Source organism: Oryza glaberrima, chromosome 10 (genome assembly GCF_000147395.1).
Source record: "Oryza glaberrima chromosome 10, OglaRS2, whole genome shotgun sequence".
In the NCBI taxonomy this organism is placed as follows: domain Eukaryota; kingdom Viridiplantae; phylum Streptophyta; class Magnoliopsida; order Poales; family Poaceae; genus Oryza; species Oryza glaberrima.
Window position 1 is genome coordinate 20,393,146 of NC_068335.1, and position 53,839 is coordinate 20,446,984.

General features: G+C 41.3%; 7 protein-coding genes and 2 non-coding genes across 10 annotated transcripts; 4 read left to right on the forward strand and 5 right to left on the reverse strand.

Moving 5' to 3' along the window:
* Positions 1–1,595: 1,595 nt before the first annotated feature.
* On the forward strand, positions 1,596–5,366 carry LOC127753424 (probable protein phosphatase 2C 47). The gene is made up of 5 exons (XM_052278909.1): positions 1,596–1,804; positions 2,268–2,439; positions 2,534–2,731; positions 3,286–3,491; positions 4,534–5,366. Exons 2-5 carry the CDS (start codon positions 2,293–2,295, stop codon positions 5,090–5,092), a joined length of 1,110 nt encoding a protein of 369 aa, XP_052134869.1. The 5' UTR covers positions 1,596–1,804; positions 2,268–2,292; the 3' UTR covers positions 5,093–5,366.
* TRNAK-CUU (transfer RNA lysine (anticodon CUU)) lies at positions 4,060–4,132 on the reverse strand. Its single transcript has one exon. It is a non-coding gene; the product is annotated as a tRNA-Lys (tRNA).
* On the reverse strand, positions 4,293–4,360 carry TRNAK-CUU (transfer RNA lysine (anticodon CUU)). Its single transcript has one exon. It is a non-coding gene; the product is annotated as a tRNA-Lys (tRNA).
* A 3,404-nt stretch (positions 5,367–8,770) lies between the features above and the next one.
* LOC127786109 (myb family transcription factor MOF1-like) lies at positions 8,771–13,737 on the reverse strand. 2 transcript variants are annotated; one of them, XM_052313438.1, is made up of 6 exons: positions 13,413–13,737; positions 13,147–13,223; positions 12,965–12,995; positions 12,161–12,347; positions 9,861–10,104; positions 8,771–9,357 (listed from the first exon to the last, which is right to left on the reverse strand). In XM_052313438.1, exons 1-6 carry the CDS (start codon positions 13,558–13,560, stop codon positions 9,043–9,045), a joined length of 1,002 nt encoding a protein of 333 aa, XP_052169398.1. In that variant the 5' UTR covers positions 13,561–13,737; the 3' UTR covers positions 8,771–9,042. The 2 variants fall into 2 exon arrangements, with proteins under 2 accessions (XP_052169398.1, XP_052169396.1); XM_052313436.1 differs by having other exon boundaries at positions 12,956–12,995; positions 13,413–13,736.
* Positions 13,738–18,963: 5,226 nt separating this feature from the next.
* LOC127752995 (serine carboxypeptidase-like 34) lies at positions 18,964–22,175 on the reverse strand. Its single transcript, XM_052278448.1, has 10 exons — positions 21,857–22,175; positions 21,614–21,721; positions 21,040–21,135; positions 20,795–20,887; positions 20,607–20,695; positions 20,198–20,476; positions 19,943–20,070; positions 19,752–19,847; positions 19,424–19,529; positions 18,964–19,113 (listed from the first exon to the last, which is right to left on the reverse strand). The coding sequence occupies exons 1-10, from the start codon at positions 22,173–22,175 to the stop codon at positions 18,964–18,966; spliced, it is 1,464 nt and encodes a 487-aa protein (XP_052134408.1).
* Positions 22,176–26,177: 4,002 nt separating this feature from the next.
* Positions 26,178–31,501, forward strand: LOC127785954 (uncharacterized). Its single transcript, XM_052313280.1, has 3 exons — positions 26,178–26,287; positions 26,573–26,676; positions 29,992–31,501. Exon 3 carries the CDS (start codon positions 29,993–29,995, stop codon positions 31,499–31,501), a length of 1,509 nt encoding a protein of 502 aa, XP_052169240.1. The 5' UTR covers positions 26,178–26,287; positions 26,573–26,676; position 29,992.
* Positions 31,502–38,150: 6,649 nt separating this feature from the next.
* Positions 38,151–38,396, forward strand: LOC127785756 (uncharacterized). Its single transcript, XM_052313154.1, has one exon. The coding sequence runs from the start codon at positions 38,151–38,153 to the stop codon at positions 38,394–38,396; it is 246 nt and encodes an 81-aa protein (XP_052169114.1).
* Positions 38,397–44,071: 5,675 nt separating this feature from the next.
* Positions 44,072–44,786, forward strand: LOC127786430 (class II metallothionein-like protein 1A). The gene is made up of 2 exons (XM_052313839.1): positions 44,072–44,160; positions 44,249–44,786. Exons 1-2 carry the CDS (start codon positions 44,102–44,104, stop codon positions 44,451–44,453), a joined length of 264 nt encoding a protein of 87 aa, XP_052169799.1. The 5' UTR covers positions 44,072–44,101; the 3' UTR covers positions 44,454–44,786.
* A 384-nt stretch (positions 44,787–45,170) lies between these two features.
* Positions 45,171–50,140, reverse strand: LOC127786429 (ubiquitin domain-containing protein DSK2a-like). The gene is made up of 8 exons (XM_052313838.1): positions 49,706–50,140; positions 47,471–48,199; positions 47,104–47,393; positions 46,900–47,013; positions 46,769–46,827; positions 46,636–46,664; positions 45,754–45,846; positions 45,171–45,679 (listed from the first exon to the last, which is right to left on the reverse strand). The coding sequence occupies exons 1-8, from the start codon at positions 49,974–49,976 to the stop codon at positions 45,531–45,533; spliced, it is 1,734 nt and encodes a 577-aa protein (XP_052169798.1). The 5' UTR covers positions 49,977–50,140; the 3' UTR covers positions 45,171–45,530.
* Between the last annotated feature and the right edge of the window lie 3,699 nt (positions 50,141–53,839).

Sequence of the window (53,839 nt, forward strand, 5' to 3'; positions counted from 1 at the left end):
TTGGGCTTGGGCTTCGACTCCTATGTACCTACCACATCAACCTAGTACCTCCGTTTTTTTTAATAATTTGCCCAGGTAAAAAATGTGATGTTTCCGTTTCACCGCTCAAAAGTGTAACTAGATCATCTCAATCAATTAGTCTTATCTGCTTTGGTTAATGGTTAGGTCAGTGATTGGGACCTAAAACTATAGTTATTCATGATAGAAAACAGTGTTCAATTTTGACACTGCTCCACTGTTAGACGACCTACCACCACCACCGTTCAAAGTCACGCAAACAGCATTCCAGTTCCTGTCCCGGTATTGCTTCGAAGCTGTTTTCTTCTCACGCATCAGCTGGGCTGGATTGACGGTTCACCGGGTTTGCCGGTTTTTCAGCTGCTGCCTGCATCTGCAAGACTGCACGCTGCTAAACTGAAAACGAAAGAAGATTTCAGAGATATCAGACTTTCAGCAAGCTGGATAGCCAAACCTGATCCGTGAAGCTATAGCATAGCCGACAAGAGATCAAGGAAAGCGACTGATAAACATGGCATTCACTTGGCCTAGTGGTTGGCAAAAAGGCAAAAAAAAAGAAGAACAAGAGGCAGGCAATGTGCACTGCATCCTCTGGTCGGTCAGAAATGGATCACGCATATATTCAGATTATAATTCAGACTGAAATGCAGCGGCAGTACACCAATTCCTTTCGTGTCACTGTCAGCTGCACTAAACTGACATGGGATCGATCCCTTTCCACGCCATGGATTGTGCAACAGACCAATACAGCAAAAAACACATAAACTCAAAGTACTTCACTGCTTGGATGGATATGAAACAGATGGCTTTTTAGTTTTTACACCGTGTCTGATACTAAAGAAAAAAAGGGTCTTTTTTTTTGCTGCTACTGATGATGAAGATTAAAGCTAGCATTTTTACAGATCGGCAGAGCACATCTCGACGAAGGATTTTGTTGGGCAGGAGAAGGCGGAGAGTGAGGGACAAGGCACCACGGGAGGAAGTAGAAGATAGGGTGAAGTGGAAGAACACTGTTCATGTCAAAAAGGAGAGTTCTTGCTTGCTTGCCGATAAGCATGTGTGGGTGTGGCTTCCACTCTCAGTCACTTCAGAATGAATCTAACTGACCCTATGCAAAAAAAAAAAGAAATTTCTTCTAATGTTAATTAGTATTGGTAGTATTACAGCTAACTGACAGAGAAGCAACTGACATTAAAAAAAGTTTCTGTTGCACTATCCAAAACACACGTCAGTTTTTAATCATAGTTTCGGCCTACTTTCAGGGTCTGAATTCTGGCTGAATAAAAAAAAAATCTAAGCATGCAGAGAAAAGGTGCAGAAAAAGGAGCTATAAGCTTCGAGACAGACAACCAAAATATCCACACGCAATTTTCCCCCTCCAAATCCAAAGCACGTACTCTCACAAAAAGAGAAAAAGAAATAAGCACCCAAAAAAAAAAGGGAAGAGGAGGCAATGCCACCGGTGGGGCCCACATGTCGGCGGGATGGTGGGGCCCACAGGTCAGGGAGGTGGGGCCCACGGGGGGCGCGCGCGAGAGGCACATCCAGCCGTGCACAGCTGCGGCAGATGGGATCACACGAACCTGCACGACCAACTCCTCCTCCACAGCCTCTCTCTCTCTCATCAAATCCACGAGCTTTCTCTCTCTCTCTCTCTCCTCCTCCTCCTCCTCTCCTTCTCCTTCCCATCGCCACCAGCTTCTCCGGCCGTCCGCCATCGCTGCTGACCGCAGCATCCGCAGCCACAGCTTCTCCGACGCCGGCGACGGCCGTTTCCCCCCCGGAGGTGAGTGCTAGCTGCTTCCCGTTGTTCATCCGGTCTCTCTGATCTGATTCTGATCTTGCGTTCTTTGGGTTGGATTCCTGATTGCTGTTTGGGGGAAAAATAAATAAATAAATAAGGGGATCTTTTCTGGTTTCGTAGTGGGGGCATTCTTGGCTTTGTATTCGAACGCGGGAGCTGCGAAATGGCGTGGTTCTTGGTGATTTGGAAACGGATTTCATTTCATTTCATTTCATTTCTTTTCTTTCCTGTTATTGATGCGATTGATGTTTCTATTTCTCGCTCGATTTCGTCTCGGTACGGCTCGAATGATGACCAATCGAAAAAGTACTGTTTCTGTGTTCCCAAAAAAAAGAAATTATAACGATTTTTTTGCTGATCGTTCTTCTGTTTACAGGGCCAATGAAAAAGCTGCATCTTCTTTTTCTTTTTTTCTCCTCTTTAAAATGGTTTCGTTTCCGAGCAGAATACGAATACGAAGAGTGTGAATCATGAGCGGAGGCGTCGAGCCGGAGACCCCGCCGGGTAGCAGCAGCGGCGGAAGCACGCCGGTGGGCGGCAAGCCGCCGCGCCACCACCTCACGTCCATCCGCCACTGCGCCAGCAGCGCTCGCATCGCCGCCGCAACCGCAGAATTCGTAATCATCCTCGCTACCTACCTATCGCCCTGTCCAGAGAATTTGGCTCCCAATATTGTGTTTCTGACATTTTCTTTCGTTGCTTTGTTTGCAGGACCTGGGTGCGGGGACGCTGAGCTTGATCTCGCCCACGGACATTCGCCCTGGCTTCCTGCCGGTGTTCCGTTCCGGGAGCTGCGCCGATATCGGTACCAAATCGTACATGGAGGACGAGCATGTGTGCGTCGATAACCTCATCGAGCACCTGGGAGTGCGTACACCTGTGATCCCTGCACCGGGTGCCTTCTACGGGGTGAGTTGGTTTGCATTTGCATCAAAGTTTTGGAGGCTTGCTGTTCAGTATTCAGCAATATATGTGCTCATTATGGACCAATGATTTATTCCGTTGCCAGTGGTAATATTGTTGCCATGATAGTTTCTTGGTGTGCTCATTTGGTCGTACACATCATGGTGCAAATAATTGCATATTAGTGTGGTTGATGATGATGTACTCGTGGTGGGAATGATTGCATCAGGCGAATCAGCTCATTATGAGCATTTATAATTCCTCTTAAATTTTCTTATTAGGTTGTGCTAATGTGCAATAGCCTTTGTGACCCCCAAAAATGTTAACTAATCAGCATATAATTTCTTTTCATGGAACACTAAAATATTATCGGTAAACGGTAGACTGTCAAGCATAGTAGAGTGGGCAAGATGTTGAATTTAATATGCTAAACTATGCATTGTATATAAAAGGAGCATGCATGTTGTTATTTGAGATTTTCAGTTAACTATTTTTCATTCTGTACGGGAGTTTTCACAGCAGATGTTTAATAGGTTCAACTTTTTGGGGGTAATTTACAGGTGTTTGATGGTCATGGTGGTACGGACGCTGCTTGTTTTGTTCGGAAGAACTTACTGAGGTTCATAATTGAGGATGGTCACTTCCCCAGCAGCATAGAGAAGGCAATCAGGAGTGCATTTGTGAGGGCTGATCATGCAATTGCGGATTCCCATTCTCTTGACCGCAATTCTGGGACTACAGCATTGACAGCACTTATTTTTGGCAGGTAAATTCTAACGCCAGTATCTCAAATGTTTATTCCAGTGGTACAATGCACTATTGAGTCATTAATCGATTCTACTTTAATGCGAAAAGTTTCTCAAGTCTGTACTGAAATTTTCCATTCATGACATCATATTGTAATCCAGTAGCCTCTGCTAGTTAGTATCCAAACCACGAGTGGCAGAGAAATGAGTATTAGCATTTAAAGTCAAGCTGACTCAATTATGAGGTGTTTCTGCAACTTCAATTAGTTATTAGATACTATTTTAGCTGATTTGTGAATGGAAATAATTTTTTATCCATCGGCTATTTCACATTTTTTTAGAGAACAAATCATATATTAACCTGGCTTTGCAATAAAGCCCAACATAACAAGGTTCGACAATTTTAGCTGATTTGTGAATGGAAATAACTCCTTTCTCATTTTTCATCCATCGGCTAGTTCACTTTTTTTAAGAGAACAGATCATATATTGACCCAGCTTTGCAAGAAAGCTAACATAACAAACAGACCATATATTGACCTGGCTTTGCAAGAAAGCCAACATAACAAGGTTTAAAAAAAAGCGATATCGCCCACCGTGGGGCTCGAACCCACGACCACAAGGTTAAGAGCCTTGCGCTCTACCGACTGAGCTAGACGGGCTTTTGGCTGTTACATTTTCTTTACAGAACATACCATATATTGACCCGACTGAACTAGACGGGCTTTTGGTTATTTCATATTTTCTTTAGAGAACATACCATATATTGACCTGACTTTGCAAGAAAGCTCAACATAACAAGGTTTAACAAAAAAGCAATATCGCCCACCGTGGGGCTCGAACCCACGACCACAAGGTTAAGAGCCTTGCGCTCTACCGACTGAGCGGGCTTTTGGCTGTTTCACATTTATTGCTTCATTGTCCAATATCACAACAAAGCGCAAAGTTCTTTCCTGCTCCTTAATAAGTTGGTTGTGTTGCCTTAGTTGCTTGACAATCTTTAGATCAATTATATCATTTTGCATATTATGGTATATTCTCATGTACCTCATTTGAATGGCAGGACATTGCTCGTTGCAAATGCAGGAGACTGTCGAGCGGTATTAGGGAAGAGAGGCCGAGCTGTTGAGTTGTCAAGAGACCATAAACCCAGCTGCAGAAGCGAAAAGATCAGAATCGAGAACCTTGGTGGTACTGTCTTTGATGGCTATCTCAATGGTCAGCTGTCTGTAGCAAGGGCGATTGGTGATTGGCACGTGAAAGGTTCCAAAGGGTCCATAAGCCCTCTCACTGCAGAGCCAGAGTTTCAGGAGGTTAGACTCACCGAGGAAGATGAGTTCTTAATAATTGGCTGTGACGGGCTTTGGGATGTGATGACCAGCCAGTGCGCTGTCACAATGGTAAGGAAAGAGCTGATGACACACAACGATCCGGAAAGATGCTCGCAAGAGCTAGTTCAAGAGGCTCTGCGACGGAACTCATGCGACAACCTAACTGTAGTGGTTGTGTGCTTCTCATCAGACCCACCACCTCAGATCGAGGTCCCAAGATTTCGAGTACGAAGAAGCATTTCGATGGAAGGATTGCATATGTTAAAGGGAGCTCTTGACAGTAATGCCTGAGTTCTCAAAACCTGCCTTCTCTGGTAACTTTGGTTGTATGATCTTGTTTTTCTGTTGGGTCCTTGAAAGTTTTGCTCTGTTCTTTCAGCTATAGGTTCGAAATAAGTTGTGTAGAATTACTGAAATTTTGTTGAGGTGTAGGCTAATCATTTTGTGAGGCGATGATTTATCTGTACCGGCGCCAGCATTTGGTTGTTCACAATGTAATTGACCAATACCAGCATTCATATTCTGGTACAAGTGCCAGTTATAATAGTTGATCAGTTTTGTTCTACTTCAGACTTCAGAGTTTTCACTTTGTCTTGTAAAATCTACTTCCTGCTATGCTTCCTCTTGAGATACCAAAGCAAAGAAAAACCACCTTCTATGTTCAGAAACAACTTATCTATGGGAACATATGCATAACAGAAGATATTCTGAACTTTTTCATCTATTAGTTTCGGTTTAGAGAAACTCGAATACTACAGCATTTGAAAGGCTTTGGTTGCTGCACTTCCACTTATCATTGCATTCTTCTCTCAATTAAATCCTAGAGGCAATCATGTATGTTTTTCCTTGTTTGCTAGCATATAGAATAATACAGTTCAGTAACCTGAGTACATTAACTTGCCTGAATATTTGACCAATTGCAATGGATTTGCCTTGCCAAATTATTGGTGTCAATTAACTCAATCAGCAGCTTCAAGACAGAAGATTCTGAAAAAAAAAAACAAGCGATTCCTCAGATGTTGTTGGGACCTGACCTGATCTGAGGAAGCTTGTGCCCGGTTTCCTCGCATCCTGCCGCCATTGTTGGTGGAGCACATGGCCATGTGAGCCTTCAAGGAGCAACCAAAGGGGTCGCCGCCCCAACCCCCCGCAGACGCCGGCGACCGCGGCGGCGGAGCCTGAGGTGTGGGAGGATCTCTCCGGCATGCCGCTCGGAGCCGACCTGATCTCCGGCCGCCGGAGAGGATCTGATGGGGACGGAGGGGAGGGAGGCAAAGCGGCAAAAGAAAAAGGACTACTTTGTAAATCTCACCATAACTAACAAGGGTATTTCTATAAATTTATGGATCGCTATCATTCCTGGCTTTTTTGTTGTTGTAAAATTAATCACAGAAAATCTACGACTAGCGATTCAAACCAGCGAATTCCTCGCAAATTTTGAATTTTCCTTACCGATCAGGCTGAGTTGTAAAGAGTAGTTGGAGAGGCTATTCTGTCCTTTTTCATCATGGGCATGGTTTCTAAACTATTAATTGATGTATTTTTATATTAAAAAAACATTTCATATGCAAGTTTTTCTAAAAATTAAATAAATTCATTTTCTAGGTTTACACTGGCTAATATTTAATCAATCATGCGCTAACGACTCTTTATACTTTTCGGGTCAGAAAAAGATCTCATTCCAAGCCTTTCTTTCAAAAGCAGCCTAAATACACTGCTGAATCATCCCTCCCCTCATCCGAGAAGCGTAGTTAGGTTATAGGTGCTGATGCTAAGATACAGGTGCTCCTGATGCTAGTTTGTATTCTCTGTGTAGGTTCGTATTATTAGGATGTGTCTCATCTGATCAAAATTGTGTTAGATTTAATTGGGTAATTGATCCATTTAAATCAATTAAATCAAATAAATTCCAAGGCTCATTATGCTAGGAATTCATGTGAATTCATTCTTTTATGGGATATCAATGGGATGAAGAGTTTTGAGAATTAATCCATTTGATTAGGGAATTGGTAACTTATATCAATTAGTCCTAATTGATGGATGGTTGATGGTTGTATAGTGGAGGATGGTTCATGGCTAGTTGATGACAATTAGTTGCTCTATTCCTCTTCCTATTCCATTGGTGATGGTTGTGTAGTGGAGGATGGTTGATGGCTAATTGATGAGAATTAGTTATTCTATTCTTCTTCCTATTCCATGACTCTTACTCTTCATCTTCCATTCCTCTTATAAAATGAGAATGGATTTGATCTCCCACGAAAGAGGAAGACACACTTTCATCCATTTTCCAATGCTGTTGCTGCTACGGTAATCCCATCCCGACGAGTGTGTGCACACGCGTTGGGAGAGTAGGCCTCCGAAACCACGCGTTGCTGCGACGTTTGCACAGACGGGCGGGCGATCAGGTTTTTGGGGAGCGCAAGGCGCGACTACTCACTGTTTGTCAACATCTACTTCACCTTCACCAACATGTCAAACACTGGAGACAAGGAGAAGGAGACTCCCGTCAACACCAACGGAGGCAATACTGCCTCAAACTCCAGCAGAGGACCATTGTTGGGGTATAACCTTATTACATTATTTCAATTAGAAGTTTTACTGTTAATGTTCATCGCAATGTCAACATTGTGTTATTATGTGATTGTTGATGCTTATTCAACGTTAAGCATGCTCATGTTGATTACATTCACCACTATCACTGGATCAAATCCCATTGTAAATATCATGTTTATTATCTTGTTATTTTGGATTAAAATATGCCGAATTATGACTAAATTTCCAACAAATTGTTTATATTTTAGAATATATGAAGTAATCCTATATACCTATAAAGTTGATCCCCACTAACTGCAATTACTACTATTTTTCTGTTTTGTGGTGCATCCATGTCACCAAAATTGTTTACCACCGTTAGATTTTATTTCCAAGGCTGTGATTAGTCTAGATATAGCTTCAGTCTGCAGACCACAATCTATCAAGTGAGTCTAGCCCAGCGAGGAGGCAGGCCCCAAACCAATTAACTCCCATGATAATTGTGTTGTATGCATCGCTTAATTTTCTATGTTAATTACTACCACCAATAAACTAAACAGTTACATGCATATATTCATCAATTGCATTTCTTGACTCGACCTTTCCTTTCACCTACCCTTTCACCTCACTATTTATATGCCTGATCTCCACAATGGCATGTCTTAGCCATCGTATAGGATCAAAACATATTCTTTGTGATACCAGTGGATGCAATGGCTGTGATCTCTTCAAATTACTGATGGTTTTCTTGATGTATTATGCTGTCAATGCCATGCTACAGTCATTTCTTCATGGTAATTTGGTTTGTGGTGTGTTCCTTTCCTCGGCCTACAATTTAAATTAATTTTTTTATTTTACTCATAAATATTCACGTTGCTATTTTCTTTCTTTCTCATGTGTTCTTTGTTTATTGGTTTTTGCTCACCGTGATCTGAAGTTCTTCAGTTTTTCTACTGCTTATATGGACATTGATCCTGTTGATATTGCTTCATGGCAATGAGCAACTAAGCTCCCTATACGACCACTATTTTTTCTATGATATTCATTCATACAGCAATGATTCTTTAAGTTTATTATCGGGTATTAATTAAAGTTTACTTGCAATTTTATAGCAGGCTTATATCTTTGTTAGCATCGGAATGATGCGTGTCAGCCTAAGTTCATTAGCATGGATGAATGAACAATCTTCCTTTCCAACGACCTGGCTCAGTTGAAACAAGCATCAGAAAATGCGTAACTCCATCTTGCTATTAATTATTGAATTTTTTGTAAGTTTTTTAATAGTTGCAAGGTGTATTTAAATAACAACAATCAAGTGTACCTGGCGCTTGAAGTATGTATAAATGTAGAATAGTACAAATGTAGGTATACAACTGACTAGATATATGTTGTGCCTAAAGTTTTCTTTTATCATATAAAAGTATCGCAGCAACGCGCGGGGTACTCATTCCAATTTTCCCTTAAATAAATGATCCATTCATGCCAAAATCGATGTGATAAAAAAAATTTAACTGGGCCGGGCTGAGATCTACAACAACCGGACGGGCCAAGAGTCCATGACAAAATTTCCACTTGGAAGTGGAGACTCAAGCGGCCCAATACGTACATTCATTACACCGTCTCTTCCAAATTTTTCTAGCTACGAGTAGCTGTTAGCTGCTATGCTGTACGTACGAACATTCATGGACACGAAGCTACTAGGTGTACGGTCACAAGGACAGGTCCAAGCTGACGACGCTGCTAAGCATGGCCGGAGTACTCCGCCGCGAGCAGCCACCGGCGACGAGGCTCGTCGTCGACGACGGCGACGAGATCAGCCAGTTGCTGCTGCTGCCTTCGCTGCAGCAGTATGCGCCGGCGCCGCCGCTGCTCCGGCAGCTGAGCCCCGAGTCCAGCGTCAGTGACAGCGAGAGCTCGTCGCCGTCGCCGTCACGCTCCTCCTCCTCTGCCGCCGCCGTCGTACGCCTCGCCTTCCTCCCGTGCCTGATCGCGCCGTTCTCCGGTGGTGGCGTCGCCTTGTGCTCCTGCAGAAATTGCACTTAATTTGAGTGATTGAGTCTAGCTAGGAGAGGAAGATATGCTGCAGTGACCAAACGAAAAACAAGAGAAACATCCGGGGGTCTTCCAGTTAGCTGCATAAGGTGATGAGCTAGATGACTTGGACTCGAAGCCTCACCCCTTCTAATTATTTGATATTAGATTATTCTCTAATATTTGTGTCTTTACCAAACGACAAAAAAAAATGCACACGCAAACACTTTTCAGTGATGAGCTAGCTATATACTTCCTCCATTTTAATTTATAAGATGTTTTGACTTTAGTTAAAGTCAAACTGTTTTAAGTTTGTAGAAAAAATAATAACATTTTTAACCCAATTTCAATCTAAGATAAATTTATTATGAAAATATATTTAATTATTGATTTGATGAAATTAATTTAGTATTATCAATATTATTATATTTGTCTATAAACTTAGTTAAATTTAAAACAGTTTGACCTGAAATGGAGGGAGTAGCTCTATATATACCTCGCGAGAGCCACGCCTTGTCGTCGTCGCCATCACGACGAGGCCCAGCAGCCTTGGCGGGTCGTCGTGTCCGGCACCGTCTGCGGCGGCAGGTGGTGCGCCGTGCGCCATGGGCGTGTAGTAGGAGTAGTAGGCAGCTGGGACAGGGAGGCCGGAGGACACGTCCCTCTCACATATTCCTTGGCTTCTGAGAAAGCCTGTTTGGGTGCTCGCCTCTGCTCGTCTCGTCTCCATCTCATTTGGCCTGCATTGGTGCAAACGAAATTATTTTTCTTATAGTACTATTCTAGTATGAGGTTACACTGCACAGTGTTTAAGATGATATCTCGAATTAATATCACAGCTGAATAATCTGGTAATGTTGCTATTCATTGGGACGGTGGGACCCTGCGGTCTTCAGTTAACTGAAAACGTGTAAAACACCAGTCAATTTTATTTTTGACGGTTAGGATTGCTCTAAAACTCGTGCTACATCCTATAAGCCTTAGTGCCTTATCCATCTCTCTTCTTTCAGTTTCTCCCCCATTCATCCATCATCGCTGCAGTTACCGTTCTACCCCACTTCACCGTCTGGGTTCCACCACCCTCTGCCGAGGTTCGTTGGCCGCTCCCCACCCCACCTCCTCCCTTTGTCTTCGCCGGATCACACCGTTACTATTATCTTCTTTCTTAAGTCCGGTGTTGGTTCTCTCACGCTGCCTCTCCTCCACCGTCCCTAACCATTTTGTTTGTCTGTCATCCCCCTAAGCACCCAAATCCTCCACTTTTCTCCTCCCTCACCTCCACCCACATAACAACCAAACTACTGGAGTACTTGTCTAAATACATAGCTAGGAGTTGTTACTCCCTCCGTCCCAGTATATTTGACATTTTACCCCTGTCCATTGTCCCACAATGCTTGACGTTTTAGCAAGGAGCATAGATGTGGGACCGGCGCAGCAAGGTACGATTCAAATTTTACTAACCGGGTTATCAGGAACAGCAGTTCATCCATGATTCCAACGTGGCAGGAACAACAGATCGATGTATTCTTGGTTTGAAATGACTACTCATTATGGTTATTCGAAGTAACTGTACTCCAGTTAGAGCTATATGGTAATTTTCACCTAGCTTAATTTGGCTCAACTATGCTAGAACGTCCAGTATACTAGGATAGAGTGAGTATATATTTTAGAACGATATAGTACTATCCTAGAAAGTGTTTATTATACACGAATCACTTTAGCCTCCACCATTTGGCCCAACATAACTTTGTTTCTATCCTTTTATGTACCTCCAGTTAGTCCGCAAATAGATGAGTTTTGTTCCTGTACTCCTTTCGAACCCTGTCAATACTGGAGTATATTTTTCACCAATTCCACACGTACCAATATAAAACACAAAATATAATACCCCCACTTTATCAAATCCTAATATAATTATTCCTCTCTTTACTCCTAGTACATTTATACCCTACTTTCCCAAACTGTGATGTATTGGTTACTCAGAAATAAACTTATTTTGGGACAAATGGGAAGGGCTAAGAATAAACTTTTCATGGGACGGAGATAGTAGGAATTATATACCATACGAGTACACGTGAAGTTTCTCAAAGCTAGCTCACTTTCTAATTCTAGGCATGCATGCAGAGATTATCATGCTATACTCCTACATTCAACATAGTCCTAGCATGGAGTAGTATTGTCAAGTAGGCTAGGTAGGAATATCTGATACACTGAACACTACCAAGTCAGCAGCTCAGCATGCAAAAGGAATGAAAAGTTCTGCAGTGTCACAATAGGTGATGTACTGTAGTCATCATGTGAGAGAGCCAAGCTGAAAGAATGGTTCCTGATGTGACTGGTGAGCCATATGGATATTAGCAAGGCATGCATTGATACATGGATATCAGAATGTAAAGGAAAAGGAGGAAACTGTTTTAATCCCTCGAGAAGATATCCCCTCGTTCTTTGTATGTCACTTAAATGGTAATAAAAAAATTTGAAAAAAAATTAGGAAGGTGTATTAACATGTGATATAACACTCCACAAACATACAAGTTCAAATTCAACTTCTACATTTCGTAACGAAAAAAACAAATTGAACCGCAGCTAGTTAATGTATATTCAGAGTCAAATTTGTTTTTTTCGTTGCGAGATGTAGAAGTTGAATTTTTACTTGCATGTTTGTGGAGTGATATATCACATATTAATACATTTTCTTAACTTTTTTTAATTTTTTTATAACCATTTGAGTGACATGCAAACAGGGATCAAAATCCTCTTCCGGAAAAGGGCCAAAAAAGAAAAAAAGGCAGTGACCTTTGCAGCTGTTGCTGCTGCTGGTGGTGGTGTAGCAGCAGCAGTGAGCCCTTTGCATGTTTTGATGAGGAGTGGCATCTGCAATAGGGTCCATTGCACTCATGATGATGATCCTGCAGCTGCATATCTGTCCAAATTTGCATGCCTCCTGCAAATGTTTGCTCCTGATCATCCATCTGCTGAATGCCTGCTCACAAGATTATCAAAAAACATTTTCATTCATAGTACTCCTAGGTGAAAGTGTGCATGCATGAAGAATAGGAGTAAGTACTACCACAAGCTTTTGTAGCATTCCTTTGCTATTTGGAAGCTTTTTTCTGTAGGACACAGAATATACATACATATGCATGGTTGTTAAACAGTGTGCCAAACAACTAGGCAAGCACAACTATCTGAAACATACTTATTGTTCTTTGAAATAATGTTGTACTACCTCCATGTATTGTGCATGGAAGAAGTGTGCATAATCATGAGCTTATGATTATTAGCATCATCAGTAGAAAGGAATATATGAGTTTTTTCTTTGATAATGCTTGCATTAATAGGGTACATAGTTACTCCCTCCGTATAAGAATATAGTAATCCAGTGTTTGATTAGACACATCCACCTGTCCAGAATCGTAGTAATATAACACATCTAATCTAGTACTAAGTTATTATATTTTAAATAGATGGATTATCTCACAGTACAATAATGTCTATCTAGGATACAGTCCTACATATGTCTAACTGCAGGTCCATTACATGAAACACAAGATTAGACTTGTTAATTAATACACTGGACTGTAGGAGTACCTTGCATACCTAGGTCATCATTCCTCATGTTTCTGTACATCTGTTTTGAACATAATAACATCATTAACTACTGATATACCAAGAGCATCTTAGAAAAATAAGAGACTCAATACCCAATGAAACATATATTTTACCAAGAACAATACATATACTGTAAGAAACTGAAGAAAATATATAGTACGCACACAAACCTGCAGATGGCTTTTGACATGAGATATAGTGAGTCCTCCCACTCCCATCAGCTGAAGAACTCGCTTAGGTGTAGCCTCTGAATCAATCACGTAGGATCGATATACAAATGCACATTGCAAAGCACACAAACTACTAGTTAATTAACAATCAACCATAGTATTAATCACTACCTGAACGACAGAAAGAAAAGAAAGAGAAGTGACAGCAAAACACATATATACTCCTAGATCAGAACAAGAAGAGACTGAATGTCTGAAGAACGTACTGTGCTGGCCTCCAAGCTTGTGAATGGCATGAACAAAGCAGTGATGGAGATCAGGCGTCCATCTCAGGCGAGGCACCTTCGATCTGTTGTACTGCCTCACTCCTTCGATCCTCTCCCTCCTCACCATTGTCCCTCTCACCATGGCCATCTCAAGATCACCAACCAATATATATATATATATAACCTGTGTTTCAGTCTTCAGTGTTCTTCAGTTCTTCAGAGAAATAGAGAGAGAAAGATGCACACGCATGCACACACACCTTGTCAACTCTTGAGAGAGAGACATATAGGACTGAACTTATATATGGCTGCATCCAAACACTCGACAAAACAAGGAGGTGCTCAATAAATGGACTGTTGATCTTGTTCTTCGCAGGGCGTAGGGAGAGAGAGAGAGAGGGCAGCAAGAGACAAAAGGTTGGAGACAAAAGAGCTTGTTCAGGCGTCTTCAGATGTGATCATGCCATTTGCCGCAGAAGGGATAATTATGAAATCGGGGCAGAAGTGTTGACCCCAAGAAGGGGAGAAGAGGACATGAGGAAAGGGAGGAAGCATGCCAAGCATCTGCACTGCCCTGACAGTACACCCACCTGGACTGTCCTCCACATTGCAAGTGTGTGTAGTAATAGGGGATTTACTCTGACATTTTGCTCAACAGAACTCCATATGAACAATTGTTCCAGCATTATATGAATCTTAATTTCGACCGTTTCCCTCTTCGGAGGCGTTGATCGTGGTGTATTCTATTTTTTTCCTTAATGTAAAAACCTAGTCTCGGTTTGTTGGTAGTGGTAGGCATTGATAACATATTTGATGTTGTGTCCTTGTTAAGGGCTTCATCTAAAAGATTCTGATCCGAACTATGCCTTTAGCTCGTTAACGTTAACAAGCCGAGCTGCAAAAATGAGCCAAGGATTAACAAGGCGAGCTAGCTCGTTATCCACCTCATCGGGCAGTTGTGCTGTTTTCTCCATGGAGGTTTTTACCAGTTTTCTACAATTAACAGTATAGTTATAAAAGGGCCTGGTTTCCCTTGATAATTTGGCCAACTTTCTTCTTCTATAATGAAAAAAATCATGAACTCCTGCCTCTTTTCAGAGGTTTTCTTGAAAGAAAAAATGAATCTTTCAAAAGAAGGTGATACTGAATTGACATCAAAGTGAAACTGATGCAAACTAAGCTTCATGCTCCAATATTGGAGTAAGCACTGAAGAAACTGAATCACGTTCAGTCAAACTAAGAATGGAGAAATCTGAAAAATAAAAATTAAGGAGAGGTACTGATGTTGTCACCCCCCAAATGAGGGTAAAAAAATGGATCAGCTGTACAATGAGAACGGCAAACAGTCGAGGTGGGGGTGGTTGGCTGCTTGTGAAAAATTCCTTTTGCATGCTCTAGCTGGCCTGACTCACTGCAGAATTTTTGCAGATCTCACTCAAGGCACAGTAGAGGCGCCTCTGTAGAGTTTGAAAAATGTTTGGTCTCTTCAACCTAGCTAAGCTAGCTTGGGTATCAAAGAATCCACCGGCCTCCTGCAAAGACAGGCAAAGCCACTGTATGTTCATAGCATTTCTGATGCAGCTAAGCTATGGTTCTCATCGATTACCCATATTCTCTAGTAAGTTAAAACGATTTATTAGAAAATAAAAAATAATTTGTAGCTAATTCTTTTATATATGAAATAGAAACTATGTTAAAAATATCTTACAACCAAATTTAAAATTAAGTTCGAAAAATTTAAATTTTGGCTTTGACTTTGGTTTATTAGGGCTAGGGCTGGAGTACCTCTCATGGTCATCCATCAGTCGATCGATCTTGCAACGACATGGTACCGGATATCTGTTTGGAATTAAATCTTGCGCAGCATGTTCACAGCAACATTACACTTGCAGCATTGAATACTATTTCGTTTCCAGTCTGAAAAAGTTGTTGCTCGATCGATCGATCGATCGCCGAGCACAGAGAAATGCAAAAAGGAAAAGGAATATCACCAAGCTCTGATCAAAATTGCAGTAAACAAAAGTCGAGTAGTAGCACTAGTGAATTTTGCGTGGTTGATACATAAGCAGTGGCAGAGGCAGCACGAGTTGGCATTGGCCGGACACAAACTCCGATCGCTTTGCTTGCTAGCAGCAGGAGGAGGAGGAGGAGGAGGAGGCAGAGACAGGGGCGGCAGTCAGGCACAGCACCAGTCTCATCATGGCGTGCAGTGCAGGGCCAAAACCAAGCGGATCACACGGCGCATCATGGCCTCTGCAAGCTGCCACACCCCTGCGATTCTCTATGACACGCACCACCACCACCACCCTTGTCGCTCTGTCACTTGTTTTGTAAGGCCGATTTTAGATCATTTAGCGAATTGCCGTCATGGAATATCTACTTGATTAATTATAAGAGATTTACTCCGGTCAAAAAAAAAATCTTATCGGTATTAAATGTTTCGGATAGTTGGATCTAACTGAGCAGGATGAACATTATTAAATCCAACGATTAGAAACAATTTGGTATCTTGAGATACCGATACCTCGAGATACTTTGTTGTTGGACCGAAGCAAATCTCTAATTATAAAGACAAATTACATATTTTAAGAACTTAAAATCAGTGGTATAAGTACTAGCATGCTATATTGTGGAACAGAGGTAATACTTATTTATTCCTTATACTAATTTATCTTTTCACCTTCCACCTTTTGCATCATGTTATGCCATTTTGCCACTTCCGTAATGTTTATAAAATGTAACATAATTATTTATATTATTAGACGGAGGGAGGGCACAAATTTTGACAATTTGACCCTTTGTAAAAACTAATTTTACAAATGAAATACGGCCAAAACTTATTTCAAAAATGACCCTTTTGTTCAGCTCCAAATTGTATGGCGCTGAACTTAGACACCTCAGCGCCACGTCAACTGGCACTGAATGCCGTGTCACCGTGGATGGGAGGCTGAGTCGGTGAGCCAACGTGCATTTAGCGCCGTGCTATTTAACGCTGAGGTGTCTAAATTCAACGCCATACGATTTGGCGCTGAACAAAAGAGTCATTTTTGAAATAAGTTTTGGCCACGGTTTATTTGTAAAATTAGTTTTTGCAAAAAGTCAAATTGTCAAAAATTTGTGGAGGGAGGGAGTATAGATTACTTGACGCAATCTACTATACCACGAAAAACAAGATTTTCTTTAACTGCCTTTTCAATGCTGCTACGTACTCCACTCTCTGCTAGTACTAATCTCTGCCGGTTTGGACGCCGGTTTCGCAACAGTTTTGACGCAGTTTCAGAGCATGCAATGCGATGGCATGCGATGCAAGCATGGAGATCGCTTCAGCAGTTCAGCTAAGCCATGTGAGAGCCGGCTGCAGCCGAGCTGACGACGAGAGAGAGCCGAACAACAACCATACATACTCTAGTCCAAATGGTCGACATGATTGCGCGGCGCGGGGAAGAAGGGGATGATCATTAGAAATTCAGAAGACCAAAACGCTGTTCTTCTGCGTCGTCGCTGATGATCTGAATTTCTGAATATCTGATCAATGCTGTTTGTCTGTCGTCTGTTCGCCTGCGTCTCCCGTCTCCGCTGCCGGCGGTGGTGGTAAATGAAAGCCGGAGCCATCGGAGAGCGCTCTCGATCGATCGATCGGCTGGTCGGAGCTGAGGACGAAGACGTTTTACTTCGTCATCGATGGCTTCGCTTCATGCCAATATCGATCGTCGATGCCCGATATGCTGCCATGCCATGCATGCATGACACCATATGCAATGCGCAGAGTCTGTCTAAGAGACCATTGTTTCATCATCCGCTGAACAGTTTTGAGATCTGCAGTATAAGAACATGAGTTCTTGGCTGGTGCCCGTCGTTTTCGTTGGAGCATGTTGGTTGTTCGTACAAGTTCAAGGCTTTTCACAATGCTACCACAATGATGGTTATGGAAAATAAATTATATGTATGGCAGGACTAACTACGATTAATTGATATCATATCTTAAGACTCCTTTGAAACGCAGAAATTCAAAAATTAGTTTGTTTCCTACGAAATTCCTCTAAAATGCCTCCATGCCAAAGGGGACGTAATTTCTCGAGTTATGTCAACCTTACAATTCCTATCGTCGAACCATATACCCTCCAATATATTAATCCTCAACTCAAATCCTGTCATTTTCTCTATCGTATCTGTTAGGTATCTGTCAGGGATACGGATAAGAGCAATTTTACGGTTCTTGAGGAGATATCATGAGGTACCACTTTTTCTATTTTAAATTTAGTACCTAGGTACTAGGAGGTATCAAATTTTACACTAAATTTTTAGAAGGCAAACCTCCTATCCTTGAGGTTGTGAGATATAGGAATACGGTATACTCTCAAGTATATGGGAATGTTACATCTAGATTAGGGAAATCGACTGATCTATAAGGAATTCGTCTCCCTGAATAGAAAGTGTTAGAGTCCTATTTAGAGGAGATAAGGGTTTCTTCGATATCATGCAAGGACAGGTATCTCCAAGTTCTACTTGGAGACTAAGATGATCTGTGGTATAAATACAAGGCCCTTGGAGGGGGTAAAGCATAGAATTCAGCGCAAGATACCCACCATGGCAGAAGCAATCCAGAGAACTCGAAGTCAACTCGCCGATAGATCCCGTCGAGCCGTTCTCGACAAAGATCTCGTCGGTAATTTCGGGACTATGTTGTTCTCTATTGCACTCTCTGTGGTTTTCTTCATAATCCCATATAAGCTGGATTAGGGATATTACCTGAACTAGTATAATCTTTGTTTTCTATGTGCTTGATGTCGTATCGTGTAGATCCTCGTACCAGCGTACCCCAATACCCTTAGAATACGGTCCGCGGGTATCACCCGTCGATAATATCATTCTTGAGGGTCCACGTGCCAGTAACTCAACAACACCTAATATTATGGTAGAGGATACACGTCCTTTAATCTATATTGATCTTTTTTTTAAAAAAAAGAAAAAGTCCAAATACCCTTCTAAAGTTTGATTGGCAGTCCATCTACCACTCTTAACTTTGAAACTGGATATCTAACCTCCAAAAATTTCCACCTAAATATTTCTTTTTACTCCCTTGTTTGCTCTCATTTACAAACGAATACCAACATAATAGTAGTATGACATCACTATAAAAACATAAATTGAGAACCAAGGATTAATGATATATAAATATGTTGTATTCGTTATTTAAAACCACTCTTTTAAACATCGAAATATGCAAAACCACCGTCTAAAATCACCTCATGTGTAATATAAATTAGTTCGGCAAAGTTTAGGGGGTTTGGTCTCTGGTTTTAAAGTTTAAAGTGGTAGATGGTTTTTTTTTTCTCTATATAATTTAGTACTAGGCGTGTTATTTTGTTGTGCTAGTGTGTTATCTGAATGAAGATATCAGAAAAGAACGAAAGCAAAGTAGCAGCACCGACACCATCTCTGCAAATTCCAACCGTTATTTTTGCAAGTAGCACTAATACATCAATCATGCTGATTCATCAGATTGACGATTTTTATTGAGAAACATGCATGTATGATGTATCCTTGATGGCTAGAATGGCTTGGATGGGAGGTTCTGATTGGCCAGGAAGTACTTGAACAGCTCAAGCGCTTGCTCTGGCATGATGGATGGCACCATGTGGCCGGCTCCTCTCACCGTGACAAATGTCAGTCCGTCGAACACCACACTCCACCCACCAACCTGCAAACGGCACACGACAATCAAAATCAGCCTGACCAATTGGTCTAAGGGTGTGTTTAGTTCACGCTAAAATTGAAAGTTTGGTTGAAATTGGAATAATGTGATGGAAAAGTTGGAAGTTTGTGTGTGTAGGAAAGTTTTGATGTGATGGAAAAGTTGGAAGTTTGAAGAAAAATTTTGTAACTAAACACGGGCTAAGCAGGCAAATATTAGTATATATTTAGGAGTAATGTGCAGCATTGGATAATGTTGTTTAGTTCAGCATAACTTTTCTGAACTTGTTCAGCTTCTGAATTAGTATGCACGGTACCTGCTTGTGATGGAACCATGGCGACCAGTCCTCTTTGATGGGCAGGCCAAGCTTTTTCAGCGTGTACCTGGTTGAGGTTGTAGGGATTCTTGCGTCCGTGTCGCCGCTGCTCATCATCCCAAAACAACAGTAGAAAAATCATGGTGAATTTGGATGGATGTCAGTAACTTCTTCAGAAATGGACCGATGACATCGATCATGATGAACAAAGAGCAGAGTAATCAGAGTCACATGTTTGAATTGGCAGATCAATGTTAAGAGTTCCCCTAGTACTTAGAATGTTCATGGCCATTACAGGAATAACATTTCTTGATGACAGAAACTTCACCTGTAAATCCATATCCGGAGCCCTGATTGAGTGAGTTTCTTGACGATTGGAAGGACAGTCATGTCAGAGTCGTTCCATGCTCGGTTGATAGAATTACTGCCAAAATTTGTCACATGAACAATGTTCAGACACCACAATTGCATCCCTGATCGCAATATAAAGCATATTTTTGAGCAGAGATAAGAGATTACTGGCAAAGGGAGTATGCTCCAGGGATATTGGCATGCAGAGCTTTCTGAACATCTTTACGGTTGAAATATTCAGTCGCGTACGTTTGCGAGCATGGATCATAGCCCATTGGTATCTTCAGGAAATCAAACTTTTGCACATGAAAATATTAAAAAACATACAGACACACATTGATCAACGATCGTACACATGATATGCAGAGAGAAAATGACTCAGAAATTTTTTGCTTAGCTATTACTGAAGTCAAGGTTGCTTACACGGCTGCTGGTCCGTCCGATTTGTGCTGCAAACGACGAGTTGAAGTTTGGGTATCCGAGCTCGCATCGAGGGGTGTAAAGGCTGTAGATATCTATGATGCTGTAGAGAGCGTTGAACTGATCGATTGCAGCGTTGCACTCTTTAGACAGATCAACCAAACTAAAGTTGCAGAACTTCTGAAAGTCACTGTAAAGTTTGTCTGAGATGAGTGCGTGATGCCATGCAGAATCAACAATTCCTAGCAAATCCGTGTCACCATCCATGTAAGCATTTCCTATCTGGAATAAGCACAAGGCAAATGATGAAATTAATATAACAAATCAATTGTTAGTTTAGTTTTTTCTTTTTCTGAAAAAAAAGACCAATTGCTAGATGCAGCCATGCAGGGATATTGCAATTGGGGAATACCATGATGCCTTTCAAGTTTATATAATTTTCTTTAGGTGCAATCTTGTTCTGATCCACAATCACATTAGCAAGCTGGGGAACGTAATGTCCTGCATGGTGGCAAGAAATGTTAGTTAAACATACAAAGATTAGTACACATCCATGAGCAAATTAATCATGATTTAGTATAATGAGCAAGTTTGGTAGACCTGCATAGCTCTCTCCAGCTATGTAGAACTCCTTCATTTTGTGCTGAGGGAACCTCTGGAACCACCTGATCAGGAAAGTGTATGAACCATGTGCTGCAAATCATGCATAAAACTCATCTGTTATGGAGTACTTCTTTTTCTGAATGTGAGTACGCCATTATACAGTTTATGTTTTTATAAGATAATAGAAATGGTTTATATCTCGGGTCTGTGTATTACTAGTTATGTGATTGTCAAATACATACCGGTGGAATTGTCTCCTGGTGGATCTTTTCCAAAGGATGTGTTGGTGTAAGAAAACCCAACACCAGCAGGAGAGTCCAGGAACAGCAAATTGGCAGCTGAAAAGGTCAAAAAGATCATCAAGTAAACTTCACAAAACTAAAGATAATTTTACTAAACTATCACAAAACTATAGAAGGTGTTGTATCACAAATCTACAGATTTAGCGACACGTTTATCATAAAACTACAAATTTAAAGTTAAGTATCACAAAACTACATATTTAATATTAAAGTTATCACAAAGCTACAGATTTTAGAGTTTAAATATCTAGCACTACTATGCTAGAGTTGTAAACGTTACAGTTTTGTGATTAAATTGATACTAAACTTATAGTTTTGTGATAAATTTGCTAACTAATCTTCATTTATTGATACTCCATCTTAAATCTGTAGTTTTGTTAAAGTATCTGTAGTTTTGTTAAATTTACTCAAAATTATTATATAGCTAGTGAGCTAGCCCCATTTCCACCACTGTGTTTTGATCAAGAAAAGATTGACTGTGACATGTTACTACTGGTTTAACTACTGTAATTACCTTGGTTCCATGCGTATGGATTCAGCTCAAGTTCAGCCACATCTTTCTTCACCAGAAATGGCCCTAGCTCCTGTGCCTGTCCAAACCCAATGGAAGAACATCCAGGTCCTACAAAATGCAATTTCAAACAGCACAAGGTTACACTTTTAAGCTAAAATTCTCTCTTCAAATTTCAGCAGTTAGTTTTATTAACCAGAATTCCCAGCTGTCATTAATTAGAGATAGATGCACTTGGTAATTAACCTCCATTTAGCCACAAGACGAGTGGCTTCTCGTCAGGCTTGTCAGTGGCCTCCAAGAACCAGTAGAAGAGTGCCTTGCCAAGGTACTCGTCAGTGGTGACATAGCCGGAGTATTGCCTGAATTCCGGCGAGTAGGCCGGCTGCCCGGGCAGCGACATCACGCGGTCGAGCTCCTGCAACTCCATGGCCGCCGTGGCTGATGCATCGAGGCTGCCCGTTTCAGGCCGTGCAGAAGCAGCTGGGCCACACACTGTCAGTGTAACCAGTGCAAGAGAGCCAAGTAGGAGTAGCAAGCAAGGTGACGAAGTCTGAACCTTCATTGCTGAAACCTGAATGTTTCTTTCACTTGGGTTTTGCAAGACAGTGTGGCATAGGAACTGTATATTTATAAGTGTGCAGCCGGCCTGTCAGAGTTGCTATGTACTCCCTCCATCCCTAAATATTTGACGCCGTTGACTTTTATGTTTCACCGTTCGTCTTATTCAAAAAATTTAAGTAATTATTAATTCTTTTTCTATCATTTGATTTATTGTTAAATATACTTTTATGTATACATATAGTTTTATATATTTTACAAAAGTTTTTGAATGGTCAAACATATTTAAAAAAGTCAATAGCATCAAACATTTAGGGAATGAGGGAGTATGTTCGTGTGTGGAGACAAGTAGGTCGAGCCATCGGCCGGCTACAAGGAGTATTATTTCCGGGCTTCATTATCATGAGGTGCATTATGTAGTAATACGTCTTTATCTCTCGAAACAAAGAAAAATCTGTATCTTTCAGCGGCTTTGAAGGTACCGGTATTTTACAGTATTACCAATTCAGAGAAGGTGAGCATATGAATTGAAGAACAAAAGTATATGCTTTAGTTCTCAATCAGATCCTAGAATGCAAAGAAACCTGACGAATGAAAAACGTGTTTGTTTCTTTTTCAATAATGGAATTCATTCCGACTTTTGTTTCACATAAGTTTTAGCTAATTATTATAGAGATTACAAACTGAACGATTACGGGTTATAAAATTACAGTTTAATTAATTGAAAAAAGAAACTACTTGTAATAAGGATAGAGAAACTGCTTCGATTAAAAACGATTTTGTTGCATTATTTTGTGGGCTGAGCTGTATATGCCTCACTTCCCCTTTGGGCCTATGTTTGCCGGCTGCTGCATCTTGGACAGGCGTGCTTGCAACTGTCCAATTTTTTCTCTTCATCGTCGTCGCTTCTTCATGTACATTTTTTCACCCTCTTACGTTGTCATTGTTTGATTGTTTGATGTATGACTAATAAGCCGTGAAAATATAAACAAAGAAAAAAAACTAATTTATAAATAAAACTTGTATATATGTGTGTTCTTATTAGCGATTTTAAAAGCGAATGTTAGAAAATAAATTAAGATTAAAAACCTCAAAATTAACTGAAATTAAGTTTCAGAATCTAAATTTTGGTTGTGGTCAATAAGCCAAAAGCCTTTGAGGATAATTGTCCCAATGAGCCGAGTTATTACCCTGTCTGATAGGCTTAGTAGTTAAGGATGATGAGAAAAAAAAAATGTAGTGTCCATCGTTAAATTATGGGTGGTTGGGAAGTGGAAGGATGATAGGGAGTAAGTTTGGGTAAAATTTACTTTGGGATACTTTAGATTTGCGACATTTGGGGTAGAACAATTTAGTTCTAGAGTGATTTTATATTCCTTAAGAAGATATCAGCAGTTAACATATTTTTTAATGTAAAATTTAATACCTTCTTGTACTAGGTAGTATGAAAAATTGCACAAAAATTTTTACTCAAGGATAAATTCTAAATTTTAAAACAACTTTTGATTTCGGTAATTAAGGATAAGTTCTAAATATTGCAAAATATGTTCAAATTCAGCCAATATTTATTCAAAATTAAATCTTGCACAATTGCTCAAGGGTAAATATGTCTTTTTGAATGTTTTATCCTATATTAGAAAAGAAAAATAATGATCCGGGTATCTTTAGGCAAGCGATCACAAAACTAATCTAGAGTGTTGTTGACGACCAAAATTGGTAAGTTGTGAACTAGGTTCGGCATAGGGATCGAGGCAGATTCGACAAGGAGATGGATTCGAAGAACAGAGTATGCATCGGCTGCGAAGGCATCGGCTAAAGTATGCATCGGCTGAGATGGATCGGACAGAGGACAGCCAATACAGCCGATAGAGGTGATGCAGCCGATTCCGATGACAATGGTTTCAGAGATGCTTCTAGAATCAGTTGGTGTGCTTCATGAGGATTGCCATAATGGAGATAAAGCTCTCGGATAGGCAATTGTATCTATTAATTAGGATATTTTGTATAATTTCCTTAGATATATGTTTGGCAAAAGTCTGCCGCAAATATTTATGATATCTTAGAGTTTGTTAGAGATAAGTGTCGTGTCCGGCAAGGGCATATCTTGTATCTCGGGTATAAATAGAGCCCGAACCCATGTAATCAATTAACAACAGTTCAATACAATCTCGGCGCATCGCCACCCTTTTTACTTTCGTTTTATTTCGACGAGTTCTTGCTTTCGGGTTGAACTGCATTGATTCGATCTTCAACCAGAGGTAAACTTGTTATGGCGGCTTGCGTTCTCAGGGTTAATGCTTCCATCTCTATGACACTTTAATCCTGATTATGTAATTCGTTGAGTTATCATATACATGCTGTAATCTTTGTTAGTTTCGCCATATAACTTGTTATCGGCTGGTTCTTTATTGTTAGGAAGCAATCGGTAGAGTTATGTTTCGCTATTAATCTAGATTGTATCGTGTATCTACCATCTCTTAGAGGTTTTCATCATCTTGCCTAGATCTTATACTTGTCTTTATGCTTAATGCTGCATCGGTTGAGTTCGATCTATTAAGTAATATCTATAATTATGATATCTAGCTTGTTTTATGATTGTCAAGAGAGATAGTATCGGGGTTTCAGCCGATCTTACCTGATTTAGCTTTACATATTATATGCTTAATTGACATGCTAGATCTGCCCTTTATATTAAGATCTTATTGCAATAAAGTATATTAGGCTTTTGTTTGATATATTCTACCTGTTCTAATATCTTAATATAGAGTAGTATCGGAGTATTAGCCGATATATGCTAGATCTATCTAATCGGCTATGCTATAAACGTTTATAATCTTTGTGTTAATGTATATTTCGATCTAAGTGATTTATACTGTCTCGGCATGGCGACCGATCTATCCCAATCACTTGATTTAAATATATATCGACAGAAGGATTGTATATCATTAAATATCTACAGCCAATCGGGTAGATTTAGTTCTATCTTGCTTATTTATAACTGCCGATCGATTCCAATATGACATCGGCTTAAAGATAAATGATGTGTCATCGGCAACTAGCCGATCGGCTATCGTTTATGGATTTAACCGCGTTTTTTCTCGTCTTTGTTTCTTGTTGATTGCAGGATTAAATCAACTGGCACGCTCATGAACCTAAAAGCAAGTTTTTGGATCTGCACTGAAGTTAAGCAGATCTTCCAGGCTAGTGTGTGTTTTTCGCATCAACAAGTGTCCTATACTAAAGAACAAAAAAGTTGGAGTGTCTTATAGCAAATGCCACATATTCTAAAGTGTCTTATAAGAGATTTTGCCAAATGATTATATTTGAGGACGAATGGCCTGTTTGATTGGTAACTAAATTTGTCACACCTAACCTTAAGTAAGCCAGTTTTCATAGACAATGTTTAGTTTCTGCCACAAGTCTATTTTGCATAACTCTTAGCCAACTGGCTCACATGCCATAAACACTATTTTCTTGTCTAACTTTGCCTAAGCTTAGTTTGTCATTTTGTTTGTCACAAAACGTGACAAAACTAAGTTTAGTCGTCTTAGTAGAAAAAATATATGTGGTAATATTAGTTTTCAGTCAGACAGGCTAGAAATATTTTAGGATGGGCGGAGCAATATCTATATCATCCATGTCATTTTGGAAGTAGTATCATTATCATACCCAACTCTTCCAATGCATATTCTACTACTCTCATCATATCTTGGATATCGTGTAAAAATCAAGTCTCATGTAGAATCGAGTTTCATCATTTTTCTTCCATTTAATATGAGTATATGACGTCATATCATATTTTCATTTAATCATTGGAAGAGATGATTCGAGGGGATGGGAGATAGGCGATCATGTGCGGAAGAAAAGCATCTCGTCACTCTTTGCTCTTCTAGCAAGAAATGCATTATTCAAAGCACAGCATTTCTCTACTTTAAGGCTTCTCTCTACTAATGCTATACTTGCATTGGCTGCTACTCTTCTGCTCCTACAAGAGGGAAGGGAAGGCATGTGTTGAACAACTTAGAAGCACACACGAAAACACTCGTTAGGAAATTGACGCCATTCCTGAGGATTTTCTTTTTCGTGACAGTTAGCCGAAGCACTCGTGTTCACAAGGTAGGTGTGAATATTATATTTCAGTTTTTTTTCCCTTCCAGAAATGAGTTCTTTTAGGACTGGGAAAGTATTTTGAAATAAAGATATCTCAATTTGTTAAGTGCAGTACTAATTCTTCTCCGTGCATCTAGGTATGGAGTACTGTAGTGGAAGAAGTGCTATATCTATATATATATAGAATATATAGTATTTTTACCTGTGAAATATTTTCTTGCTGGTGTAGCAGTTTAGCGATTTTTGCTGATGCTAAGCAAGCTAACGGAATATTGTTTTATGGTCTTAAAGAAACGATGAAGCTCCCGAGGATGGCACCCTATTGACGATCTTAATCAGCATCATCATCATACTAATTAAACTGCCTAGCTAACCGTCCACGAGCCAATTAACAGGTATTATCACTTCTCTTGCAGTTCGTTTTTTCTCCCATAAAATTAACAGGTATATAACCAAATTCTCGTACAGAGAGTGGTACAAGTCCCTTTGTTAGTTTGATTCTGTTTATGCCCTTCACATTAATATACGTGTTCAGGTATACTAATTTTTGGCACGTAGACATAATTCCTAGCACAAATATTGACTTTGAATTAATAAACGCTAAATGTTATAAGAATGTGCATATAAAGGTAAAGCTGGACCAAAAATCTCGTCACTCATTAGCTCGCTCGGCTCATGCCTAATTTAGGCCGGTGTGACTCAGCTCTTTTGGATTTGTTAACGCGCGCTGAACTAGGATTAATTTCAGCTCATTTAACGAGCCAGCTAGATCGAGGACTCAATTATGCAATTGGCAGAGCTCCTGCCATCTTCCCCTCGAAAAAAAAAGATCAAGGACTCACGTGAGTGAGAGTGCAGCGTCTAGATAGAGACATGTCCATTAATGGTTTTACTTTTTTTAGGGTTTGGCCGTGTCATATTAAAAAATGCTTCGTGTCGCGTGTCCGACGGGAAGACAAACATCGGACACCAACTTCCTCCTCTATACTAGTCTAAAGTTGATTCATCTTTCCTAGTGTTTTTCCTGATTTCTCTTTCCTCATTACTTTTCCTCGGCGGCATGCATGCACAACTTGCATGCAAGTATATATGAACGTGCAAATTGAGATATGATATTTAAAACTATTTTTCTTCAAAACTAATTTTGCGATTCATGATCCGATTATTGTGGTGTATTTGTTGTTATTAAATTTACAATGAGATCTCACATGATTATATTCTGACAAATAAAATATATATGTTTCAACTGTTAAAATTCAGTATTTCACTCAATGAGAAACAAATGTTTCAATTAGAATTGGACTATGTTGCACTTTAAAGTTTCTTTTGTTGCAATGGGTTTTTGAAATGTCGCATATGGTACTACCTGTTGTTGCAATAAGCATTTTATGATGTTTCAGTAGTTTTTTTTATCAAAATATAGCCATGTGAAATCTTGTTATAAAGATTTTATTATAACAAATCCAATGATGCAATCAAATCACAGATCAAATATATATTTTAAGAGAAAAGAGTTCAAATAATAAAAATATATGTATACATTATAATACACTACTATTAGCCGTGCATGCTGCATACACAGGCTAGCACATGCGGCTGCATGCACTTGCGCTTTGCATGTAGTGCTAGGTGCACTGCTAGTAAGGGCTGTGCGGCGTTTGATGGGTAGCCTCCTCCTGTCATATTGGCACTTGGGCTATTGGGCCCCCATAAAAAAGGCACCAAGTTTCAGGCCCCGACGACCAACTGCCTACCTGACCACCGAAGAAGCAAAAGCTTGTGAACGAGACCATCCAGACCAACATCTATCCATCCTTTCTTCCAAGATAATTATTTCTCACATGTTTTGTCGACCCTCATTTGCCTTTTCAGATCAGGAATGTTCCTTGAATTTTTGTTGTAATACTGGGTTAATCCGGCGTTCTGGCCGGTTGGTTGGACTTGGTTTGTAGTAATCAATCAATATCAATGTTTCATCATGAGAAAGCCCTAGGGGTTCTCGGCCAGATGAGTGCTATCCAATTCGAGTTCGAGTCTTACCCTATCTTAGAACGTGTTTAGATCCAAAGTTTTTCTTCAAACTTTCAACTTTTCCATCACATCAAAACTTTCCTACACACACAAACTTCTAACTTTTCCATCACATCGTTTCAATTTCAACCAAACTTCTAATTTTAGCGTGAACTAAACACAGCCTTAATAAATTTTGATATAAGAGCCTCTCATTTCCAGCAGTTTTTTTAATGTATCATCATACGGATTCGTTGTTTTTCTTTCCATTCTTATTCTGCTCTTATTCTACAAGTTTTTTTTAATGTATCATCTTACCCCATCTTAATAAATTATGCATCTGTTCTTTTTTTTTTTCTGGTTTGCGAGCTGGCTCGAGCTTGCAAACAAGCAGAACCAAGTCGGCCTTTTAGCTTGTTAAAATAACGCGCGAGCCAGCTCGATATCCACCTCCGTGTATAAAGCCTTTTCTCATATGATGTCATGTATGGTGAGCGCGTGGCCGGATATATTACTCCTTCTTATGAAAGAATATCATGCCTTGTTTAATTTCCATTCGGTAAAATTTAGTGAGAACAGACTAATGATGAGAAACGTGTGCATAGATAGCTCATGTTAGATAGGTTGTATGGCATGTGGTGCTGTTTCATGAAAACTTGCGAGGCTACCGTTGCTTAATACTCCCTCCAGTTTATATTATATAAGTCATTTGACTTTTTTCTTAGTTAAACTTCTTTAAGTTTGATCAAGTTTGTAGAAAAATATAGTAGTATTTTCAATATAAAACAAACACATTATTAAAATACATTCAATGTTAATTAAATTTAATGAAACTAATTCAATATTTTAGATGTTGCTAAATTTTTCTATAAATTTAGTTAAATATAATAGAGTTTGACTAGAAAAAAGTCAAACGACTTATAATATAAGACGGATGGAGTATTTAAGATAGATACTGAAAACTAGCAAATCCAATACAACAAATACACAATCATTAAGGTCCAAATGAGTTTTTTCCTTGAAAAATTCCAGCACTCGTTTCTTTTTGTTGGGGTCTCTAAACTTATGATTTTTAGTATTGATTCTAGAATATATTGTTGTTTAAGTAAAAAATTAAGATTTGTTATTTTTGTCTCTATCACAATGAAATATATTTCTTCCCATGAACGGTCATCCGCAGGGGGAGAAGACTTTAATTTGGAAAATCAAACACACACACACACACACACGAGAAAATGGAGAGCGTGGTGCAACTCTGGAGTGACTGGGAAATCCAGTTGCTAATGCTCCTTAGCTTCACACTGCAGATGCTGCTATTCTTCACCGGAGGCTTGCGGCGGTGTAGCACCAAGGCACTAGTTAGGTTTTGCCTGTGGATAGCATACTTGGGGGCAGATATGGTAGCACTTTATGCCCTTGGTTATCTCTCACGACACCAAGATGTCATCATTGGAGGGAGCACATTGAGGGAGGTTCACCCACTGTCTTTCCTTTGGGCACCATTCCTTCTCATGCATCTTGGTGTGCAGGATACTATCACTGCATTTGCCATTGAGGATAACAACTTGTGGCTGAGACATTTGTTAAATCTGGGAGTCCAAGTTGCTTTGACCCTATATGTCTTTTGGAAGTCAGTGGATCGCCATAATGTACATATCCTAATTCCTGGCATCTTTTTATTTGTTGCTGGCATCATCAAGTATGGAGAGAGAACATTGGCACTCATGCAGTGAAGACAAGGCAAGTTTTCCAAAAGTAGATGGAGACGAGGTTGACTATTTTGGCCTTGTTTCTTTTGTCTTGCACTCAGTGCCAGGCATTCGAGAGCTCTTTGCAGGACATACCTTGCACCAGATGGAACAAGATCATCGGGAAGTATTGACATCAAAAATTAATGAAGTGCATTTGCCCAAGTTATTGGAGATAGAGTTGTGTCTGATGTATGATGATCTGTATACTAAGGCTTTGGTGCTTAGGACAAGGAGGGGCATACTTCTCCGGTGTGTATCCCAGGTATCTCTAGTAGTTGCTTTCATTATCTTTCAAGTAATAAGCAACACAAAGAGATATAGTGGAGCAGATGTTACAGTGACTTATGTGTTATTTGCTGGAAGCTTTCTTCTGGAAGTTTGTGGAGTATTTACCTTTATTATGTCACCATGGACCTGGGCATGGTCCAAGGCTAAGAAATGCAATGGAGTTAATCACATTTCTGAATTTCTTTTCTCCAGCAATATTGGATGGCCGAAGGAAAGGCCGTTGTGGTCTAATTCCATGGGGCAGTACAATTTTCTGAGCTACTTGGGTTGTGACGAGTCAAGGCTGTCCAAGCTAGTGAAAAAAGTAATAAGGAAGATGGGGAGCCTAGTTGGCGCTGGAGAGGAAGCAGGAACGTCCTTGTGGATGAGCAAGCTGTTAGACACCAAGTATGTTACGGTGGATAAGGAGATCATGCAATGTGTCATACACTTGATCTATAATTATAGTCCATTTGGACCTGCAAGCACGGATGATCAACGCTGGCCAAATCTTGGTCCGCTGAAAAAGTTACTACTGGACTCTGATATGAATTTTGGCTATGCTATTGTGTACTTTCATATATTTACAGAGGTGCACCTATCGAACTATTCTCTTCATGAGGTATTGGCCAGTGTGTGCCGGAAACTATCCAACTACATGCTCTACCTTTTGGTGAGACACCCTGAAATGTTGCCGGTCAGTGGCACTGCTGAACCTACCTTGAAATTCTTTCTTGGCAGCATTACTTACAGAAATGACCACTACAAGAATAGAACCCTAAAAAGGGCGAGAGATCGGCTGCAAATTCAAGAACCTGCAGATATGGGCATAAAGACATTAGAGGAGATCAGAGACATGTGGGCGATGCTTCTCATCTACTCTGCAGGCAAGTCCAAGGCAAACATGCACGCAGCGCAGCTGAGCAAAGGCGGGGAGCTCCTTACCTTTGCTTGGTTGCTTATGGCCCATGTACAGCTTGGAGACGTTGGCGAGCAATTTGAATTCCTTTTTGGCAGCGTCCCTGGTCCGGAGAGCAAAGAGGACAACAGAGACTTGCAGTGGCGGAGCCAGGATCTCACGACGCCTAGGGCTCAAATTGAAGGAACTATCCATGATAATTCATACGCTGAAGTACAAAGTACAGATAAAAAAAACTGCAAGACTGAAATAACAGAGCAAAATCAAGCCTAATTCAATTAAGAGATAACCCATTGGAAAAACTTGTGACTATCACTTTTTACCATCTTTACAACAAGGTTACCAAGGTAAGAGCAGCTTGAGAAATCCAAATCAAATCTCATGTCACAAATAAATGTGTCAAGTTGGTCTCTAAGGACTGTACAAACAAATAATCCCTTCTACCTAATGTTTACATCCAATTGTTCAATTGGTGTGAGCAGCCCGGTCAACAACAATCACATTTGGAGCAAGCACAACATTATTTTGCCCATTGTTACTATCCTCAGTTCCGGCTGTTTCTAGTGTTGTGATGTACTCAATCAGTTTCTGTTGTTTCTGGGGTTGGGTGGACAGAAATGATATTAATGTTTAGAACCTCTTCATCCAGGAAATCAAACCAATTTCTAATTGACTAATTACTATCAAATGCAAAATAAGAATGCAGATTCAAGATTAGAGAGGAGACTCAATTGGATTTTGGGAACCAAGATTTTCTGGCTGCTGTCGTCGGCCGCTGGCTCGCCGTGGGCCCGTGGCTGAGGAAGCCAGGAAGGTGAAGTGCCGCCGGCTGTTGGCTGCTGTCGTCGGGCCATCGCCGGCTCACCGCCTATGTGCGCCCGCTGTCGCGGCCGATGCGCGCGGACGCCGCTGCGGAGACGCACCGCCGTCGCTGGCTCGTCGCCGATGCGCGCCGGGGACGCCCCCTTCCGCCGATGTGCATCGGCGCCGCTGCTGTTATCTGGTGAGGAGAGAGGAGAGGAGAGGACGAGCGGCGTGATGCAACGCTCCTCTGTGATGCGTGTGAATCGTGATGGGTGGCAGGGGAAGAGGAGAGGATGCGGGAGGGTAGGGTTGGCTTTTTTTGGGCTGTGACCTGTGATGGGCTGCCTAATGGGCTGGCCACCAGGGGCTGTGAAAGTCTATGTGTGGGGCTGGACCAGACGAGTAGGACTGGGCCATGGGATTTCGGAAAATCTGGAAAATATATGGGTACTAGTCCACTAAAAATTTTTGCACGAGTAGGACTTGGGCCCAAGCTGCCCTAGGCCCAGTTCCGCCCCTGTCAGAGAGCATGGTAAAAAAGGAAACTTCGTCTCGTTTAAGGTAAACTCTACCGCTCACCCGCTTGCCCCTCCCAATGAAGGTTTAGACGATTTTGATTGGAAATCGGATGACTAGAGTTCCGGTTGGGCATAGTGGATTCTAATCCCTCGAGGGGATATCCCCTCTGTACCTTTTTCTTCCAAATTCGATGCAAATAGTTGTGAAAAATTCTAAAAAAAATTGACAATGTAGATTATAATGATACCTACTAGTCCACCAAAATTCATGTTCAAATTTGATCTACACATCGAGAAACAAAAAAGACAAATTTAGATATAAACAGTACACTACTATTCATACGCTGAATTTGTCTTTTTTATATCTCGACGTGTGAGTTGAGTTTGGACTTAAGATTTTGTGAAGTTGTATATATGTTTTGTATGAATGTTGTCAAATTTTTCCAGAATTTTTCATAACCGTTTAGATGATTTTTGAGCAAACGAGGAAACATCCCCTCGACAGATTAGAATAGTTTCCCCATATCTATCTCCTAGAAGTATTCCTACCTTTGATGGGTTTATGCAGGGGCCGAGTCAGGATTCCAATGTTCTTATCATATATTTTTACAGAAGAAGGACAAGAGACATAGGAGTATTTCTTAATGCTAATTTAACTCCAGATTTGTTTTCAATATGAGTAAAAAAATGATGCCCGATAATGCTTACATTATTTGGCCATTCAAAGTTATCAACTTTTAACTTTTAACTTTTATGATTTAGCGCTAAGCAAATAGAATGTACCTTATATAATGTATGGAGTTGACTGCATATATAGTCCATAGCCTATCTATGAGAAGGGATGCAGGTGTACAGTCCTATTACCCATATAAAAACTCGCTTGCTAGTTCATTAATTTCTCATATAGTAACACAAAATTTAGAGAAAAATTAAATTAGAAGTGGGATAAGCGGGCGAGAAAAACTCGCTTGCCGCCACTTGCATCCCTATCTGTGAGCATAGGTTCTAAAATCGCATAGTTATTTGTTATATAGTACAACGCAAATGTGCATATATATGGTTGAGAATTGGTTGTATTTAAAAAATTCATTTTCTTTTCTACTTAGGCACATTAATCAAACATGATGTGGGTCGATCCATGTATATAGTAGTTCTTTTTTCGTTGAAAGATATTTGTTTATTTGTAATGCTAATTAGATTAGGATAAGAGAGATTTTTGTTTCCTCATGCAAAGATCAGTACTAGTAGTTGCTTATTTGTACTGCTAATGGATTTTATTATGCTTGGTAGGCCGCACGTTATACACCATTAGCCCATAATTACCACATCAACAACCAAGCGAACAGTTTTACTGCTCTAGCACCTGCTCTTTGGCTGACGTACCTTATATTTCACTTGTGGTAAAATATTGAGCATTAGCTTACATTGGCTGGGTGTCATCGGGGTCAGATGACAACAGTAAATGTATTGTGATCCGCCTCTGCTGTTTATGTAAGATACTGTTAACGACCAAATTTGGTAAATCATGAGCCAGTTCGGCTTTAGAATCGAAGTGGATTTGGCGAAGAGTTAGATTCGAAGAACAGAGTATGCATCGGTTGCGACGACATCGGCTGGAGTCTGCATCGGCTGAGATGGATCAAACAGGGGACAGCCGATATAGCTGATACAACCGATACAGCCGATTCTGATGAAGATGGTTCTGAGATTGCTTCTAGAATCGATCTACGTACTTCACAAAGATTGCCACGATAGAGATAAACTCTTAGAAAGGCAGTTGTATCTATTAATTAGGATATGTTGTGTAATTTTCTTAGAGATATGTTTGGGCAAAAATCTGCCGCAAAGACTTATGGTATCTTAGAGTTTGTTAGAGATAAGAGTCGTGTCCGGCAAGGATATATTTTATATCTCGGGTATAAATACGACCCAAACCCGTGTAATCAAACAACAATAGTTCAACAACACTTTCGGCGCATCACCACCCTGTCGGAGCTCAAAACTAATTACTTGGATCCGACTCTAATTAATGTATCAATCCCTGGATCAGTAGATATTGATACATATAATATAACCGGTTCTTTATTGCATACGTTAAAGTTTACAACGCTAGAGGTTTTACAAGGGTAGGTACTTACCTAATTAGACATAAGTACTAATATTACACAGCGGAAGTTTTAGTACATTTTGACTAGGAAGGTATAACCTTTAGGGGTTTTCTAAATTATCAGGGTCATCGTAGTAATAGTCATAGGGGTCCTCTTGACCCAAATCTGAAAAAGGGGTTATGAGAGCAAGAATGAGTATTCGCAATACTCAGCAAGTTATCATGAAAATATGTTATGCATTGGCATATAGTGAGGTTCTTTGCAAAAAGCAGTAATAAACAATCTGGAAGAATTACAGCAGGAATTTATAAACATATAGACTTTAGATTTCTAACCAGGGTACCATATGAGTCCCGGTACTCAACTCCATGAGTACGGCTATTCGAATAGTTTCAAAGATATTCTACTGCAGCAGATGTACGCTTACCCGTAGTCCACAACTTGCTGATAATCATCGGCTTTAGTCATGGCCCAGTATTAAGTCATTAACAATTATGGCACCTGTTCCATGAACTTATATCCTCATATGCTCTGAACGTATTGTTAACAGCAGCAAGAAGAGTTCTGGCGTTCCCGAGGTATTTAAGGGGAACTGATCGTATGACACCACATCATCTCGATCAGGGTTTAGAAATATACCATATAGTTTATACTCGAGTATCACAAACCATCTACCTGTACATGGTAATGGTTAAAGTTGCCTTTCGCGGCAATAGTTGCCTCCTGCGCGAGGACTTAAATAAGAACCACTATACAGAGGTGCCATATTGCTAATTAACATAATAACTAGGTCTGTCCCCATTTTAGAAACTGCGGTCGTACCCGTTCGTTCGACATAAGTACCTAGTAAAACTTATATCGATCGAGACAGTACTAGCCACCCGAAAATCAACCAAATCTTATGTACTGTCCCAATCTAAGTATAAGGTATTTTAACCAGATTGTAAGAAAAATAAGCGATACTAAATTATCTGGGTTTCTATGGTTGAATTATGCATATAAAATAGAATATTGAATAGAAGGCTATAAATAAATAATTTGTAAAATATAGGATTAAATGATCAAAAGGTATATGGTAACTTGCCTTGCTCGATGTCCTGAGATTGATTGATATTATCTATTGAGTCAGAAGAATCCTCAAGACCTAGGGTTAGACATATAAAATTCAAATCCAAAAGGAATTCAAATTAAATCCAAAAAATAAGAAAAATAGAGAAAATAAAATAAAATGCAAAAATAGCAAAAAGGGGCTCAAAAGATAGAGAATGATTTTAGAAGAATATTGGTCCAACTTTCACTGGAATTGGATCTATATTTTAAAAGATATGGGCTTCTAAAGTTTGAAAATCAAATAAAAGTGAAATGGCACTGTGTGCGGGTCCCACTTGTCAGTCTCTCTCTCTCTCTCTTCTCTTCTTCTACCTCCGGCCGTTCCCCAAAAGCGGCCGGCGGCGCTAGGGTTGGCGATTGCGGCAGCGATGGAGGGAAAAAGGGGTTGCGGCCAAGGAGGAGAGGGAGCTAGGGTTCTCCGGCGACGGCGAGCGGCGGCGGAGGGGTTAATTTGATATGTGGACGGCCTAGTGGCTAGGGCGGCGGTGACATAGTTAAGCCGTGAAGGCGATTGGGATGGTGTGAGTTAGACATGGCTCGGGGAGGGGTTCTAGAGAATCTATGGAGTGCCTAGATGGATTCCTACAGCTTGCCAACCTTTGGCAAGGCGCGGAGAATACTTGCCGACGAGCGCCTCCCTTGGCGGCGGCCGTGCTCATGTCGGCAGCCCAGAGGGTGTCATGGTAGTGCAAAGGGATTGCTAAAATGGAATCTAGGGAGTACATAGATGGTTGAAACGGAAGAACTCACCGAGATATGCCGAGATGAAGGATTGCGGCCGGAAAAACTTCTCGGCGGCGAAGAACAGAGCAACGCGGGGGCGGCGGTGCTCGGCTTGGTGCGGCGAGGTAAAACTCGACGCAGGACTTTGGTTAGGGTCTAATATACTAGAACATAGTTGATATAAGGTGTTCTAAGGGGTATTTAGGGTGGAGGATGGATGGAGGGGTGTGGAGTCGATCGCGCACAAGGTGTTCGACCGACGGGTGATGGTGGTTGATGAGATGGATTGGTGAAGCAGAGCTTTGGGGTTGTGGGGCTATGGTTGTTGATGATCGATGATGGACAAGGAAGGGATTGGGGTCCTATTTATAGGGCTAGGAGGAGCGGATGAGCTCGGACACTGTCATCGCCATGGATGAGCTCAATCTTTGGATATGGCTGGGGCGGCAGAGGCTGTGAGAGGGCGGCCAAGATGAATTTGAGTGGCGGGAGGCCACGTTTGAATACTTACTAGCGAAGGATTGGCTTGACCGTGTGTGAATTCGGCTGGCGACGTAGTTGAATTTTTTTATTTTAAGTCATTTTTTGTCCCAAAATGTAATTTTAAAATTAAAATTTCAAAATCTATAAACATGCAACAATATTTTGGGACCCTAAACAGTTTTAATTCAAAAAATTTTCATCTACAAAGTTTTAGGTCGCGTCGAGAGCTACAATTTTAATATAAAGTTTGTCTTCATTAGAGTTCACATGAAAAAAGTTATGAATTATTTTTAAATATAAAGTCTTTAGACCGTCCTATTTGACCCAGATAATATTCAAATCCAAGTTTAGGGACCGGGATGACACAACTGAACAAGTTGGAGGATCTAAATGAGTGTTCTGCAAGTTTAGGGACCGGGATGATACAGTCGAACAAGTTTGAGGACCTGAACAGTCGATTTGCGAGTTTAGGGACCGGGATGACACAGCGGTACAAGTTTAGGGACCGGTGATGGACTTTACTCTTTTATTATTTTACGCTTGTATAGTTGAGTTTATGTATGAATTTACTCTATCCGTTCTGTTTCATACTTTCATACTCCCTCCATCTCATAATATAATATGCGCACGCATTTTAAGATTTAACCTTTAAAATATTTAACCAATTCTTAGTATAATATGTAATGAACTTTATTTGTTAAATATTATATCATTAGATTGAGATTTAAATTTACTTTCATATGGTTATAATTTTGTTGCTACAAACCATATAGTATACGAGAAATTATAAGCTAAACATTAGTTTTCGAGACCGTACCAACTTTGACCACGCTTTATATTATAAGATAAAGGAAGTATTATAAGTTGTTTGACTTTTTTAGTTAATTTTTTTAAGTTTAATCAAATTTATGAAGAAAAATATAGTGGTATTTTCAACACAAAACAAACATATTATCTAAATAATATATTGTTAGAATTAATGGAACTAATTTGATATTTTAGATATTTTAGATGTTGCTAAATGTTTTTATAAACTTAACAAATTTTGACTAAAAAAATATCAAACGATTTATAATATGAAACGAATGAAGTATTTAATTACGGGCACGCAAGCTCATCCACCTATAAGTTCATATCTACTCGAGCTATCGAGAGGTAGACGAAGACGAAGACGCCATGAGCATGATAACGGTGAAGGTGAAGACGCTGACGGGGAAGCAGGTGGAGGTGAGCATCGAGGCGACGGAGACGGTGGCGAGGATCAAGGAGCAGGTGGAGGCGGCGGAGGGGATCCCGCCGCCGCAGCAGACGCTGATCTACGGCGGCAGGCAGCTCGCCGACGACATGACCGCCGAGATGTGCGACCTCAGGCATGGCTCCGAGCTGCACCTCGTTCTTGCTCTCAGGGGTGGACTACTTTGATCGATCAGATCGTTTGCTCCTGATCAGCTGCTAATACTCTGTTTCTATTGATAAACTTCATTAATTACGGTCGATGTTAGTTTGTGTGTGCGTTGCAATAAAGTGCAGCTGATTAATCGTCTTGTAGTATGCGATAATTTTCTGTGATTAATTTGCATAAGTTTGGCAGATCTTTGCTTTTCATTCAATCAGGGAAACCTGAAAATTACAGAGGAAAAACGAATCGGCAGACCTGAATTTTTTTTTAAAAAAAAACTGAATTTGAATATATTGCATTTGCATCAAGGCTCAAGCAAGCACGAACCACCATTTGACTTTGATAATTTCGAAGGGAAATATCCGCATATTTCTTTTCTATAAGTGCAGCTGATTAATCGTCTTGTATGCGATAATTTTCTGTGCTTAATTTGCATTCCTCTTCTCTTTTTTTTATAAAAAAAATTTTGGCAGAGCTTTGCTTTTCATTCAATCAGGGAAATCTGAAAATTACAGAGGAAAAACGAATCGGCAGACCTGAAAATTAAAAAAAAAAACTGAATTTGACTATATTGCATTTGCATCTAGGCTCAAGCAAGCACGAACCACCATTTGACTTTGATAATTTCGAAGGAAAATATCCACATATTTCTTTTCTTATATATATTTCAGTGGTCCACCATTTACCGTTATAAAGGTTATATAGTAATAGCTTGTTTGAAACTTTCGTGGTTGTATTGATAAACAGTAACTGTGTGCTAGATCAGAACATGGATCAGCCTTTGTTTCGGTGAATTTGGTCAAAGACGTTGGGCTAGTTCTTATTTTACCCTACTACTTTCCTTATCTTGAATTGTCACTTAGATTTTTATAAACACTGATTCCGCTGGTTCTTGAATCAACTTTAATATTTTTTATTGAATAATTTCAAGTATATTCCCTTCGTTTCAATTTACTGGGTCAAAGACACATTTCAGTTTTATCCTAAGCCAAACAATTATAACAACATGTTACTATATATGAATATATTATAAAAGCATTTCTCATTGTGATTTAAAAACACAAACCTTCCTCGCTGAAGAAAAAAAAAGAATGAAAAGAATATGGAGCATGGTAGCCACCTGGCTGGCTTACCAGCAGCTCGACCCTGGGCATTGGGGGATGACCCAAACTGTCAAAGATTGGTGGGAGACTCTAGCTAACACGGCATGGGTTCGTAGGAGAGGTTTGCGCACCCTTATCCTATTCATAGTTTGAGAGATATGGAAGTAAAGGAACCAACGAATCTTGCAGCACAAGGAGGCCACGTCATCTTTGCTCTTCGTCAAGATAAAGGAAGAGGCGCGGACTTGGACGATGGCAGGAGCAAAGCATCTGCGGGACCTTCTGCTCCTCCATGTACAATATTTAAAGTGTATAAAGTTTTTCACTTTTCTTGTCCCTAGGGATTGTTTTTCCTTCCGCTATATTCAATGAAAAGGCACAATCTAGTGTTGTTTTCCCCTTAAAAAAAAGCATGAACCTTATGACAATAATCTATAGAAATTTTCAAAAACTGATAGTCAAAGTTAGTAATATAATACTTGATTTGAGGCAAAGCTAAAATGATAAGTGATTTACAACTAAGGGAATTTAACATTTAGATGTGGTGTAATATAAGAGCTTCAAAATTTTATTATTATAGGTATAATTTTCATTGAGAGTGCCAGACATGGATTTTTCTCATTTTCAGCATCATGGTGTTACTTTTAAAACCCAAAAATAAATTATGACATATTAAGTGCACAAATATTGGCAGAAATCAGCTGCTACCCTGCTTCAGTTGATAAACTATAATTAGTTACTGTCGATGTTAATTCAGTTTGTTTGCAATAAAGTGCAGCTGATTAATCGTCTTGTACGATAATTCTGTGACTCCATAGTCCTATAGATACTTCTCTCTTTTACCTTCAAAAAATTTTTGTTTTTTCTCTTTCTCTTTTTTTTTTTTGGAAAATTGGTAGGAGCTTTGCTTTTCATTGAAGCAGGGCGAATGAAAGTAAAAGAGAGAATAAAAAACAAAAGCTCCAACTTATTTTTGAGGGTGAGATACAATAGAATAAGTAATTGTGTGCTTATACTGAATTGCGATCGTGTCCTGGTAGGAGTAGATCAGAACAGGGATCCGTGTTTCAGTGAATTTGGTAAAAGGCATCGGACCACTGCTTATTTTACCGAAATTTATCCTGTCGCATAACTTCAATTTGAAATTACTCTAATAAAAATCCAACTCTTTCCCGCAAATAAAAAATAAAAAATAAAAATCCAACTCTTCTTCTGTTTCATAAATCAACTTGAAATCTTATCCTGTTTCCCGCGGTTTTTCATCCGGATATATATCTGACCGATTTTAACTTGCTCGTCGCGGCGATTTCCACCGATCGATCGATCGATCGGTAACCTGACCAAGACGAAGAGACAATGGAGTCCGCATGGACGAATCTCCCCGGCGAGATCATGGAGCTCATCGCCGACAAGGCCAGCGACGCGCTCACCGGCCGCGCCCTGTCCCGCTCGGTCTGCCGGTCATGGCGCGCCGCCGTACCGGAGACGCCGCGGCTCCTGCTCCCCGCCGCGGCCGCTCGCGGCGCCGGCGACGAGTACGCGCTCGTGTTCCCGCTGTCGCGCGGGTGGTCGGTCGTCGTCGACGTCCGCGACACGTCGTGCCGTCTCTCCCACCTCGCCACCGGCGCGACGGCGCCGCTGCCGAGGCTCAACGCCGTCCGCGCCACCGCCGGGTCCCGCGTCGTGCACCTCGGGTACGAGCACTCCGCCGCGCCCGCGCCCGCGCCCGCTCCCGCTCCGGCTCCGGCCAAGACGACGGCGAGGCGCCACCGGAAAAACTTCCGGGTAAAGCGCAGGTTCCACCTGGCGCGCGGCGACGACTGGCACCGGCCGATGCGGCGGCGCTGGGAGGTTCGGATGAACCCGGCGTGGAAGCGGAGCTTCCGGCTGCCAGACACGGAGCACGCCGGCACCGGAGACGAACAGTTCAGGATCAAGATCAAGTTTCTCTGGTATTCCATGTTCCTCGAATCCGACCTCCAACACTTGCTCCGCTTCGCCGTCCATGTCCCGGCGGCGGCGAGCACGGACGGCATGCTGATCATGATGTACCACCCGGTTCTGGGGACACGGGCATGGTCTTCTGCCGGCCCGGCGACGCCGCCTGGACGAAGCTGGACAACCACATCGACGACGACAAGCATGTCTACAACTTGGTCGAGTTCGCCTACCTGGACGGGAAGGTGTTCGCCATGGACAGGGGCGGCACCACGGCGGTGATCGACGCCGCCACGCTCGAGGTGCTCGACCTCGTCGACGCGCCGCCGGGGACGCGCAACGTCTCGAACAAGCTGCTCGGCACCGCCAATGGCGACGACACCGTCATGTCGCTCGACTACCTCCACCTTGTCGCGCTGCCGAGCAAGCTGCTCGTCGTCAGGGTGCGCGTCAACAAGTCGTCGTCGGAGCCGGAGGGCTTCGACGTGTTCGAGCTGGGACGACAGGATCATCGCGACGGCGAGGGCAAGCTCGCCTGGCGCGAGGTGGCCGGCGACGACGTCGGTGGCAACTACGACCTGTTCCTCGACGACCACCACGCCACCTTTGGCGGCGGCGGCGGCGGCGCCGGCGGCGATTCCGGTAGCCGGATTTACTACGTGCACGACGGGAAGGAGGCGTACTGCTACAGCAAGCGGCATGGCGAGCTGGAATGCGTGTACTCGTCGCCGGAGGGTAGCGAGGAACAGTGTTCCACCATGCCTAGCTGGTTTGTTCCATAGATCCATAGATTAAAGTTAGATGATAGAGATTTACTCCAGCCTAACAAAAATTATCTCGAGATATCGGTACCTCATGGTACTGTGAGGTACCGATACCCTAAGATACTTTTTGTTGGGCCAAATCAAATCTATAAATGATATAACCCCCCACGTTGTTGTGCTATGTTAGAAAGTCTAACATTACGACGATGTCAAATTGATCAATACTCCATAAGATACTTGTCAAGGTTACGGATAAGGTATACCCTCTATCTATGGATATACGTTGTATACTGATATGGTATACCCGCGCGCACACGAATGTTTTCTGTACACGTTAAGGCAATCTATCACGTAATAGAAACGGAGTCCACCGATAGAAGGAGTCCTACTCGGACAGAACTGGGTCGTTACCATATCGTGTGGGGTCTGATATTTCCGAGTTCTACTGGGAGATCGACTGACCCGCAGTATAAAAGGGACCCCCGAGCAGGACCTAAGGCATCGAATATCACCGCCAACACATCCACCACATCCTACGAAGCCGGAGGCTACAGGAGCCAAGTCGCCGGGTGATCTAGTCGAACCAACTCGATTACGGTCTCGTCAGTATCATCGAGTTCCATCATTCCCTTTGTAATCTGTGATTTCCATCATATAATCCCATACCAACTGGATTAGGGCTATTACCTATCAAGGGGCTTGAACCAGTATAATCCCTGTCTTTTGTTTTGCTACCCCAATACCCTTTATATCCGGTCTACGGATATCCACCGTCGACAATATTGTATTTAAACAAAATCTTCTTTATATTTATGGATATAAGCCCTTTAGCAAAATATCAAAGAAAATATTTTGTATGACAGGGAGCGAGATATTAAAGAAAATATTGAATGATGTCTTGTATTAGAAAACAACGTTGCTTGATTCCTCCAAATTCTCTTTGCCCGGTTATCTTTTGCCATAATTACTTTTTGTAAAACCAACTAGATACATTGTTTTGTATGGCAACTTCAACTTTCATAAAATTAAATTCTCTTGTAGATTCTTACATTAAAATCCAAATTCGCATTATATATAAATTTTCGCCCAAAATTACTTTTTTACTAAATAAAGTAGTCATTTTCATTTGACGGGTTATATTAGCTGGTCGGTAAACTGACAAGGTTTTGGTGCTTATATCGAACTGCGGATTGTGTACAAGATCAGATTTCAGAACATGGATTGACGTGTATTTCGGTGAATTTGATCAAGCACGTCGGGCTAGAGCTAATTTTGGCCAAGTATCTTTATTTTGTTACAAAAGTTCATCTTGAATTACTTCTGATAAAAATTCTAACTCTTCTCCTGTTTCCTAAATCAAATTGAATTACGTGAACCTTTACTGTTTCAACCACGACGAGCTTAATAAATTGCGCAAAATTTATTCACGTAGATTAAGAGTCCATCACGATCAGAAGTTGCACCGAATTGTCCGGGTACGCCACAATTTCGCGAAGATAAATACCGACGAAAATGAGAGCAAGTTTAATAGTATAGCCAACTAGCTCCAATTCAACTATAGCCAATCCAATAGCTCATTCATATAATAGGTATATACTACACTATTAATATCTGGTTCCACTTGTCATACACACACCGTGTCTTAGAGTCCGTGCTACAGCTGGCTACAAATCTATAGCCCGCTGCTCCTCTCTCTCTTTATTTATCTATTTAAAATATATTTACAGATGCCTGCTCTGAGTAGGCCACGTACCAGAACATTCGGGCACTGCCAGGTCCACGGTACGCGTGTCACCTCACATGACTCCGGGACGTGTGCCGCCGCTTAAGCCCGCTCTTTATACGTGCCCTGCAACGGCAATACTCTACCACTGTACAGGGTAGTAGATCTTTCGTACGTTGGAGCCGGCCGGATCGACGACCATGGGGTGCGACGACAAGTGCGGGTGCGCCGTCCCGTGCCCCGGCGGCACGGGCTGCAGGTACGGCGATCTGGTCGCCCTTGGCATCTTGGCGACCGTGAAACCAACTGAACAATTCAAGTGTATGTCCACGCGTGTGTGGGTGCAGGTGCGCGTCTTCGGCGAGGAGCGGCGGCGGCGACCACACGACGTGCTCGTGCGGCGACCACTGCGGGTGCAACCCGTGCAGGTGCGGCCGCGAGTCGCAGCCGACGGGGAGGGAGAACCGGAGGGCCGGCTGCTCCTGCGGCGACTCCTGCACCTGCGCCTCCTGCGGCTCCACCACCACCACCGCTCCCGCGGCCACCACCTGATCCATCCATCCATGCGCCCAAAAATGCCCAACGAGACGTGTTTATACGTGTGGTTAAGCGTGTGTACGTGCGCCATGCTTAGTACTCATAGCTGCTTAGCTAAACAGCACAGCTGATAAATAAAAAGGGCTTGCTGCTTGAGTCGAGTCGTATCCCGTTGTCTAGTTCTGGCTAGACTCGCGCATCACGCATGCAACGGACATGGTGATATGCGAGGGATGGAGAGTTCGGAGTTGGGAGACTGTGTACTGCAGTACCAGGTTGATAAGTGTGTCTGTACTTGTGTAAATATGTTTTACATGAATAAAAAGGTTGGTAACTTTGTCATGTTTATCAATGCGAGGGGCAATGCTTTTCTTCTTCGGGAAACAAAAATGCGAAACTCAGTATGGAAACATACAGCACAGCTGACATTGTTACCTGGACAAACATCTCTTTAGATGAAATGAACTGAACTGCAATTCTGCAAATATCATACACAAACGTTCAGAGTAATTCATGAACATTTCCACGTCAAATCTGACTGCTCCATTATCGAGCACAGCCTCTGAACTTTAACCAGAAAAGAAAAAAAATGGTGCAGTAACCTATCATGTATTTGCCAATAGAATCCCGAGAGCAGTGCAAATGTCAAATGGATAGAGCAACCAACAGAGAAGACACAGCACTAGCATGGCAGCTGCCTTGTCTAGAACAAGGCCAGCTACCTTAATTACCTTATGCCTAGAAGAACAAGGCTGCGTTATGATTTATGAAGATAACCCAAAACACAAGAAGGCATCAACATACATCTTGAGGATTGGGAGCCGACAATTGCAAAGGTAGACCCATATTCTATGCGGTAAGATCCGATAATTTCATATGTATGTACATCAACCCAAATAGTCAAATACAACACGGTAAAAACAAAGGCATGACGACCATGTATGGAAAAGTTAATGGTGGGGGTGGGATTTCTTTGTTTTATTTTCTCCTGAGACTGTAGACAGACGCTGCGTTTGAACTTGGAGGGGCTAAAAAACCTCTTGCAAAAGAGCGGAGTTGGTGACGTTATGGGCAGCGTCTGGTACGCTTTAGCTACTGGCCAAGATTGCCAAGAAGACGCTCCACCGCAGCATTCACATTCCCAGCAGTTGCGACTAGCGCCTGGATGTTCTCTGCAGTGTCGATGAAACCCATCTCTCGGAGCTGAGTGAGCTGTGTTGCATACAGTTCTTCCGGTGGAACTGAATCACAAGTGTAAAACCATAATTAGTGATGATACAAAAACATGGAAGATGATAAGAGTTACTATACAAACCATTGGATGTATTGGGTACACCTATGCCACCTCCAGCACCAAGCCCACTAAGCATGCCCATCAAGGTGTCGAGGCTAACATTTCCCCGCATGCCTGCATTTTATTTCATTGGCATTTGCCACATTACTTAACAAAAAGGTGAAAAAAAATGCATTTGTAAGAATTTAATTATCAAATGCTCAGTACTCGAATTACCACTACACATCTAACATTGCTCCACAATTTAGAAGGCAGTACAGTTGACTACACAAACAACTCGTATAATCTCTTCCATACCAATATAGCAGTCAAGCAGCTAAAGAGCTCAGACACGTTCAACACATAACAGATTACTTAAATGGAACTATGGTTGTGACTAAAGGTGTAGGGAGCTCTCATCCATTCTCCAATAATCAAATCCACAAGCAGCATTCAGTCATAGGCAACCCATTTCCATTTCTAAGTAAGGAAAAAAAATCATACATGTGTCACGCATCACCCCAAAGATCTTGTTTTGCGATCCCCAAAACGAGGCCTGGTCGCACGGTCGCACCATATCGATCATTGATATTTCTTTTTTTCCAATATTTCAAGGAAACTCAAATTTAGAAATTCCAATGTTATGCACCACAATAAGGTAGTGTCAAGAATCAACCACTAGTAATAATCATCATAATGTGTTTATATAATGTAATGGCCTTATGGAAGAACGGAAATCTTGAAGAACTAATACAGGTCAACCAAGCAGCGAAAGAAAGGCAACTATTGGTGCTAGAACAAACCACCACTAAAAGATAACTCAGTACTCACTAAAACTTATGTAAAACCTGACATACTAATCCATCTTAAAACAAGAAAAGATATTAGATGGTGCATATTAAAAAAACAATCAAGAGAAAATACCTGTCGCATTGCCTCCTTGGCTACCATCCCTGAATCAAGAAAATCAAAAGATAATTAACAAACACATAATGAAAGAAATACAGTATAAATGAGCTAGATGCAATTCAGGTACTGTTGAACAAGAGTTACTCACTGCCTAGGTTGATTTTGACCAAGTTGTGATAATAATGTCTGCTGGAACGAGAGTAATTGCTGCCAAAAAAGGGAAAGTTAATCTAGATAGAGATGGAGCTAGCCACATACATAAAACGTAACATATGTTACCTGCATAGTTTCTGGGGATGTAAGCTGGCGAATAAATTCTGGATTTTGGAACATTTCCCTCAACTGAGTGTTTGATTCCATGAGGTTGCGTGTATTTGGGTTGAAGTTAAGCAACTGTGGACATTTTAAATTACAGAATGATCTGAAGTTATGACTCTAACATCATCAAAGTTATATAACAAAATAAGTTGAGAAATACCGTACCTGGTTCATGGACTGTGGATCAGACATGATATTCTGCATCATCTGCATCATAACAGGGTTTTGCAAAATCTGGCTCAAGGAAGAAGAATCAGGAGAACCACCAAGCAAACTTCCCAAATCTGCTGAACCCAACCCTCCTAGACCACCAGTAGCACCAGTTCCTGTATTACCGGCAAGACCACCAAATAAACTGCTCAGATCGGCTGACCCCAACCCTCCAAGGCCCCCAGTGGCACCGGTTCTTGCATTGCCAGTAGAACCTGCCCGTGTTGCTCCTTGCGCACCTCCAGCTGTCAATTTAAGTGTGAAAAAACAATAGATATATAGATTATCAAAAACAGAATAAACAAGAGGATTGAGAACATACCATTGGAGCTCCAAGGATTTGGAAGTGGATTAGTGTTTGGAGCAGGGGTTCCTGTTGTAGACTCTGAGCCAGTATTTGGAGCATTTGTAGCAGGATCCCTTGGTTGGTTAGAACCCTGATTTCCAAGAAGAGCTGAGAATGGGTTTGGAGCTGTGTTGCCTTCTCCACCCATTGTTGTCGCATTTAGGAAAGGCTCCTGGACAGTTTCATACATGCGTCGGAGCATATTAAACCCTTCAGGAGAAGACTCAATGTTGCTCATTGCTCTGTCTGTGTTCCGCATCATCTCCCTCATGATTTCAGGGTTTCTGGCTGCTTCAAGGGTCTGGCGGAGAACACTTGGATCATTGAGAACATGAGCAAGATCTGGATTCCGGTCGATGATATCACGCATTTGAGGATTGTTCATGATCATGTTACGAATTAAATCAGGGTTATTCATGAGATTCTGCATCATTGGCATATTCATTATTTCCCTCATTAAGTTGGGGTTTTGGCTTAACTGCTGCTGCATTTGATCCAATTCTGGAAATCCAGACCCAAAAAGACCAGATGGCCTGGAACCAGCAGTTCCTGTACCACCAAGGCCAGGAAACAAACTTCCAAGACCATCTGTTGGGCCGCTGCTAGGAGCAGCTGAAGCTTGGGGGCTGGCTGCAGCAGGTGCAGCTGATCCGGCTGGGGGACCAGCGCCACGCACCATATGAATGGTATGATCTGTTTCAACACCTACAAAATATAAGGAGTGTGAGAAGCAAGAAAAGAATTATGCTTGATAAGTCAGAAATTTGAACAGCGGGCCAGCATATCTACATAAACAAAGAATATTCCAATATCTGATGTAATCATATACAAGAGAATTACAAATGAAAACTTCTAAAGAATTCACATGTGAGAGACTAAAGAAGATAGTGCATCGGATGACTATGCCATAAATCCTCATTTATGGCATGTTAACATACTTAGCGTGCCCAATATTTCGTATTACATGAGAATTACTTGGTACTCTCTCATAAAAGGTAACAATTTTCCTAGAAGATGTTTTTCTTTTTTGTTAAGGCATCATTGATTCAACGCATTTATTTAGCAGCATTCCACCATGTAAGGATGTTCAGAACATGTCTTTTGAAAGTTGTTCCCTTCTTTTCCTCAAATACACATGCACGATTGGCCAATTAACTAGCGTTTTCCTCATATGGAAGTTTTTGCATAGCAAGAAGCTACAATCATAATCAATGTAATAATTAGTTAGCATCATTACCCGCTGAAAATAAATATGAAACCATGAGCTGACATAAATACAAGTTCCAAACATATATACACTTCCTGCGAATCAGCAAACGTACTAATTTATTGTAACAGTAGCACTAGAGAAACAGATTCATGTTTTCCTTTTTTTTCAAAAGACAGCCCACTGCTTAGTTCCATTAAACAGAACAATTGTTTGGTTTATTGTTCTCGGTCACTACTTTGTAATCAACGGAAAGAAAAGGATGATTTTACATTTGGTGAACCCATTTCCATAGCAGGGTTGTGCACTTAACCAAATAGTGTTTAAGAAAAATTGTTCAGTTGCATTGTAAACAACAAATTGAAGTATTTACTTGTATTTGCACTTCATAAACTACATTCAATAATAAAGTGCACTCTACCCAAAGTTCACAGATAAAAATAAAGCCCATATGATGCTTCATGAGAAAATAAATTAACTTTCACTACAACTCCAAGAAGATTCTAAGATGTCACACATTGTGACATAATAACAACGTATGCGTAACTAATACGAGCAGTAGCTTACATGGCCCCATAAGTCCATAACATTTGGAACTATATTCGAGTCACGACAAGATGAGCTGCCTTCAGCTTCATCATCATCTTATACGCTACGTAAGAGTAACCGTTCCGTTCACTGTATACATTATCATTAATACACTACACACTCTATACTCGCATCACCCAATCACCAATAACTGTGTAGAGAAGCAAAGCATATCGACGAATCTGTTTCGCTAGCATGCATAGGGCACCGAAGCGGATTGCTGCACCTTGTCCCCCATGAACAGGAGCCCCAGGTATAAACAGGCATTGCATCGACAAAGCTAAATCGCGGCTACTTACAACTACACGACTGAAATCGAGCACGTAGCATGTCAATTCCAACCCATCGGACCAAAAATCCTGACGATTTGATGGGTTTTTTTTCTCCTCCTCTACCTAACAGTCCTAGACACTCACCATAGCTTTCTAGGGTTTGCTCGTCCTTGAGGATCCGGCCCTTGTAGATCAGGCGCTGCTGCGCCGCCGGCACGTCGCAGCTCCCCGCCACCACCTCCTTGAACGCCCCCACCGTGGCGTCGAGGTCAGCCCGCACGGTGAACTTGGACCCGTTCGCGCACCGGATGTGCAGCGCCGCGGCCCCCGCCACCGCCGCCGCCGCAGCCGCAGCCGCAGCAGGAGAGGACTCCCCTCCGTCGCCGCCCCCGGCCTCGCCTCCTCCGCCGCCCATGCCGTCGACCTCGGCCCGATCCGCTCGGAGTCAGCGGCCTCGCCTCCGATTCGGGGTCGCGTCGCGTCGCGGGCGTGTGCGCGTGAGCTCGAGTTTTTTTTTCTTTTTCTTTTCTTTTTTCCCTTTTTTCCTTTCTTCGGGAGAGGGGAAGAAGAGGAGGAAGGAGAAGGAAGGAATCGGCTGCGAGGCGGAGACTTTTTAACGGCGTGGAGCGACGCGGGGTGGATGCGGTGGACGGCGGAGATGCGTTGCGTGCGGGTGTGGGTGGGGTGTGTCACTGAGCGGTGGGGCCACGCGTGGACCGACGCGGCCAGTGAGTCCAGGTCGGTGTGGGGGCGGGGCGCGGGGAGAAGGTTCTAGGCGTGCGCTACAGGGAAGCTTCCTCCTACGCTTTCCTTTTTGAGTAAACATGTCTTCGGGATTTTGAGGGGTCAGAATTTGGGTTATATATATATATATATATATATATATATATATATATATATATATATATATATATATATATATATATGCGAATATTACCAGTGGAATATGCACTGTGGCTCTTGAGTCTTGATCTGGATCGTCCGATCGAGACACTGATCAAACAACTCTTTTTAACGGTTATGCTGTTGAGTCTACTTCTAATATAGCTTGAGCAAGTGTTCAAGTGAGTGGTTTGTTGTGGTTGTCATCCCTGTCGAGAGAAACCGTTTTGTCAAACATGATACGGACAAAATTGTTGTACTAAATATATTTCTTTCATAAAATTTAGTACATGTGATTTGATATTTTTTCTATCTATATAAAATTATCCGCGTTGCGAAAGATGCTACTCTTTTTTTTTATAACAATAGTGTGTGACGATGCTAGTGAGGCTATTTTCATAGTTTACTGGAGTGCGACTTTTTTTTTTATGTAGCTGAAATATTTTTCATCGGTGACAGGGTAAAGAATTGTAGTTTGTGAACAATGTTGTCCCGAGGGAATGCCCCAAGGCACGTTGGAAACGCATGACGCATGTGTTGGATGGGAGTTGGTAGTTGCATTTTATTAAATGCCATATGTCTCAGCAAAACTGAATATCGGTGCGGAATCAAAACTTGCATGAGAAACAACAAAACAAAGTGGAAATCAGGCATAAAACATGGATCAAAACGTTAAAAGAACTCACTTTATGGCCCAATTACAGATAGAAGTGTCCAAGTCCATTGGGCCAAAAAATTCCAATAACAGCCCAATACCAAAGTCCCCGCTTGTTTATGGGCCAGCAAGACACGGCCTCCTGGACTGGACTATAGTAGGCCTTATCCTTTAGACTTGCCAATTTACATGCCTTCGGCGCTTGGCCCAGTGCCTGATGTTTGCGCACCAGAAAAAAAAAAGAGTTTTTGTACCTCTCTCTAAAAAAGTTCAGTTTACGTTTAACAGAAGAAAAACAGAGTTCAGTTTAGTTTGTCAACCGGAAGAACACATAAGCAACACAGAGCTTAGCAGTGTTAGCCTTAGCTTACATTATGCAGCGGTTCGGATTTTTAATTGTTAAATATGATTGGAATTTAGACCTACAATATATTTTTATTAGTTTTCTAGTAAGATTTCACATCTTTTTCTATCACGTGTCTTTCCTTCTATCTGCTACACATACATACTCTTATAAGCAATATGGAAAAGGATGACGTCCTTATTATTATTATTTTTTTGACTGAAAAAGGTAGAGAGACTCTACCTTATAACCATTGTATTAATGGTAGTCAAGGTGTTACATAAAGAGATACAAAAGAACCGGATAAAGAGGGAGGAAGAAGAAGAAGAAGAGAAAATAAGAAGGAGAGAGAAGAAGAAGAAGAAGAAGAAGAAGAAGAGAAAATAAGAAGGAGAAAGAAGAAGAAGAAATACATAAAACAGGAGAAAGCATGGAAGAACTAGAAAAGCTAGCTACGCTAGTAAGTCTATCCATCTGCATATTGGAGGTCGACATTGCGGCTTGATGTGATTTTCCTATAATTGTAGACATTCTCTGATTTGATGTGTCACATTTGCCGTGGTAAGATCTCGCTGCTGGAATGTTCTATGGTTGCGTGCTTTCCATAAGTTGTGTGCGCAGGCGCCAAAGCATATTGGCCATCCAGGTTTGAGATGTGAGGGCGTAACTGTCAGGACTTGCTCAATAAAGTGGAGAATGTCTGTGCTTTGAGTTGCCTGTTCATAGATGTTGAGTTTCTTCCAAACCTCAGAAGCCACGTCCCTATTATTATTTCCCTACATTTGTGTTCATTTCTTTATAGTGATTGTTGTCAAAGAAAAAGCCTTAGCTTACACTACATGTCTACATTGCTCTGCATCTTTCCGTCTCTGTCCATGCCCCCCAACTGCAGAGATACGTGCGACATGGCGCGCGCGTCCACGAAGCCAGCGCTTGACACGCTGTGGCGCATGCGGTTCGCCACCGCGCCCAGAGAAAAACGCTCGCGGAAACCACACACGCGCCACGGCAGCCGCTCACGGGCGGGTGGGAGACTGGGAGCGGAGCTGAGGCGCCCGGTGCGGTGCGGTGGGCGCGGTGTGACCAAGTTAAGCCAAACCAACAGCTCCAAGCCAAAAAAGGATCAACGATCATTCAACTTCAAGGATGGATGTGCGCCCCATCTGCTACCTACCAGTACCAATAACTATACTATGGCATGTCCTCCGTTGATTGTGTCCGATTCAAATGCTAGCCAAGGCAAAGGATGGTTCGTTGTTTGGCGTCAACGAGATTGTTTTTTTGAAGGCTGAGAAGATTGGTTGCCCCAAGTCAAAGAACAACTGCAGATCGTCAATAACGGGAAAAATGAGAAATATCGTTACAACGCAGTGGTTGACGGTCACTCATGTATGACTCCATTAATCGTTCTCATTACTAGCACTTTGGCCATAAAAAAGTCAGAATTGGGCCTGGTTTAGTTCTAGCTTTTTCTTCAAACTTGTAACTTTTCCATCACATCAAAACTTTCATACAAACATAAACTTCCAACTTTTCTACCATATCGTTTTAATTTCAAGAGTAAATTTCACAAAACTACAGATACTATGACCAAATTATCACAAAACTACAGATTTAACTCGGTGTATCACAAAACTAAACATTTAAGATGAACTGTCACAAAACTACATATTTAGTAACTAAATTATCACAAAACTACAGGTTTAGAATCAATTTAATCACAAAGTAATTATGTTTATAGCTCCACCATAACAATGGTGCTAGGGATTTAAACTCCAAAAGTTGTAGTTTTATGATAAGTTCAATATTAAATATGCATTTTTTATGATACTTAATCTAAAATCTGTAGTTTTATGATAAATTTGGTGCTAAATATGTAGTTTTGTGAGACAACTCCTTAAATCTGTAGTTTTGTGATAATTTGGTCAAAATACCTGTAGTTTTGTGAAATTTACTCTAATTTCAATTAAACTTCCAATTTTAACGTGAACTAAGCACACCCTTGGAGAGCCAAAGTTTAGCACATGGCGGTGTTTAGTTCCACGCTAAAATTGAAAGTTTAAAGAAATTAGAACGATGTGACGGAAAAGTTAAAAGTTTGTGTGTGTAGTAAATTTTGGTGTGATGGAAAAGTTGAAAGTTTAAAGAAGAAAAGTTGGAATCTAAACAGGGTCACAGCAGAATTCCGAAATTGGCTTAGCACATAGTACACTCTACTGACGAATGAATATGTCCATGTGTTCTGCCCTGGATTCTGAACTTCCTTTTTTCCCAAAACAACAGCAGAGGACGGCTGCCATCAGAGTATACAATTCCAGTGAAAACACTTTTCGGGCCGGGACAGAAACACAAACCACTCATTTTTTTAATTAATTTTTGAAAATCAAACTACATATTA

Bases quoted from the DNA above. Each gene is read 5' to 3' on its own strand.
- LOC127753424 (XM_052278909.1), top strand. From the start codon at position 2,293: ATGAGCGGAGGCGTCGAGCCGGAGACCCCGCCGGGTAGCAGCAGCGGC. The intron at 2,732-3,285 runs GTGAGTTGGTTT...GGTAATTTACAG, and splicing joins CACCGGGTGCCTTCTACGGG to GTGTTTGATGGTCATGGTGG. The intron at 3,492-4,533 runs GTAAATTCTAAC...TTTGAATGGCAG, and splicing joins ACAGCACTTATTTTTGGCAG to GACATTGCTCGTTGCAAATG.
- LOC127786109 (XM_052313436.1), bottom strand. From the start codon at position 13,560: ATGGCCATGGTGAGAGGGACAATGGTGAGGAGGGAGAGGATCGAAGGA. The intron at 12,348-12,955 runs GTACTCCTACAG...TCTTGTGAGCAG, and splicing joins TGATGACCTAGGTATGCAAG to GCATTCAGCAGATGGATGAT. The intron at 9,358-9,860 runs GTATATATAGAG...CAATTTCTGCAG, and splicing joins CAAGGCGTGGCTCTCGCGAG to GAGCACAAGGCGACGCCACC.
- LOC127752995 (XM_052278448.1), bottom strand. From the start codon at position 22,175: ATGAAGGTTCAGACTTCGTCACCTTGCTTGCTACTCCTACTTGGCTCT. The intron at 20,888-21,039 runs GTATGTATTTGA...CATGATTTGCAG, and splicing joins ACCAGGAGACAATTCCACCG to CACATGGTTCATACACTTTC. The intron at 20,477-20,606 runs GTATTCCCCAAT...TGCTTATTCCAG, and splicing joins TAAACTTGAAAGGCATCATG to ATAGGAAATGCTTACATGGA.
- LOC127785954 (XM_052313280.1), top strand. From the start codon at position 29,993: ATGGAGAGAGAACATTGGCACTCATGCAGTGAAGACAAGGCAAGTTTT.
- LOC127785756 (XM_052313154.1), top strand. From the start codon at position 38,151: ATGAGCATGATAACGGTGAAGGTGAAGACGCTGACGGGGAAGCAGGTG.
- LOC127786430 (XM_052313839.1), top strand. From the start codon at position 44,102: ATGGGGTGCGACGACAAGTGCGGGTGCGCCGTCCCGTGCCCCGGCGGC. The intron at 44,161-44,248 runs GTACGGCGATCT...GTGTGGGTGCAG, and splicing joins CCCGGCGGCACGGGCTGCAG to GTGCGCGTCTTCGGCGAGGA.
- LOC127786429 (XM_052313838.1), bottom strand. From the start codon at position 49,976: ATGGGCGGCGGAGGAGGCGAGGCCGGGGGCGGCGACGGAGGGGAGTCC. The intron at 48,200-49,705 runs GTGAGTGTCTAG...TATATTTTGTAG, and splicing joins GCAAACCCTAGAAAGCTATG to GTGTTGAAACAGATCATACC. The intron at 46,665-46,768 runs GTGAGTAACTCT...TTCTTGATTCAG, and splicing joins GGTCAAAATCAACCTAGGCA to GGATGGTAGCCAAGGAGGCA.